Source organism: Dendrobates tinctorius, unplaced genomic scaffold (assembly GCF_039654945.1).
Source record: "Dendrobates tinctorius isolate UK_male_01 unplaced genomic scaffold, ASM3965494v1 ptg000016l, whole genome shotgun sequence".
In the NCBI taxonomy this organism is placed as follows: domain Eukaryota; kingdom Metazoa; phylum Chordata; class Amphibia; order Anura; family Dendrobatidae; genus Dendrobates; species Dendrobates tinctorius.
The window spans coordinates 78,873,672-78,945,760 of record NW_027361684.1 but is presented as its reverse complement, the minus strand read 5'-3'; the positions used below and the strand labels follow the sequence as shown (position 1 = coordinate 78,945,760).

General features: G+C 44.5%; 1 long non-coding RNA gene across 1 annotated transcript; it reads right to left on the bottom strand.

Annotated features, from left to right (window-relative positions):
* Positions 1-31,025: 31,025 nt before the first annotated feature.
* Positions 31,026-56,257, bottom strand: LOC141078255 (uncharacterized). Its single transcript, XR_012227737.1, has 3 exons — positions 56,207-56,257; positions 42,185-42,277; positions 31,026-32,431 (listed from the first exon to the last, which is right to left on the bottom strand). It is a non-coding gene; the product is annotated as an uncharacterized lncRNA (long non-coding RNA).
* Between the last annotated feature and the right edge of the window lie 15,832 nt (positions 56,258-72,089).

The following is a 72,089-nucleotide window of genomic DNA, read 5'->3' as shown; positions in this document are numbered from 1 at the left end:
GTGAGAGCAGAGCCCAATGTAGCGACCACCTGCTGGTGGTCAAGTACAAGGACAAGAGAGATGTCCATCTCTTGACCACCATACACGGTGATGGCAGTACCCTCTGCACTGTACGTGGTACCTCTACACAGGTCCGCAAACCCACATGTGTAGTGGGGTACAACAAAAACATGGGGGGGGTTGATCTCTCCGATCAACTCCTCCAACCGTACAATGCATTGAGGAAGGCCAAGGCATGGTACAAAAAGCTGGCCATGCACATCGTCCAAATGGCAATGCTCAACGCATTCCTGCTGTCACAATGTTCATGCCCCAGCGATACAATGTACCTTCAGTTCCAGGAGGTAGTGGTTAAGGCCCTGATGTTTGGCGCTCAGGAAGGAGCGGGCCCCAGTACTTCAAGAACTGAAGGTGCTCGTATTGTCCCAGGTCAGCATTTTCCGGGGGTGGACCCGCCAACCCCAAGAAAAGGTAAGCCGCAAAAAAGGTGTCGAGTGTGTTACAAAAAAGGAATACGCAGGGACACCACTTATCAATGCGACAACTGCCCCGAAAAAACCTGGCCTGTGCATGAAGGATTGCTTCAAATTGAACCACACCTCCATGCACTACTAATTTACATTAGATTAGTTGGGGGCACATCTAGATTTGTTCTTTGGGGGTCTAGTATCCAAAATGATGTCATGTGTGGGTTTTTTTCCTGTTTAGGCACATCAGGGGCTCTGCAAACGGAACATGACGCCAGCAGACCATCAAAGTCTGCATTCCAAAACAACACTACTTCCCTTTCGAGCCCCGACGTGTGCCTAAACAGTTTTTTCCCCACATGTGGGGTACCAGAGTACCCAGGACAAATTGGACAATGACTTTTGGGGTCCAATTTCTCCTGTTACTCTTGGGAAAATTAAAAATTGGAGACTAAATGATCATTTATGTGTGAACAAAACAGGATTTTATATTTTCACGCCTGGACATTATAATCTTTAGTGAAACACTTGGGGTTTCAAAGTGCTCACCACACATCTAGATAAGTTCATTAGGGGGTCTAGTTTCCAAAATGGGGTCACTTATGGGGGGTTTCTACTGTTTAGGAACATCAAGGGCTCTGCAAATGGAACATGACGCCCGCAGACCATTCCATCAAAGTCTGCTTTCCAAAACGTCATTACTTCCCTTTCGAGCCCTGACGTGTGCCCAAACAGTAGTTTTCTCCCACATGTGGGGTATCAGGGTACTCAGGACAAATTGGACAACAACTTTTGGGGTCCAATTTCTCCTGTTACTCTTGGGAAAATTAAAAATTGGGGACTAAATGATCATTTATGTGGGAACAAAACAGGATTTTATATTTTCACGCCTGGGCATTATAATCTTTAGTGAAACACTTGGGGGTTCAAAGTGCTCACCACACATCTAGATAAGTTTATTAGGGGGTCTAGTTTCCAAAATGGGGTCACTTATGGGGGGTTTCTACTGTTTAGGAACATCAAGGGCTCTGCAAATGGAACATGACGCCCGCAGACCATTCCATCAAAGTCTGCTTTCCAAAACGTCATTACTTCCCTTTCGAGCCCTGACGTGTGCCCAAACAGTAGTTTTCTCCCACATGTGGGGTATCAGGGTACTCAGGACAAATTGGACAACAACTTTTGGGGTCCAATTTCTCCTGTTACTCTTGGGAAAATTAAAAATTGGGGACTAAATGATCATTTATGTGGGAACAAAACAGGATTTTATATTTTCACGCCTGGGCATTATAATCTTTAGTGAAACACTTGGGGGTTCAAAGTGCTCACCACACATCTAGATAAGTTCCTTAGGGGGTCTAGTTTCCAAAATGGGGTCACTTGTGGGGGGTTTCCACTGTTTAGGCACATCAGACGCTCGTCAAACGTGGCATGGCGTCCGATCTCAATTCCAGCCAATTTTAGGTTGAAAAAGTCAAACAGGGCTCCTTCCCTTCTGAGCCCTGCCATGTGCCCAAACAGTGGTTCCCCCCCACATATTGGGTATCAGCGTACTCAGGACAAACTTGACAACAACCTTTGGGGTCCAATTTCTCCTGTTACCCTTGGCAAAACAAAATATTGGGGACTAAATGATCATGTTTGTGGAAAAAATAAGATTTTTTATTTTCACGCCCAGGCGTTATAAACTTCTGTGAAACCCTTGGGGGTTCAAAGTGGTCACCACACATCTAGATAAGTTCCTTAGGGGGTCTAGTTTCCAAAATGGGGTCACTTGTGGGGGGTTTCCACTGTTTAGGCACATCAGACGCTCGTCAAACGCGACATGGCGTCCGATCTCAATTCCAGCCAATTTTAGGTTGAAAAAGTCAAACGGGGCTCCTTCCCTTCTGAGCCCTGCCATGTGCCCAAACAGTGGTTCCCCCCCACATATTGGGTATCAGCGTACTCAGGACAAATTTGACAACAACCTTTGGGGTCCAATTTCTCCTGTTACCCTTGGGAAAACAAAATATTGGGGACTAAATGATCATGTTTGTGGAAAAAATATGATTTTTATTTTCACGCCCGGGTGTTATAAACTTCTGTGAAGCCTTTGGGGGTTCAAAGTGGTCACCACACATCTAGATAAGTTCCTTAGGGGGTCTAGTTTCCAAAATGGGGTCACTTGTGGGGGGTTTCCACTGTTTAGGCACATCAGACGCTCGTCAAACGCGACATGGCGTCCGATCTCAATTCCAGCCAATTTTAGGTTGAAAAAGTCAAACGGGGCTCCTTCGCTTCTGAGCCCTGCCATGTGCCCAAACAGTGGTTCCCCCCAACATATTGGGTATCAGCGTACTCAGGACAAATTTGACAACAACCGTTGGGGTCCAATTTCTCCTGTTACCCTTGGGAAAACAAAATATTGGGGACTAAATGATCATGTTTGTGGAAAAAATATGATCTTTTATTTTCACGCCCGGGTGTTATAAACTTCTGTGAAGCCCTTGGGGGTTCAAAGTGGTCACCACACATCTAGATAAGTTCCTTAGGGGGTCTAGTTTCCAAAATGGGGTCACTTGTGGGGGTTTCCACTGTTTAGGCACATCAGACACTCGTCAAATGCGACATGGCGTCCGATCTCAATTCCAGCCAATTTTAGGTTGAAAAAGTCAAACGGGGCTCCTTCCCTTCTGAGCCCTGCCATGAGCCCAAACAGTGGTGCCCCACCACATATTGGGTATCAGCATACTCAGGACAAATTTTACAAAAACCTTTGGAGTCCAATTTCTCCTGTTACCCTTGGGAAAACAAAATATTGGGGACTAAATGATCATGTTTGTGGAAAAAATATGATTTTTTATTTTCACGCCCGGGCGTTATAAACTTCTGTGAAGCCCTTGGGGGTTCAAAGTGGTCACCACACATCTAGATAAGTTCCTTAGGGGGTCTAGTTTCCAAAATGGGGTCACTTGTGGGGGGTTTCCACTGTTTAGGCACATCAGACGCTCGTCAAACGCGACATGGCGTCCGATCTCAATTCCAGTCAATTTTAGGTTGAAAAAGTCAAACGGGGCTCCTTCCCTTCTGAGCCCTGCCATGTGCCCAAACAGTGGTTGCCCCCCACGTATTGGGTATCAGCGTACTCAGGACAAATTTGACAACAACCTTTGGGGTCCAATTTCTCCTGTTACCCTTGGGAAAACAAAATATTGGGGACTAAATGATCATGTTTGTGGAAAAAATATGATTTTTATTTTCACGCCCGGGTGTTATAAACTTCTGTGAAGCCTTTTGGGGTTCAAAGTGGTCACCACACATCTAGATAAGTTCCTTAGGGGGTCTAGTTTCCAAAATGGGGTCACTTGTGGGGGGTTTCCACTGTTTAGGCACATCAGACGCTCGTCAAAAGCGACATGGCGTCCGATCTCAATTCCAGCCAATTTTAGGTTGAAAAAGTCAAACGGGGCTCCTTTGCTTCTGAGCCCTGCCATGTGCCCAAACAGTGGTTCCCCCCCACATATTGGGTATCAGCGTACTCAGGACAAATTTGACAACAACCTCTAGGGTCCAATTTCTCCTGTTACCCTTGGGAAAACAAAATATTGGGGACTAAATTATCATGTTTGTGGAAAAAATATGATCTTTTATTTTCACGCCCGGGTGTTATAAACTTCTGTGAAGCCCTTGGGGGTTCAAAGTGGTCACCACACATCTAGATAAGTTCCTTAGGGGGTCTAGTTTCCAAAATGGGGTCACTTGTGGGGGTTTCCACTGTTTAGGCACATCAGACACTCGTCAAATGCGACATGGCGTCCGATCTCAATTCCAGCCAATTTTAGGTTGAAAAAGTCAAACGGGGCTCCTTCCCTTCTGAGCCCTGCCATGAGCCCAAACAGTGGTTCCCCACCACATATTGGGTATCAGCGTACTCAGGACAAATTTTACAACAACCTTTGGAGTCCAATTTCTCCTGTTACCCTTGGGAAAACAAAATATTGGGGACTAAATGATCATGTTTGTGGAAAAAATATGATTTTTTATTTTCACGTCCGGGCGTTATAAACTTCTGTGAAGCTCTTGGGGGTTCAAAGTGGTCACCACACATCTAGATAAGTTCCTTAGGGGGTCTAGTTTCCAAAATGGGGTCACTTGTGGGGGGTTTCCACTGTTTAGGCACATCAGATGCTCGTCAAACGCGACATGGCGTCCGATCGCAATTCCAGCCAATTTTAGGTTGAAAAAGTCAAACGGGGCTCCTTCCCTTCTGAGCCCTGCCATGTGCCCAAACAGTGGTTCCCCCCACATATTGGGTATCAGCGTACTCAGGACAAATTTGACAACAACCTTTGGGGTCCAATTTCTCCTGTTACCCTTGGGAAAACAAAATATTGGGGACTAAATGATCATGTTTGTGGAAAAAATATGATCTTTTATTTTCACATCTGGGTGTTATAAACTTCTGTGAAGCCCTTGGGGGTTCAAAGTGGTCACCACACATCTAGATAAGTTCCTTAGGGGGTCTAGTTTCCAAAATGGGGTCACTTGTGGGGGGTTTCCACTGTTTAGGCACATCAGACACTCGTCAAATGCAACATGGCGTCCGATCTCAATTCCAGCCAATTTTAGGTTGAAAAAGTCAAACGGGGCTCCTTCCCTTCTGAGCCCTGCCATGTGCCCAAACAGTAGTTCCCCTCCACATATTGGATATCAGCGTACTCAGGACAAATTTGACAACAACCTTTGGGGTCCAATTTCTCCTGTTACCCTTGGGAAAACAAAAAATTGGGGACTAAATGATCATGTTTGTGGAAAAAATATGATCTATTATTTTCACGCCCAGGTGTTATAAACTTCTGTGAAGCCCTTGGGGGTTCAAAGTGGTCACCACACATCTAGATAAGTTCCTTAGGGGGTCTAGTTTCCAAAATGGGGTCACTTGTGGGGGGTTTCCACTGTTTAGGCACATCATACACTCGTCAAACGCAACATGGCGTCCGATCTCAATTCCAGCCAATTTTAGGTTGAAAAAGTCAAACGGGGCTCCTTCCCTTCTGAGCCCTGCCATGTGCCCAAACAGTGGTTCCCCCCCACATATTGGGTATCAGCGTACTCAGGACAAATTTGACAACAACTTTTGGGGTCCAATTTCTCCTGTTACCCTTGGGAAAATAAAAAAATTGTTGCTAAAATTTTATTTTTGTGACTAAAAAGTTAAATGTTCATATTTTCCTTCGACGTTGCTTCTGTTCCTGTGAAGGACGTTAAGGGTTAATAATCTTCTTGAATGTAGTTTTGAGTAGCTTCAGGGGTGCAGTTTTTAGAATGGTGTCACTTTTGGGTATTTTCTGCCATATGGACCCCTCAAAGTGACTTCAAATGTGAGGTGGTCCCTAAAAAAAATGGTTTTGTAAGTTTTGTTGTAAAAATTAGAAATCGCTGGTCAAATTTTAACCCTTATAACTTCCTAACAAAAAAATGTTGTTTCCCAAATTATGCTGATGTAAGGTAGACATGTGGGAAATGTTATTTAGTAACTATTTTGTGTCACATATTTCTCTGTTTTAAGGGCATACAAATTCAAAGTTTGAAAATTGCAAAATTTTCAAAATTTTCGCCATATTTCTGTTTTTTTCATAAATAAACGCAAGTTATAGCGAAAAATTTTTACCACTAAAGTGAAGTACAGTATGTCATGAGAAAATGATCTCAGAATCGCCTAGATCCGTTGAAGCGTTCCAGAGTTATAACCTCATAAAGGGACAGTGGTCAGAATTGTAAAAATTGGCTCGGTCATGAACGTGCAAACCACCCTTGGGGGTGAAGGGGTTAATACAATCATGTGCAAATTACATGCATTTATTATGCTTTTCCGCTGCTGTTTGATTTTTTTACCTGCAGATTCTCTGCATCTACTGAAGTTAGTGAGAAAAATCTGCACATAAAACTCAACGTACCCACAAGAGAAGTTGCTGAAACTGTAAGATGCAGTGTTTTGATGCAGCGTTTTTGATGCAGCATCAATATCTCACTAAAATTCATTGTGGGTACACAGTCTTAAGACTTTCCATTATTTTTGCAGCTTTGGATTCGTTCTATTTGATGTCTTGTTGCAGATCTGCTCTCAAACACAATATTGTTAGATAGATAGCAGACAATCTTCTAAAGTTGCAGACAGTATATTGTCCAAATATAAAAGCCTTGAACCTCTGAGCATGGAAATTGTTAGCACCAAGCTCTGCATGCTCCCAGCAGCACTTCCAGCCAGGTTTCCAGCCATGTCCTTGGGGCACGCATGCGCTCTCCCCCTCTTAAAGGGCCAGCATGTGCACTTTCTATTTCCTCCCCATCCAATGGTTGAGAGTCATTATGTATATATTGCTTCCTCTCCACTGGGGAGGTGCCTGAGCAACCTTCCTGTTTTGAAGTCTAAGTTGTGTGAGGTTGCATACCAGTCCCTGCTGGACTCTAGTGCAAATCCTGCCTGCTGCACTCTGGGGCAAGTCTTGCCTGCTGCGCTCTGGTGCAAATCCTGCCTGCTGCACTCTGGTGTGAGTCCTGCCTGCTGTACTCTGGTGGAAATCCTGCCTGCTACATTCTGGTGCAAATCCTGCCTGCTGCACTTTCATACAAACACTGTTTGTTGCACACTGATGCAAACTCTGTCTGCTGCACTCTGATGTGAACTCTGTCTTCTGCATTCTAAGACAAACTCTTCCAGGTGCTCCCTCCAGTCTGTCCTCTGGGTCCAGCTGGATGTGTGCACTGCAATACATGCTGCCAGCTAATCAGAGGCCAGCAGCTGATGTCGGCATGCACGTGAATGGGGGCGCATGTGCTCCCATGGTTGGATAGTGAAGGCTTCAGAAAAGGATGGCACAGGACAAGGGAGTGGAGGGGAGGTCAGTATAATATATAACATATATACTAGGATGGGAGATATATACTATATATATATATATATATATATATATATACCCAGCATAGGGAACACATATACCAGGATAAGGGACATATATACCAGGATTGTCCCAGGATGGCGAACATATATACCAGGATGACAAACATATATAGCAGGATGAGGGACTTATATACCAGGATGGAGGTCATATATACCAGGATGGGGCCAGGATCACTGGATAAGGAGTAAAACTCCTATATCCTTATAGAATTTAGAGTGCAACAAGGGTCCACAAACCTGTCAAACATGTGGGGGGGGGACTTTGCACCGGGGACCCATTAGACTCGAGTTACTTAACTGACCAGAGATTTTAGGCCACTAACAATACAACTCCATAAGTAATTTCACAAGTTCAACTTTGCTACATCTGTATATTGTATCTCATTGAAAACACTGAAGGTTTCAAAGAAAAGACCTGTCACAAAGACAATAGAGGACAGCTAGAGGAAAAAAAAGCACTGTAACTGTGCAGTGATTGATCTGACCTTTTGTCTTGCGTACATGTTTCGCAGAAATGTCTCTTTGATTTGAGAATTGTGTCCTGAATGAGATTTGTTAAGATGAGAATCACATCCTGTCAGATGTAACATCTTGCTTTCCTGTTCCAAAAATTGCTATTCTTTGTACTGACAATAGAAAAAATTTGTGGACAAAGCTACAAACCCTGTGGTGAACAACGGGTGCTTTAACAGAGGTAGGAACCTCAACATATAGTGAAAGTTATGCTGACATGACTATTTCAGATCAATTCAACACCTTAACAATGTTTTTCCATATATGAAATGAAGACTTACGCTTGTCTGTTAGTAAACCATTGTGTCAGTGATACTGTTGCTATATTGCATATTTTTGACAAAGCATTTAATAAAGTCCACTTAAACATAACCATCAAATATATTGGACTCGCTGTTGTACTTGTTGTGTATTCTTTCAATGGCAACTTTGAATGAAACAGGAGTTGGTCAATATAAACATTCAAAATCTGTGTTACAGAGTTACAAGTCACGAGAAAGAAAGGGTCCTCCAGATAGCTACAGATAACATTGAAAAGCAAAGCCGGACAGATCAGTGGTGAAACCTGTGCAGCCGCACAGTGGCCGAAAACGTAAGGGGGCCCATATGCCCCTCCAAAGCAGCTGAAATTGGGCATTATGATAATATGATACTAGAAAGAGTTCATATACTATTCTTGCACTGGGACCATTTTCAGTCTGTGTCGTTCAGTGTTCAAAAGCATTCCTGGCTTTTTTCTCCCCTCCAGTTGCAGTCTATAGCATGATGGACTGAATTTTATCTGCAGGTATACAAAATATGATTGTCATAGTTGACTTTACTCTAAGAGGGTATAAAAATTGAATGGTTTTCAGTGACCAGAGATATGTGGTACAACCTGCGATGATCATCCCTTTGCATCAGGGGTCAAAACTGGTTACCTGACACGCATCAAGGGGTCATCATTCATTATCCCCTTTTAAAAATAGCAAACCCACGACAAACCAATGGTAAAACTGTTATTTTTTCACAATTTCATCACACTTTTTATTTTTTTTCCCCATTTTACAGTATATGCATGGTAAAATAAATGGTGTAATTCAATACTACCTTATGTCACACAAAAAAACAAGCCCTTGGATAAAGGGGAGGAAAAAATGAGCAAGCAAAAATGGTCAGGAAGGAGTTAATATATGCAACATTATTGTAATTATTGTATTTTTGCTGACAACTCTAGCTGGCGAATGATTAGCGGAGAAATTGGGTGATTTAAACTTTTATGTGGGCCGAAAAATCAAAACACCTTGAATGCTGACCACTTGTGGGAATCTACCCATTACTTATATAGCACTAATAATGTTTCTCTACATTGTCAAGCAATCTGCAATCTGTCTGATGAAGGTCTGAAAGCAAAGACCAAAAGTATATTTTGTTTTTGATTGCAGCACAAATAAAATAAATTATATCTTCATTCCTCTTCTGGAGTTCCAGATCTTTTGCTCATATTTAAGGATTATTATTATTATTATTATTTATTGTTATAGCGCCATTTATTCCATGGCGCTTTACATGTGAGGAGGGGTATACATAAAAACAAGTACAATAATCTTAAACAATACAAGTCATAACTGGTACAGGAGGAGAGAGGACCCTGCCCACGAGGGCTCACAATCTTCAAGGGATGGGTGATAATACAGTAGGCGAGGGTAGAGCTGGTCGTGCAGCGGTTTGGTCGATCGGTGGTTACTGCAGGTTATAGGCTTGTCGGAAGAGGTGGGTCTTCAGGCTCTTTTTGAAGGTTTCGATGGTAGGTGAGAGTCTGATATGTTGTGGTAGAGAGTTCCAGAGTAGGGGTGATGCGCGAGAGAAATCTTGTATGCGATTGTGGGAAGAGGAGATAAGAGGGGAGTAAAGAAGGAGATCATGTGAGGATCGGAGGTTGCGTGCAGGAAAGTACCGGGAGACGAGGTCACAGATGTATGGAGGAGACAGGTTGTGGATTGCTTTGTATGTCATGGTTAGGGTTTTGTAATGGAGTCTCTGGGCAATTGGGAGCCAGTGAAGGGATTGACAGAGGGGAGAAGCTGGGGAATAGCGGGGGGACAGGTGGATTAGTCGGGCAGCAGAGTTTAGAATAGATTGGAGGGGTGCGAGAGTGTTTGAGGGGAGGCCACAGAGCATGAGGTTGCAGTAGTCAAGGCGAGAGATGATGAGGGCATGGACTAGGGTTTTTGCAGATTCTTGGGTGAGGAATGAACGGATGCGTGAAATATTTTTGAGTTGAAGTCGGCAGGAAGTGGAAAGGGTTTGGATATGTGGTTTGAAGGAGAGATCAGCGTCAAGGATTACTCCGAGGCAGCGAGCTTGTGGGACTGGGGAGAGTGGGCAGTCATTTACTGTAATTGATAGGTTCGTAGGGGGGGTCACGTGAGATGGGGGAAAGATGATGAATTCTGTTTTGTCCATGTTGAGTTTCAGATATCTAGTGGAGAAGAAGGATGAAATAGTGGACAGACATTGAGGGATTCTGGTTAGTTGGGAGGTGATATCTGGTCCAGAGATGTAGATCTGTGTGTCATCAGCATAAAGATGATACTGAAAGCCATGAGATTCTATGAGCTGTCCCAGGCCAAAGGTGTAAATAGAGAACAGCAGGGGCCCAAGGACTGAACCTTGTGGGACTCCGACAGATAGGGGGCGAGGTGAGGAGGTGGTGTGTGAGTGGGAGACGCTGAATGTCCGGTCTGTTAGGTATGATGAGATCCAGGAGAGGGCCAAGTCTGTGATGCCGAGGGATGAGAGGGTCTGTAATAATAGGGAATGGTCCACTGTGTCAAAGGCAGCCGACAGGTCCAGGAGGAGGAGGACAGAGTAGTGTCGCTTGCTCTTGGCAGTTAAGAGGTCATTGGTGACCTTAGTAAGGGCAGTTTCAGTGGAGTGGTGTGACCGGAAGCCAGATTGTAAGCGGTCGAAGAGGGAGCGAGAAGAGAGATGGGAGGACAGTTCAAGGTAGACGTGTTGTTCCAGTAGCTTGGAGGCGTATGGGAGAAGTGATATAGGGCGATAGCTAGATACAGAGGATGGGTCAAGAGAGGGCTTTTTGAGGATAGGTGTGATGGAGGCATGTTTAAAGCTTGAGGGGAAAACACCAGTTGTTAGTGACAGGTTGAAGAGATGGGTTAGGGTTGGGATGAAGACTGTGGTGAGGTTTGGGATGAAGTGGGATGGGATCGGGTCGAGTGCACAGGTGGTGAGATGTGATCTTGAGAGTAGAGTGGAGAGTCGATCTTCTGTAATGGTGGAGAAGTTGGTTTTGAAGGTGGAGGGCTGGGAAGTCGGGAGAAAGGGCTCTGGGGGTTGTTGACCAAAACTGTCCCTGATGTTATCAATTTTCTGCTTGAAAAATGAGGCAAAGTCTTCAGCTGAGATGAGTGGGGAGGGAGGAGGTGCTGGGGGGCGGAGGAGAGAATTGAAGGTGTTGAATAACTGTTTAGGGTTGTGAGACAGGGAGGATATGAGAGATGAGAAGTAGGTTTGTTTAGCTGTGGCGAGTGTGGTCTTGAAAGTAGTGAGGGACTGTGAGGATTGGTACTCTATCTGAGCACCCGTTTACACAGAGTGTATCCCAGTGTAGGGGATTATCATACTGCAAGAGAGGGTCACTGTGGACTCATCATATTGTTTGGAGTGATGTTGGTGGCCATCACACTGTGTGGGGTGGTCTGTGAGCACCATAATATTGTGTAGTGGCTGTGAGGAACATCATACTGTTAAGTGAATCATGGCGGGAACATCATATTGTGTGGATAAATGTGGGGGCATCATACTGTATGTGTGGGGATGTCGGGTCCATTATACTGTGTGGGAGGATGTGGGGACCTCATCCTGTGTGGAGGCTGTGGGGATATCACACCATATGAGGGCTTTGGGGACATTATACTGGGTGAAGGGCTGTGGGGCATCATATTGTGGAAGGCTATGCGGACATCATACTGTGTGTGGGGACTGTGGAGCATCGTACTGTGTTGGGGGATTTTGGGCATCATACTGTGCTAGAAGTCACTGAAGGCAGCTTATTGTGTGTGAGTTTGAGGATCTTTGGGGATATCATACTGTGTGGGAGCACTTGAATGTCATCATATTGTGTTGGTGGTATTGTGGCCACTTAATATTGTCTTGCAGATACTCTGGTAGCATCATACTGTAGAATATGGGAAAAATCCAGTTTCACAGGTGCAGTCTTCTTCATTCAGTAGAAAAATGCAAATTACATTAAAATCATTGCTAAAATAGTAAAGGCATCCTTCAACACATTTTACGTTGAGCTGGATTTTCTATACATTAGCATCATACTGTGCATGTGGGGGAATTCACTGTTTGATGTCATACTTTCAGTGGGAGGTGGCAATGTTGATGGCATCATACTCTGAGGCCAGGCAAGTGTAGGTGAGAACACTAAGGTGCTTCAATAGAGGCAAAATTATTGTATAGGTGACACAATACATGTAGTCCTTACCTGTGTCTTAAAAAAATTGGGAGGTATGCTCTTCTGCAACTATGTCTGTGAGGCATGACCCCACCTACTCCACTGAATATATATATTTTTGTTTTGGGAAGGGGCGTAGGCGAGAAGGCCAAATCTGGACTTTTGTTATGAGGCTATAAGATTCCATGATTTCTATGTATGCCCATGTACTGTACATTTGTTTTGATTCTAGAATGGTCTATGCCCATCATAATTTTCAGCCTATATACTGTATATACATCTGTTGGTAGCTATGAGGTTATTTCACGAATCACGATAGGATCAACGAAAAAGGGTTGAGTCCAAATGAGACTGCAAGATGCAATTGAAAGACTGCTCTTCTTCCTTTGGGCTTTTGCCGTATAGCAGGGGTGGATTCACTGATGAAGGCTGAATCAGTGGTGTACTGCTAATAGTGGCAGACCACATGGTTGCTATTGGGCCTGTGAAATAGAGGGTCCGCATCACCCTCACCCCCCCACTACCTGGCATCACACTTTCAGCTATATTCACATTCTGGGGGCAGACACAGCTGAAAGGAATGATAGAACAGGGATCCTTCAACTGACTCTTCCATCATTCTTCCTATGCATCTGACATCTTAGTGCAGTGGGTGCGATGACGTCACTACATTATGCCTGCTGTGTCGAGTATTTCAGTGCTTCAAACCACACGCTGCAGAGACTAGAGTAACAGAAGGATGATTATTTTTTGTTCTTAATCAATAAGTACTTTGTGAGGGCCATTATACTATTTGAAGGGATACCTGGGTGACCATCATACTATTTAGTATGTCATGTAGAAGCCATCATATTATTTGGAGGACTGTGTAGGGGGATCATAATACCATTTTGAAGACCATGTGGGAGGTCATCATACTATTTTGAGAGCTATGTGGGGGCCAATTATACTGTTTGGAAGACTGTGTGGGAGCCATTGTACTGTTAGGAGGGCTGTATAGGGGTCAATTTTACTGTTTGGAGGACTGTGTAGCTGCCACTATACTGTTTAATGGCCTGTGAAGGGGCCACTGTATAGTGAAAAGGGTTTAGCAGGGTCCATTATACTGTGTGGAGGCTTGTGGGGTCCATTAGAATGTGTAGATTATTGTGCAGAGGCCATTATACTGTGTGGAGAGTTGTGCAGAAGTCATTGTGCTGTGCGGAGGGTTGTACGGTGGCCATTATACTTTTTGGAGGGCTGTATGGGGGGCAATATACTATTTGTAGTGATATGTGGGGGGGCATTATACTGTTTGAGGGGTTAGTGGAGGCCATTATACTGTGTGTGGGCCATTATACAGTGAGAATAGTTGTGCTGGGTCCATTATACTATGTGAAGGCTTGTGCAGGGGCCATTATACTGTGTGGCGTGTTGTGTGGAGGCAATTATATTGTGTACAGGGTTGTGTGGGGGCCATTATACTGTGTGAAGGGTTGTGCGGTAACCATTGTACTCTTTGGAAGGATATGTGGAGAGGCCATTATACTGTTTGGAGGGCTAGTAGAGGCCACTATACTATATGTGTGGGGTTGTGCGGCTTACATTATACTGTGTGGAGGGTCACTGTACTTTATGGAGGGATATCATGCTGTATTGAGTGTGTGGAGGGCTGTTTTGGGGCCATGATACTGTGTATGGGGGACCATGAGGACCATCATACTGTGTTGGGGTCACTTTGAGTTTATCATACTTTGCAAGTGTGTGGGGTACAAGTTGGATCATAGGTGAAAAAATACTTTGTAAGTATCGCAAAATTTTGAGATTCGCTCTTCTGTAACCCCGCTGAAATTTTTTTTCGGAAGGAGGTGCAATTAGGACTTTTGCTATGAGGCACCATGATTTCTACAGTCATGGCCAAAAGTTTTGAGAATGACACAAATATTAATTTTTACAAAGTCTACTGCTTCATTTTTTCTAATGGCAATTTGCATATACTCCAGAATGTTATAAAGAGTGATCAGCTTAACAGCAATTATTTGCAAAGTCAATATTTGCCTACAAAATTAACTTTATCCCCCAAAACACATTTCAACATCATTGCAGCCCTGCCTTAAAAGGACCAGCTAACATCGTTTCAGCATTAACACAGGTGTGGGTGTTGATGAGGACAGGGTTGGAGATCAAGCTGTCATGATTAAGTAAGAATGACACCATTGGACACATTAAACGGAGGCTAGTGCTTGGCATCATTGTTTCTCTTCTGTTAACCATGGTTATCTCTAAAGAAACACATGCAGTCATCATTGTACTGCACAAAAATGGCCTAACAGGGAAGAATATCGCAGCTAGAAAGATTGCACCTCAGTCAACAATATATCGCATCATCAAGAACTTCAAGGAGAGAGGTTCCCTTGTTGCCAAAAAGGCTCCAGGGCGCCCAAGAAAGACCAGCAAGCGCCAGGACCATCTCTTAAAAGTGTTTCAGCTGCGGGATCGGGCTACCAGCAGTGCAGAGCTTGCTCAGGAATGGCAGCAGGCAGGTGTGAGTGCATCTGCACGCACTGTGAGGCGGAGACTCTTGGAGCAAGGCCTGGTCTCAAGGAGGGCAGCAAAGAAGCCACTTCTCTCCAGAAAAAACATCATGGACAGACTGATATTCTGCAAGAGGTACAGGAAGTGGACTGCTGAGGACTGGGGTAAAGTCATTTTCTCTGATGAATCCCCTTTTCGATTGTTTGGGACATCTGGAAAACGGCTTATTCGGAGAAGACGAGGTGAGCGCTACCACCAGTCTTGTCTCATGCCAACTGTCAAGCATCCTGAAACCATTCATGTGTGGGGTTGCTTCTCAGCCAAGGGAATGGGCTCTCTCTCAGTCTTGCCTAGAAACACAGCCATGAATAAAGAATGGTACCAGAATTTCCTCCGAGAGCAACTTAACCCAACCATCCAAGAGCAGTTTGGCGATCAACAATGCCTTTTTCAACATGATGGAGCACCTTGCCATAAAGCAAAGGTGATAACTAAATGGCTCAGGGAACAAAACATAGAGATTTTGGGACCATGGCCTGGAAACTCCCCAGATCTTAATCCCATTGAGAACTTGTGGTCAATCATCAAGAGACGGGTCGACAAACAAAAACCTTCAAATTCAGACAAAATAAACATTAACTCATTCTAACTGTCAATATAACCTTTTGTTACTCATAATATGATTGCAATTATATTTCTGTATGTGATAAAAACATCTGACAAACACACATAAAAACCAGAGGGCAGCAGATCAAGTGAAAATATAATATTTGTGTCATTCTCAAAACTTTTGGCCATGACTGTATGTACGCCACTGGGCTGATTAAAATACGTGTTCATTGTTATTGTCTTGTTAGCTGTTGATAATATCTTTTGATATCTTGTATTTTTTGTATATGTGTTTTTCATTATCATATAGTAAAATTGTATTATTTAATTTAGCCATGGAGTGTGAATCCACATATTCTTGCATCTTCCAATCCGGTTTAAAACACCAACAATTCCCTCTCGTACAATTCAAGGCAATGCTTGTTCCAGGCAGATTATCTGTCAGTGTAAAATGACCTTTTAGCCTTATTTACAGCTGCATCATGGTTTACATTTATAGCATAAATTATAGCACAGCGCTTATCAAATCCTTATGACTTACACTGGGATACGCCGGTCTTTATGGTGGTGTGTTTATGCAGTTTTATTCTTGATTTTAATTCTTATGGCGTTTCCAATGGAGATTGAATCCTACCATGAACAGAGACTTGTTATTATATATTTTATTATATATTTGAAATGGTTTAAAATTATTCTTGATTTGCATTGAACAATAATATGTTTTTCAAATCAAAATTCAATATATTAAAGAAAAATCATAATTTTTATTATCACACAAAAACTACTGCATGAGTATAATAGAAAAGAATGTTTCCCATGTGAAATGTTTGAACAGGAAAGGTTAACAGGTTACTTACTAGGAGAATATTTAGTACTCAAAGAAGAAATACTGCCCCCTAGTGACAGAAATTGTCAATGGCAACCTTTGTGTTGCAGCAATTTTCGTATTCTATCCAGAAACACTTTGTCCCAACATAAAATATTATATAAAAAACTTCCATACAAAATTCCAATGTAAAAAAGCATGTAAAGTAGAATTAGTTACATAAAAATTTCCATCTTTACATTTGATTGATGAAATCAATCAATACAGTAAATATAAGTACAGTAAAATATGTTGAGTGCTGTATGATGAGTGCTGTATTATCAAATGTTCTGGATAGTTGAAGATAATTGAAAAAAAAAAGTTTTTCACTTGACAGAAAACAAAAAAAAATGCTACCACAAAATATGATGTTTGGGCATGCTTTAAGTATCCATGATTCACATACAAGCACAAAAATGAATACGTGTCTGAAATTGAGTCATATATACTGTATATTACAGGTCATGGATTACCATGGATTACCAAGGATGTCAATCAATAAAGAGGGTGTATGTGTATATGAGTGAGGAGATGTCTGACACCCTCCCTGAAGACTGTAGTGGGTTGTTGTAGAATGTACTATTATTGAACTTTGTTTTATGCTGACTTTAATGTAATGTCTCCCCTTTGAGCTGAAGTAGATTAAATAGCTGGGAAAGGATGAGTTAGCAGTCAGCCAGTCCTGCAGATGGGTGGAGTGTTCTTGGTGTAGGAAGAGGTAACCAATAGTTAGTAGTTAAGGGAAATTACCTGATAGTAGTTGCCTAGATTCACATTTTTTCCATTCTCAACTCCTTACCGACATATGACATACTGGTATGTCATATATTAGCTTCCTGAGTTTGATGGGGGCTCGCAAGCCCATCTGGCATTTTTGCCAGCAGATGTTCATTGTATTATTCACCCATCATCATCCTCTAACAGCTGCGGGTAGAGCAGAGCTCAGCCCTCAGCTGGCAGCCTGCTAAATGCCACTGTCAATCACTGACAGCAGCATTCAATGAGCACCGGCAGGGGAGTGCATCATTCTATACCCCTTAGGTGTGCTCATGATGTGATCACAGGGTTGCCAAGAAGTCACCTTCTGTGGCAATATGTGGGGGGGTCCTCATTCCCATATGATGCTTTTCCTATGAGCCAATTTACCTGGGAGATGATGAACATGACACTTTGCTACACATAGTTATTGCTTATTTTCTTTTAATCTTTTGATACTGAATTATTTGTTGTTTGTACGTGTGCATTGCACCTTTCGGCTTTACTGAATGTTACTTGATATCACTTTAGGAGTAGTGACCATTCATACATAAAGGGGGGGTATGTAAGCATTATAAGTACTCCCAGCAAGAGCCCAGCTAGTGGGCATAGCCTTGCTCCATACACTTGTATGACTCAGCCATCCAATGGGCAGTCCCGGCTCAGACACCGTCAAATCCCTGCAGTGCCTGCGCTGCGGGGGACTCATAAATCTGCATAAATTACAAAGCATCAGCTGACAGCACTTCAAAGACAGGGAGGCACGTTCAGAGTCCAATGAACCCAGTTGGAAAATGCATACCAAAAATAAAGGGGAACAGCATCCATTCCAGGTGAAAAAAATAAAAGTTGATCTTTATTTTGCCATATTGCAAAGAGTGACTGCAGACTTATAGGATTACCGTATGGAGGTAATCAGTGCCACGAATTATCCATGATCTATACAGTCACAGAGGTCTAGTCCCAGCTACCAGCACCTGGCACGCAGTACCTGCAACAAGTGACTGGATCTTTGCCTGTCACCTGCTGCCGTAATTAATACCCAGAGTTGCTGCCACGGGCCGGGACAGCGCTTCTCATTGACCTGGACATTAATTGTAAAGCCGCATCATGGCTTAATCTCTTCCCCTAAAACCACGGGGTCAATAGTACCAGTGCAATGAGGACTCTAAGTGCCGGGACATCTTACTTACCTCCATACGGAAATCCTATTATTTGTTTCACTGCTCACTGTTTATCCTAACCATTGGACTATTAGCTAATTTGCTTTAACTACCACATTTATTTAGCATTTTTTTCAGCCTTATTTCTATACATTTTTTGGGGGGTTAATTGCAATATTGGATAATAATAATACTAACTGTGCTTGTATATTTACCTCATTAATCTTGTGGAGCTACTAACCCTCTCCCTTTTTTAACATTGTCTCAACCAGTGGTTTCATCAGCGCAAATCTATTCTTAATAAATTATTTGCATGTGTCTTTGCTCTTTTTTTGTTCTTTTTTGAAGATCCGATAGTTGTTGCTGTTGTTGATAGAAATTATTTTTTTGTATTTGCAAAAACTGCTGCTGATTTTCTAAATGTTCTTCTCCACATTTCTATCTTGAAAAGTGAGTAAAAGAATACTATGTAAGAGTTACTGATGGCTATGTTAGCCAACTTTGAGAAAAAACAGCTCTTGCAACTCTGCTTTTTTGGCTTGGCATAACGTCTCCAATAAACCAGTCTTTGTAAATGACCCCTAAGTTTGATGGTGTCACAGAAGGTTGCATTGCCTCTGAAATATGATGACACAGATGTAATATCACAGGCAAACTACAGATAATTGCACCTTGCCTATGACCTTAGTTTGCTAAGATTAACGGTATGTGCACACGTTGTGGATTTGGCTGCAGATCTGCAGCGGATTTGGTCCTGCGGTGAACAGTACCATGTAAACCTATGGAAAACCAAATCCGTTGTGCACATGCTGCGGAAAATTCCACTTAGATTTGCTGAGGTTTATTTGCCGCAGCATGTCAATTCTTTGTGCGGAATCTACAGCGTTTTTACACCTCTTCCATTATAGGAATCCACAGGTGTAAAAATGCAGGTGAAATCCGCACAAAATCTGCAGAAAATCCGCAGTAAATCTGCACTAAATCCGCAGGTAAAACGCAAGTCATTTTACCTGCGTATTCAGCCAAATCCTCAATGTGTGCACATACCCTCAGACCCTTTGTCACTGTTTTTCCATAGCTGCAAAACTTTTTTTTGCTTTTAACTAACAAATTGCTAAGGTTGAGGACACACAGGGAGGTTTTATTCAGGTTTTTTGATGAAGGTGTTGTAGATGAAAACAGGAGTGAATTCATAAAAGAGGAACCATAGTATTTGTCCTTTCTTTTTATGATAAACTTATTTTCAGCTTAAAAATTGTCTTCTAAAACCTGTGTGATGTCCCCTAATGTTCTCATTTAATTCAATATGGGTGCACGTTAATGTCCCAATAAATTAGAAAATTTTAATTCGGTTTTCCTACAGTACTGTGAAGCAATAAACGCCCCAGAATCTAAAATCTGGGGTATATATAATTCTGCACTAAAATCTGTTTCGTCTTTATTGCCATCACTAGATGTCACTGTTCACCAGTGAAAATGTCATCTTTTGCTTCAGCTACATAAAATATTACAAAAGTATTCAAATCTGAGAGTTCTCCGTGGCTGATTTTTTTTAATGGCTAACTGAAAAGATGGTAATAAACAGCATAGTTTGCCCAATGCCTGATAAAGATGACTAAATAGTCTCAAAAGTTTGCTACTGTATTTGTTATAATCTTTTCATTTAGCAATTAAAAGATAATAACCAATAAAAACTCTCAATTTTGAATAGTTTTCTAACTACTGGCTAACATGGTACAGATATAATTTTCCTATAATAATAGAACAGTTGTTTTCACACCTTAGTCTCAAAGTTAGTGATTTAACAATGGGAGTGGGAGCAGTAGTGGGATTCAAATTTTTAACAACAGGTTCTGTGTTTGTGTGTAGGAAAGCCACACCCATTTTAAGCCACACCCATTAAGCCACACCCATTATTACGCCACACCCATTTACATGCACCTTTTCATCAAACATATACAAGTAGGGGCGCAGTCAAGGAGCTGTTGCCTATAGGCAGCACAGGTCCCCAATAGGCAGCACAGGTCCCCAAAAGGCAGCACAGGTCCCCAATAGGCAGCACAGGTCCCCAATAGACAGCATTGTTCCCCAATATGCAGCACAGGTCCCCAATAGGCAGTATTGTTCCCCAATAGGCAGCACAGGTCCTCAATAGGCAGCACTGTTCCCCAATAGGCAGGCACAGGTCCCCAATAGGCAGGCACAGGTCCCCAATAGGCAGCATTGGTCCCCAATAGGCAGCATTGTTCCCCAATAGGCAGCATTGTTCCCCAATAGGCAGTGCAGGTCCCCAATAGACAGCATTGTTCCCCAATAGGCAGCATTGTTCCCCAATAGGCAGCACAGGTCCCCAATAGACAGCATTGTTCCCCAATAGACAGCACAGGTCCCCAATAGACAGCACAGGTCCCCAATAGGCAGCATTGTTCCCCAATAGGCAGTGCAGGTCCCTAATAGATAGCATTGTTCCCCAATAGACAGCATTGTTCCCCAATAGGCAGCATAGGTCCCCAATAGGCAGTGCAGGTCCCCAATAGGCAGCACAGGTCCCCAATAGGCAGCACAGGTCCCCAATAGGCAGCATTGTTCCCTATAGGCAGCACAGGTCCCTAATAGGCAGGCACAGGTCCCAAATAGGCAGGCACAGGTCCCTAATAGGCAGGCACAGGTCCCTAATAGGCAGGCACAGGTCCCTAATAGGCAGTACAGGTCCTCAATAGGCAGTACAGGTCCTCAATAGGCAGCACAAGTCCCCAAAAGGCAGCATAGGTCCCCAATAGGCAGCACAGGTCCCCAATAGGCAGCATTGTTCCCTATAGGCAGCACAGGTCCCTAATAGGCAGGCACAGGTCCCAAATAGGCAGGCACAGGTCCCTAATAGGCAGGCACAGGTCCCTAATAGGCAGGCACAGGTCCCTAATAGTCAGTACAGGTCCTCAATAGGCAGTACAGGTCCTCAATAGGCAGCACAGGTCCTCAATAGGCAGGCACAGGTCCCTAATAGGCAGAACAGGTCCCAAATAGGCAGGCACAGGTCCCTAATAGGCAGGCACAGGTCCCAAATAGGCAGGCACAGGTCCCTAATAGGCAGACACAGGTCCCTAATAGGCAGGCACAGGTCCCTAATAGGCAGGCACAGGTCCCTAATAGGCAGTACAGGTCCTCAATAGGCAGGCACAGGTCCCTAATAGGCAGTACAGGTCCTCAACAGGCAGGCACAGGTCCCTAGTAGGCAGCACAGCACAGGCCCCCAATAAGCAGCGGCACTGCACATATACAGTAACTGACCTGGTGTTGGCCTGTGTACCATACACAGGCTGAAGTTGTGAGGTGAGGCAGGCGGGCGGTGGGCCACCACACACAGACTAGTGTCCTGTCCAGGCTCAGCTCACTGGGCAGCCGCAGGAATCAGTGCGCGGACAGCGGGGGCCGCCGGGGTGTGCTGACTGCTGTGCTCTGTCCAGTACTAGTCAGCAGACAGAGCAGCAGCATGCGTCGTCACGTATCAATGTGCGCGGTATCCGGCGGGAAGCAGAGCAAGAGTCCTCCTCTGCTCCTTGCCTCCAGGCAGCGCCAGGGCATCAGAGGACCGGATCGCTGCTCTAGATCTCCCCGGTTCGGGGAACCAGCTGCTTTTTTAACAACCGGTTCCACCGAACCGGGGAGAACCCGCTGAATCCCACCCCTGAGTAGGAGTGTGGGGGGTGTAAGGAACGAGGCTGGAAGATGGTAACTTCTGGATCCCTAAACACCTTATACAAATGTCCCTGGGTGTGTACATGTGTGCACTAATTTTGCTTTCACTCCCAGACTGTATATGGCCATATATTAGAGCTGGTTTGGATCGTTTTTGATGTGAAGAATGAGCCAGATATTGTTAATAATATGAATAATTTTTTTTTACTCTTTCTTAAAACTATTTAAACAAGATAGTAGGTGAGAGACTTATTTTTTCATTTGTATTATATGAAAGAGGCAGAAACAATTCTGGTGTGGATGTGTTAGGCATCAGATTCCTGCCCCTGCACAGGAGGAATCTCATGCCTTGCCTTCTCCCAATCAGTCCCAGCCGCAGAGGAGCCTGCTCAGCAAAGATGTCGTTCCCAGCATCTAGATCAGGCTAGTGCTGTCAGGCTGGTTGCTGTTGCCACCTCTGGGTCAGCTTTGGAAATCCGCACTAGCCAGCAGCGAGCAGCTCCAGAGGCTAAGTCCTTTCTGCAGCCTTCTGAGTATGCCCGTGGGACGACCTCTCATTGGAGGTCGGGGGTCACACGCTCAGGTCCTTCTCCAGCTCGGCCATGCGCTAGTATAGTCTGTAATTTGTAGTGGCATGTGTGATGATGGATGTTTGTGAAATGCTGACTGACTCATTATGAAACCCCTTCCCTCTGATACGTATGTTGTTAGGGTTTAGAGTGCCAGTCAGCGCCGGGTAATTGCACTGCCTAGCGCCGCAGGGCTCCCAGCCCCCATCACATCCTAGCGCCACACTACATTAGGCACTACGGTGCTGCACGTTCAGCGACAGCAGCCTGTGCGGCGCCGTGCACCACTAATGCACTTTCCATCCCAAGCTTAGGCTGGTTAGTGGCATCCGCCAGAGCTGCGCAGTACGTACCTCATGCAGTATTGAGCTATCAGCTGTGCCCTGTGGCTGTTAACAGGGCATAGCATTTAGTAAGGGTCTCTCCATGGCGTCGCAGTTGCGGCGCCGAACACTGGTGGGTCTAGAGGGACTCTAACCCCGTGTCCTTGGGGCAGGGTCCTGTGACCAAAATGATAGTGTTCACTCTGCAGTTTCGTGGCCCTGTGAAGCAACAGGGTTCGCCTCCTATTCACCAGGTGAAGTTATCCTGTGTGTGTCTGCTATACCTCCAGGTTCTGTCCACCATTACCGAGCAGCAGTCTACCATCTCTGCATGGTGGACCCCAGGCTGCGAACACACCGCATTGCCATCTTTTATTATTCAGTGTGTTCCGCCAGCCCTAACATTATACTCAGTGGCGGATTAAGTGGACTATGGGCCCGGGGCTGTTCATAAAACCTGGGCCCCTGTACCCCACTTCCCAGGAAAACATTTTCTGTCAAAATTTTGTGGCTCTTCTCACAAAAACACTGCATATACTGATTTCTAGGTATACAAATTGTAACATTTATTAGACCATAAAATTACTTTTTTCTCACAAGAAATTGTATTGTATGGTCAAACAATATAAATAATATTAAATCGGCTGTTCCCGAATTTGGCGCCCCCCCGGGCGGTTAATGGCCTGCTCGGATGCGGGGTCTGGAAAGGAATAAAATGGCCGCGCTTGGGAGGGGGTACCGGCCTGGCCGGCTACTGGTTAGGGATGTTAATGATTAATCACACAGTCACAGACAGACATTCATTTCTGACACACTGCCTGCGACAGTGCTCCCAGGCAGCACAGACAGTAATGTGCAGGCTCAGCTCCGCCTCCTCTGCCCCTGGCCGCAGTATAAGTTACACTTATATATATATATATATATATATATATAAAACAATACCAAATGGAACAATTCGCAATGTACCCCAGGCGAGTCACCATTTGTAAAATTATGACTCAAAGGGGATCGATAATGGACACTCCTACATAACATGTTAACACAAATAAATGGAGTGAAAGTCCAATATATTTTAGAAACGTAAGAAATTTATTATACATAAAAATCATACTGACAATTATAAACAACATCTACAATGAAGGAATCGGGTAATATCAGCTGCTAATTGTCCTGTCCATATAATATTAAGTGAAAAGGAGCCAAGTGCTTCTTGTAATGATGGGCCATAAAACCGGGACACAAAGTGTAGGGAAGAACCCAGGTGCGCATCCTGAGGAACAACCCCGTTATCCCATGCTAAAGTGCTTACCCATCATGTGCTCCAGCCTCCAGGACAAGTGCAGCGCCGCCACACTGCACTTGCGCTGGTGGCGGCGCTGCACTTGTCCTGGAGCACATGATGGGTAAGCACTTTAGCACGGGATAACGGGGTTGTTCCTCAAATAAATTTCTTACGTTTCTAAAATATTTTGGACTTTCACTCCATTTTTTTGTGTTAACATATAAGTTACACTTAGGCTGTGTGCACACGCTATGGATTAGGTGCGGATTCATCCGCGCGGATTTTGTAAAATCCGCAGGTGAAACCGCAGGTCAAAATACCTGCGGTTTTACCTGTGGATTGCTCTGCGGTTTTGCCCTGCGGTTTTTCATCTCCTCAATAGAGGAGATGGCAAACCGCAGGAGAATCCGCAGAAAGAATTGACATGTCAAAAACCGCTGCAGAACCGCAGCAAAATCCGCAGTGTGTGCACACAGCCTTACACAGGCTGCCTGCGACTGCCTGGCTGCTGTGTGTGTGAGTGTGAGTGACTCTGTGTGACACTGAGGAAGGAAGCCGCCCGCAGGGAGAGCTCAGCAGCTGTCTGAGCATGGAGGGAGGCTGGGGAGAGGCAGAGCATCCTCCTCCCAAATGGTGAGTGACCTGTGACCCACCTGCGCTAGCCGCTGCCAAAATCTCCTGCTAATACTCAGTCCTCTTCTCTCCTCACTGTGCCTCGGCCGGCCGCCTCCACGCTTCTCTCCCGAGTCCCACAGCACAGAGAGGAGGAATTTCTGCTCTTGCCTTGCTGCGCCGCTCCCACACACGTGCCGCCTGAGGCGGCCCGCCCCCTCGCACCCCGGCTCACACAGATGCCGACCGGATTGGCCCCTGCCCTGGGCCCCCAAAAAACCTTGGGCCCGGGGTGACCGCCCCATCCGCCCCTATTAAGATCCGCCACTGATTATACTAGCGCCAGGGTCTGGCTAGTAATGGCAGACGAACAGTGACTGCTGCAGTACATCCGGCAGCTGGAGGGCAGGTTGGCGGCTCTCGAGCACTCAGCCTCAGCTGCGGATGTTACTGCGGTTGCTGTTCAGGCAGCCATGGAGGCTGTCTCCCATGTGTCCACTGCCATCCCTGCCCTGACTTTGTCCCGCCTCCCGCTGTCCGAGAAGTTCTCGGGTGATAGTGCTTCATGTAGGGGCTTCATGAGCCAGTGCTCTATACAGTTAGAGCTGCTGGTGGCACGATTCCCCTCAGAGCGGGCTAAGGTGGGATTTGTCGTTTCCCTCTTGTCAGGCAGGGCTTTGGAGTGGGCCACACTGCTTTGGGAACGCGGTGATCAGGTGGTGCAGAGCATTTCTCAGTTCTTGGCCGCTCTGAGGCAGGTCTTCCTGGGACCACGAGCCACCCATGACACCGTGCTCCAGCTGCTGGCACTGTCACAGGGCTCATCCTTGGTCAGCCATTATGCCATCTGGTTCCGGACCCTGGTCTCTGAGCTGGAGTGGTCAGACAAGGTCCTCATCCCAGTGTTCTGGAGAGGCCTGGCTGACCACATGACGGACGCCCTGTCCATCAGAGAGATTCCCGCTACACTGGAGCTTATTACCGTCTCCACCTGTATTGACCTTCGCTTCATCGAGAGAGGGTTGGAGCGGGCCCAGTGTAGGTAGAGGTTTAGGTTGTCACCTAGTTTTTCTAAACCTCAGGAGTCTCCTGATAGGACGTCTGAGCCCCAAGAGGCAATGGAGGGTACTTGCTCGGGAACCAGGTCTCGGTCCGCTCGAGCACCCGTGGTCTGCTATGTGTGCCAGCAGTCTGGTTACCTTGCCAACTGGTGCCCACAGCGGTCGGGAAAACGCTCCCGTCCAGTGGTCATTGGAGGAGGCTTACTGGACTCAGTGGCGTTTTCTCCCAAGCTGTCCTTTGAGGGGACGCTTGAGTTTGGTTCATCCACTCTGGCGGTGGAGGTATGCGTGGACTCCGGAGCGGAGGGCAATTTTATGTCATCTGCCTTCGCTCAACGGCACGCAATACCCCTGCTTATGCTATCTAAACCAGTCACTGTCAGAATGGTGAACGGCGCAACCCTACCCTCACAGATTACACACCAGACCGCCCCTTTGGTACTCTGTGTCCCCATCCCATCAGGAGATGATATCCCTTCTCATCATGCTCGAGGGTATCGATCAGGTCCTTTTAGGGGTCCCCTGGCTACGCTACCACTCCCCTCATATAGAGTGGTCCTCAGGGAGAATTCTGGGATGGAGTAAAACATGTGAGGGTAGATGTCTGAGGGAGTGAGTATGGGTTGCCTCCACTGAAGTCCCCGCAGATCTTTCCTGTCTCCCCACACACTATCAACAGTATGCAGATGTGTTCTCCAAGCAGGCGGCAGAGACTCTTCTGCCTCATCACCCCTACGACTGTCCTATTGACATCTTGCCTGGTGCTGAGCCTCCTTGGGGTTGAGCATATCCCCTTTCTCTCCCGGAGACAGAGGCCATGTCTCAGTATATCAGGGAGAATCTGGCAAGGGGATTCATTAGGAAGTCGCTGTCACCAGCAGGGGCGGGGTTCTTCGTCCAGAAGAACAGAGAACTGCGTCTCTGCATCGATTACAGGGGTCTTACCACTATCACCGTTAAGAATAAATACCCTCTGCCCCTGATATTGTAGCTGTTTGATAGGCTACGAGGAGTGAGAGTGTTTACCAAACTTGATCTGCGGGTGGCTTACAACCTGATTCGCATCCGTGAGGGGGACGAATGGAAGACGGCCTTTAACACCAAGGGACAGGCACTATGAATACCTGGTGATGCCCTTCGGGCTCTGTAATGACCTGGTCGTCTTCCAAGACTTTCTGAACGATATCTTCCGGAATAAGCTTACCACCTCGATAGTAGTCTATCTGGATGATATTCTCATCTACTCTCCAGATATTGACTCCCACCCGAGAGATGTTTGCAAAGTTTTGGACCTCCTGCGGGCAAACTCCCTCTATGCCAAGTTGGAGAAGTGTGTGTTTGAGCAGGAGTCCTTGCCTTTCCTTGGCTATATCATCTCTGCCCGAGGATTGGCCATGGATCCTGCCAAGCTACAGGCAGTGATGGATTGTCAGGAGCCCCATTCTCTTAAAGCGGTGCAGCACTTTATGGGCTTCATTGACTACTATCGCCAATTCATCCCCCACTTCTCAACTTTGGTAGCCCCCATGGTGGCCCTCACCAAGAAGGGAGCAAATCCCAAGTTGTGGTTGGAACCTGTCTCCAAGGCCTTCTCCTCCATTAAGTTCCACTTCGCTAGCGCTCCCATTCTGCATCGTCCTGATGTAGATAGGCCCTTCATCCTGGAGGTGGAAGCCTCTTCCGTCGGTGCTGGAGAGGTCCTTCACAAGAAGGACACGCAAGGTCGGAAGCAGCCAAGCTTCTTTTTCTCTAAGACTTTCACACCGGCGGAGAGGAATTATTCCATCGGGGACAGGGAGTTGCTAGCAATGAAGTTGGCCTTCTCGGAGTTGAAACACCTACTGGAGTGGGCTCGCCACCCTTTCCATGTGTTCACCGACCACAAAAATTTGCTGTATTTGCTAACAGCCCAGCAGCTAAATTCTTGCCAGGCCAGATGGTCCTTGTTCTTCTCCCGGTTCCACTTCACCCTGCGTTTTCTCTCCGGGGAGAAGAACGTCCAGGCCGATGCTCTCTCTCGCTCCGTGGTGTCATCGGAGGAGGAGCCTCGGCTGATAGTCCCATCCGAGAGCCTGAGGACCGTGGTTCTGGTCGCCCTTGAGTCAGTACCTCCAGGCAAGACATTTGTTCCTGCCCGTCTGCGACAGGAGGTCCTCTCTTGGGCTCACTCATCCAGGGTGGGTGGACATTTTGGGACAAAACGGACATCTGAACTTCTGGCGATGACGTACTGGTGGCCACATATGGCCCGTGACACAGGGACTATATTTGGGTGTGCGTCTCTTGCGCCCAGAATCAGTCCCCTCGGCAACGGCCCGCTGGCCTACTCTACCCCCTACCGGTAGCAGACAGGCCCTGGGAGATGGTCGGTATGGACTTTGTGGTGGGGCTGCCCAAGTCGAGTGGCAGCATGGTCATTTGGGTTGTCACAGACCATTTCTCCAAGATGGTGCAACTGGTGCCACTATCCCGGTTACCTTTGGCACGGGCCACGCAGCGTTGTTCAGTAAGCAAGTATTCCGCCTACATGGTATGCCGGACAAGATTGTCAGTGACTGGGGTCCCCAGTTCGCATCTCGGTTTTGAAGAGAGCTATGTCACCTGCTCAGTATTGAGCTGAACCTCTCCTTGGCCTATCACCCCAAGACGAACAGGTTGGTAGAGAGAGTCAACCAGACCCTGTTCACATATCTCCGACATTTTGTCTCAGCCAGGCAGGATGACTGGGCATCCTTGCTGCCATGGGCAGAGTTCGCTTTGAACAATGCTGTGGCCAATTCCACCAGTCAGACCCCATTCCTCCTTAAGTACCTCCAGCATCCACGCGTCCCTGTGCCCATGCCCATGTCATCCACCGACTCTAGGGTGGCAGACTGGGCAGTGGAGGCACGTGACATTTGTTACCGCACTCAGGATGCCATTCGGGCCTCCAAGGAGAGAATGAGGTCCTCCACTGATGCACACCGGTGCACCGCTCCCACCTTTGCTCCTGGCGACTTGATGTGGCTCTCCTCTCATAACATCAGGCTGCGGGTTGAGTCCACTAAGTTCGTACCTTGCTTTATAGGTCCCTTCAAGGTCCTGGAGCAGGTTAACCCTGTGGTCTACCATCTGGCCCTTCCTCCACACTTGGGTATCACTGACACCTTCCACGTGTCCCTCCTTAAGCCCGTTCACATGTCCTGGTTTTCGGAGTCATCTACCGGGACATCAGGCTTGTCCCCGGACGAGTACGAGGTGAACGCCATCGTGGGGTGTAAGGTGGTACAGGGCAAAAAGTATTATCTAGTGGATTGGAAGGGTCATGGCCCAGAGGATAGGACCTGGAAACCTGAGAAAAACATCCGTGCTCCTCTGCTCATTGCGGCCTTTGAGCGAGGCACGGCTCAGAGGGGAGGGGGCCCGGGGGGGTAAAATTAGGCATCAGATTATTGCCCCTACACTGGAGGAATCTCGAGCCTTGCCTTCTGCGGTCTCCCATTCGGTCCCAGCCGCAGAGGAGCCTGCTCAGCAGAGACGTCGTTCCCAGTGTCTTGCTCAGGCTAGTGCTGTCAGGCTGGTTGCTGCTGCCACCTGTGGGTCAGCTTTGGCAATCCGCACTAGCCAGCAGCGAGCAGCTCCAGAGGCTAAGTCCTTTCTGTAGCCTTCTGAGTATGCCCGTGGGACGAACTCTCATTCGAGTTCGGGGGGTCACATACTCAGATCCTTCTTCAGCTCGGATTGGACCATCAGGAATGTCCCGGAAGGACGCTGCTATAAAAGGTTCGCATGGCCGCTCGGCCATGCGCTAGTATAGTCTGTAATTTGTAGTGGTATGTGTGATGATGGATGCTTGTGAAACGCTGACTGACTCATTATGAAACCCTTTCCCTCTGATACGTATGTTGTTAGGGTTTAGAGTTAAAGTCAGCGCTGGGTAGCGGCACTGCCTAGTGCCGCAGTGCTCCCAGCTACCATCACATTCTAGCGCCACACTACATTAGGCACTACGGTACTGCACGTTCAGTGACAGCAGCCTGAGCGGCGCCGTGCGCCACTAATGCGCTTTCCAGCCCAAGCTTAGGCTGGTTAGTGGTGTCCGCCAGAGCTGCGCTATACGTACCTCGTGCGGTATTGAGCTATCAGCTGTGCCCTGTGGCTGTTAACAGGGCACAGCATTTAGTAAGGGTCTCTCCCTGGCGTCGCAGTTGCGGCGCCGAATGCTGGTGGTTCTAGAGGGACTCTAACCCCGTGTCCTTGGGGCAGGGTCCTGTGACCAAAACGATAGTGTTCACTCTGCAGTATCGCGGCCCTGTGAAGCAACAGGGTTCGCCTCCTATTCAACGGGTGAAGTTAACCAGTGTGTGTCTGCTATACCGCCAGTTTCTGTCCGCCATTACCGAGCAGCAATCTACCATCTCTGCACGGTGGACTTCGGGCTGCGAACGCACCACATTGCCATCTTTTATTATTCGATGCGTTCCGCAAGCCCTAACAGGACGGAAGCACATAACTTGTAAGGAACATTACTATGGAACAACAGGTTAAGTTGAGGACCTCTATCTTCCCAGTACAGGGCCACAAATATCAATGTGTTTCACTGTGACCACTATACTCTAGCTGCACTTCCTGTGAACAATGTAAGAGAGGTCCACCAGCTACCATCTTACTGACATGCCCAGCCTGGCTCAACCCGTCTTCTTTCACACTGATCTCCAAGGTCTGGCTAACACTAAAATCATGCTTAAAAGTCTCTTGCTGTAAGTGCCCCAACTTGCCTGATAGTAGGAGAAAACTGTTGTCTCTGTTGCTGGATACAGCAGAATCTAACTACCTTCTGTTGAGCCTGCTGTTCTTTGCACACACACCAAAAATGGCTCCAATGCTGGGAGTAGACTTCTTTTTAATCTAGCTGAATTCGAACCCCTAGAAACAGGAACGAAGCTCCACTGCCTACTTATTCCTTCCAAAACTATGGGTGGGGCCTACATTTAACCTTGTCCACCCTTGGACACAGGAAAACTGCAGCCTTCATGAAAATAAAAACAAACATAACACAGCAGATCACATAGAATACAAATTAAGGAGATGTCAGGGAGGGTGTTGTGAATCTTTTCCACCTTTTCAGAGAGAAAGTTGGAATTAAATCCACAACATGGCATCTCAGGTGCTCCTCAGCTACATATAAAGTTTTCAAAAAGTCCGGCACTCCATAAAATCAATTTCTTTATTTGAAAAAATTAAAATTGTTACATTTCATATGAATATCGAGCATTACCACTGTTAATCATGGACAAACTTTCTTCTCAGCCACAGTTGTTGTCAGTCATATGAAGACTGTATGGACAAAAGTATTCGGAGATACCTCAGTTCAGTTATTTCATTAAGTCCAGTTGTTGTCACACATTTGTACCTATACAATCCAGCCTTTCACCATGCATTCTGCCTTTACAAACATTTGCAAAAGAATGGGTCTTTCTAAAAAGCTAACTGATTTCAATTGTGGTAGTGTAATACAGTGCCAACATTGTAACAAGTCAGTTATTAAATTTTGTTTCCTACTAAATATTCTAAAATTAACTGTGACTGATGTTAAATATTTAGGAACCTCAGCAGCTGAGCTACGATGGAGAAGAATGTGTAAATTTACCAAACAGGGTCACCAAGTGCATAAGTCTACTGACTCAATAACTACAAAGTTCCAAACATCCTCTGACAAAATTATCGGTACAAAAACTGAGAGTCTAAAGTGTTACAGCTTCATGCAAGTCTTTCACCAGATAAAAAGTCAAATGTCAGATGGAGTGGTGTAAAGAACGTCACCGTTGGACCTTAGAGCTGTGCAAATGTGTTCTGTAGAGTGACGGATCAAATCTGTCTTTTTGGCAGTTTGATAGAAAAAACTGGGTTTGGTGAATGGCAAGTGAACCTTACCATTCCTGATATTACTCCAACTCTAAAGTTTGGTGGAGGACGCTCTAACAAATGCTATGGGATTGTTTTTCAGATGTTGGCCTTGGCACCTTAATTCCAGTAAAGGGGAATCATAATACGTCAGCATACCAAGACATTTTGGCACAAATGTATGCTTCCAGTTTTGTAATAACCGTTGTAGGTGTGGAAATACTTTACATTTAATGTGAATTTGTGTATGTGTGTAGCATTCATATGCACTGAATGACACCCTGTAATACAAGCTTCGTTCCACTGTCTGTAAGGGATGCACTGTGTGTTTTGGTGTGCAACTTTAAATATACAGATACAAGAACACATTGGACATTTTTTTCAGTGCAGTTTTTTATGCAGGAAAAAAAGCTGTGTTTTACAGTATCAGCAAAGCAAATTAGATTTCCAAAATATAATTCACATTCTGGAATACTTTTTTGGCTTTTTTGAGCTGCTGGGCGCTCGTGTGGCATCCGTGGCATGTAATTTCTTTCATCCTCTGTACTTCACTCTGCTGTGTCTAATCTTCACACTCTTTTTGCTAAATTTTACCCATCAGAGAATACACTCTTCACTCACAGGAATAAGTCCTTTGTGCTCCCCTCTGGAGGCAATCCTTGTTTTCTATGCAATGGCTGTTCTATCATCCTGGAGAAGGGTAATTTCATCTAAAATTAGAAAACCATGTATCATTTCCTTTACAATTCACAAATACTTGCTACTTTGTGTTGGTATGTCACATACAATCTCATTATAATTCATTTAAGTTTGTGTGTAATGTGAAAAAATGTGTAAAAGTTCATTGAGTATCAATACTTTTTTAAGGCACTGTAGGCTGACCATTAGCCATTTTTTTACTTGTCTCCTGATATTCCAGTTTAGTGTGACATTTTCCTAATTGGATCACGGTCATATTGAACAGGTGATTGCCGCATTTTGCCAATCTTAAGGCCCTTTTACATTTAGCGATGCACCAGTGATCCGACCAGCGATATGACCCGGTCAGGATCGCTGGTGCATCGCTAAATGATCGCTAGTGAGCTTTCACACAGAAAGATCTCACAGCGATGCAGCAGCGACGCAGCGCACGATACTCACCTTTCACACACAGCGATCCTGACGTCCTCCCGCCCGCCTCCACGCGTCACTCGTCTCACACAGCAGTAAGCCCAGCAGGAAGCAGACGACGAGAAATGGAGCCGCTCGATCTCGCGCGATCAGCGATGGACAGCGGGGGAGCCGGTCGGAGGTAAGTATCACATGTAGCGATATCGCTAGCAATATCGCTATAACGTCACAAAACCAGTGACGTTTTAGCGATATTGCTAGCGATATCGCTATGTGTAAAACCCCCTTTAGTCTTATGAGCATAACCATTTAAAGAGTAAAGTCTCCTATACTGATAAAGCTGTAGGCATGTAATCATTTTGTCTCAAATGACACTATGCAAATAGTGTCTCCACAAAGGAAGAGGGCATGGACTCTAGTGCTACATGTTGGAAGTAGCAATCATAGAAGTCTGTATTAATTCTTTGCATAATACAGCTCTGGCAAAAATTAAAAGACCACTGCAAAATTTTCAGTTTGTCTGATTTTTCTTTTTATAGGTATATTTTTGAGTAAAATGTAAATTGCTCTTTTATTCTATAAACTACTGACAACATGTCTCCAAATTTCAAAGCAATAAATTTTGTATTTATTTTCAGAAAATAAGAAATGGTCAAAATAACAAAAAAAAATGCAGTGCTTGCAGACCTCAAATAATGCTAAGGAAACAAGTTCATAATAATTTAGAAACAACAATACTAATGTTTTAACTCAGGAAGAGTTCAGAAATCAATATTTTGTGGAATAACCATGATTATTAATCACAGCTTTCATGCATCTTGGCATGCTTTCCACCAGTCTTTCACACTGCTTTTGGGTGACCTTATGCCACTCCTGGTACAAAAATTTAAGCAGTTTTTCTTTGTTTGATGGCTCGTGACTATCCATCTTCCTGTTGATTACATTCCAGAGGTTTTCCATGGGGTTCAGGTCTGGAGATTGGGCTGGCCATGACAGGGATTTAATGTGGTGGTCCTTCATCCACACATTGATTGACCTGGCTGTGTGGCATGGTGCATTGTCCTGCTGGAAAAAACAGTCCTCATAGTTGAGGAACATTGCCTGAGCAGAAGGAATCAACTGTTTTTCCAGGATAACCTTGTATGCGGCTTGATTCATATGTCCTTCGCAAAGATTAACCTGCACAATTCCAGCCTTGCTGAAGCACCCCCAGATCATCACCAATCCTCCACCAAATTTCACAGTGGGTGCAAGACACTGTGGCTTGTATGCTTCACCATAGACTGAAAATTAGACTCATCAGAGAAGATTACCTTACTCCAGTCCTCTATGGTCCAATCCTTATGGTCTTTGGAAAACTTCAGCCTGGCTCTCCTTTGCTTCTCAGTGATTAAAGGCTTTTTCTAGCTTCACATGAATTGAGCCCTGCTTCTAGGAGCCTGTTACGAACTGTTCTTGCAGTGCACTTCACCCCAGCTGCCATTTGCCATTCCTTTTGTAGGTCACTTGATGTCATCCTGCGATTACTGAGTGACATTAGAATAAGATGACAGTCAGTGGAGAGTCATTTTCGCCCTCTGCCAGTCTGTAGCTTTGTTGTCCCCAATGTCAGCTGCTTGACCTTGTTGTAATGGACTGCCATCTTAGAAATGTTAAGGATGGAGGCAACATGACACTCACTGTATCCCTCTGCTAGGAAAGCCAGAATTGAGCCCATCTTTTCCTCACTCAAGACTTTTCTTTTCAACTCCTTTGGCGTAGTTAAAAGTAATTTTTTCATTCCTATTAATTTTGGGATATTACGAGCACTTGTTTTGCCATCCAGCTTGTCCTATTGCAAGAGGATTGTGAACACCACAGCAGGTTTTTTGTACTTTCCTTTGTTAAATAAGATTTGGTTCAGGTGAACACCTAGCCAGAAGCACATTAAGTAGAATGAGGTGTACTCTGGTTGGAATTCAACTGACACTGGAATGAAATGGCTGTCAGACATGTAGAGAAGCTGATTTTCATAAAACTGTGCAGTGGTCTCTTAATTTTTGCCAGAGCTGTATATCTTTATAATTGGGATGACATAAAAATTAACTCATACTTGCCAACTCTCTTGGAATTATGAGAAGACTCCTTAAAAAAGGGTTCCGAAAAAAGTGACAGTAAATCTTCCAGGTTCCTTGGTCTTTAGATTGTATATGCACAGTGGATCTTTCCTGGGTTATATACATTTAAGTGACATGTCCTGATTGTGGCAAATAAAAAAGGCTGGCCTGGGGTCTGTGAACTGAACTGGGCAGAAGTCCTTAAGAAAGGTTAGCACTGCAGCCTTGAGGCACTGGGGTCCTGGGTTCAAATCCCACCAAGGACAACATCTGCAAGGAGTTTGTATGTTCTCCCCGTGTTTGTGTGGGTTTCCTCCGGGTTCTCCGATTTCCTCCCCCATTCCAAAGACATACTGATGGGGAATTTAGATTGTGAGCCCCCAATGGAGACAGTGCCAATAATGTCTGTAAAGCACTGGGGAATTAATGGCGCTATATTAATGAGTAAAATAAGTAAATAAAAAACTAAATAACCTTGATTTAGTGGAAGGGGAACCAATATGACTCCTTGTGGCTTTTTTCAGAACATATAGTTACACAGTTACAGTACATAGGTTGAATAAAGACCTAAGTCCATCAAGTTCAACCTTTCTTCATCAATTAGATATGTATCACTAAATTATTTATAAACCACCATGAGATAATATGAATTGATGCAATGCACATCCAAAATATAAATAACTAATTTTAATTATTAAACAATCATTATAAAAACATAAAAAATGCACGTCACATGGTAAAAAGACATAAGGGTGGACACCTGTAAGTCAGAAAATAGCACCCTGCTTGTCACAGAATATCATGAGTCAATACCCCATGAAGAGTATAGGTCCAGATGTGATATAAGTATGGGTAAAATGAGGAAGAAAAAATATTAAATATTTAAGCCAGAAATAGTGGGTAACATAGTAACATAGTAACATAGTTGTTAAGGTTGAAGGGAGACTTTAAGTCCATCTAGTTCAACCCCTATCCTATCCTAACTTGCCCTAACATGTTGATCCAGAGGAAGGCAAAAAAAACCCATGTGCAAACAGTAAGCTTCACATTGGGGAAAAAAATTCCTTCCCGACTCCACATACGGCAATCAGACTAGCTCCCTGGATCAGCGCAATATTAAGGAAACTAGTGTATATACCCTGTAATATTATACTTTTCAAGAAAGGCATCCAGTCCCTTCTTACATTTTAGTAGGGAATCACTCATTACAACATCATATGGCAGAGAGTTCCATAGTCTCACTGCTCTTACAGTAAAGAATCCACGTCTGTGAGTATGCTTAAACCTTCTTTCCTCCAGACGTAGAGGATGCCCCCTTGTCCCCGTCACAGGTCTAAGAGTAAAAAGATCATTAGAAAGCTCTTGGTATTGTCCCCGCATATATTTATACATTGTAATAAGATCACCCCTAAGCCTTCGATTCTCCAAACTAAATAACCCAAAGTGTAATAACCTGTCTTGGTATTGCAGACCCCCTAGTTCCCTAATAACCTTGGTCGCTCTTCTCTGCACCCGCTCCAGTTCATCTATGTCTTTCTTATACACCGGAGACCAGAACTGTACACAGTATTCTAAGTGTGGTCGCACTAGTGACTTATATAGAGGTAAAATTATGTTCTCCTCATGAGCATATATGCCTCTTTTAATGCATCCCATTATTTTATTTGCCTTTGCAGCAGCTGCCTGACACTGGCCGCTAAATGTGAGTTTGTCGTCCACCCATACACCCAGGTCTTTTTCAGTGACTGTTTTGCCCAGTATTTTACAATTAAGCACATAATTATACATCTTGTTCGTTCTACCCAAGTGCATGACCTTACATTTATCCCCATTAAAGCTCATTTGCCATTTATCAGCCCAAGCTTCTAGTTTACATAAATCCTCCTGTAATATAAAATTTTCTTCCTCTGTATTGAATACCCTGCAGAGTTTAGTGTCATCTGCAAATATTGAAATTCTACTCTCTATGCCCCCTACAAGGTCATTAATAAATATGTTAAAAAGAAGCGGGCCCAAAACTGACCCCTGTGGTACCCCACTGCTAACCGTGACCCAGTCCGAGTGTGCTCCATTAATAACCACCCTTTGTTTCCTAGCTCTAAACCCACCTACACATATTTTCCCCTATCCCCATTGTTCTCATTTTATGTATCAACCTTTTGTGTGGCACCGTATCAAAAGCTTTTGAAAAGTCCATGTACACCACGTCCACTGCATTCCCTTGGACCAGTCCGGAACTTACCTCTTCATAAAAGCTTATCAGATTAGTCTGACTGGAACGGTCCCTTGTTAACCCATGTTGATATTGGGTCATGAGGTTATTCTTCTCCAGATACTCCAGTATAGTATCTCTTAGAAAACCCTCCAGTATTTTACCCACAGTTGAGGTTAAACTTACTGGCCTATAATTTCCAAGTTCAGTTTTTGTCCCCTTTTTGAATATTGGCACCACATTTGCTATACGCCAGTCCTGTGGTACAGACCCTGTTATTATGGAATCTTTAAAGATTACAAATAATGGTCTATCTATGACTGTGCTTAATTCCTGCAGTACTCGGGGGTGTATCCCATCCGGGCCCAGGGATTTGTCAATTTTAGTGATTTTTAGACGCCGCCGTACTTCCTGCTGGGATAAGCAGGTGACATTTAACGGAGAATTTTTATCCCTGATCATGTTATCCGTCATGGGATTTTCTTGTGTAAAAACTGTTGAAAAAAGTAATTTAGCATATTGGCTTTTTCCTCATCCTCATCCACTATTTCACCCAGACTATTTTAAGGGGGCCAACACTATCATTTTTTAGTTTCTTACTATTTATGTAGTTAAAGAATATTTTGGGATTATTTTTACTTTCTCTGGCAATGAGTCTCTCTGTCTCAATCTTTGCTGTCTTGATTTGCTTTTTACAGAATTTATTTAATCTTCTGTATTTAGTTAATGCCTCATCACTACCTACTTGCTTTAATTCTCTAAATGCTTTATTTTTATTTCTTATTGCGCCCCTTACAGCTCTATCTAGCCATAGTGGTTTCCTCCTATTTCTAGCATGTTTATTCCCATATGGTATATTTTGTGCACAGGTCCTGTTCAGGATGCTAATAAACGTCTCCCATTTTCTTTGTGTATTTTTATGTCTCAGGATATCGTCCCAGTTAATTGCACCAAGATCATCTCTCATCCGTTGGAAATTTGCTTTCCTGAAGTTTAGTGTCCTTGTAACCCCTCTACTACACATCTTATTAAAGGATACATGAAAACTTATTAATTTGTGATCACTATTACCCAAGTGACCCCCAACCCTTACATTTGATATGCGGTCTGGCCTGTTGGTTAATATTAGGTCTAGCAGTGCCCCCCCTCTTGTTGGGTCCTGAACCAGTTGTGACAGGTAATTGTCTCTCATAGTTGTCAAAAACCTATTACCTTTGCTGGAACTGCAGGTTTCGGTTCCCCAATGTATTTCAGGGTAGTTGAAGTCCCCCATAATAATGACTTCTCCTTGAGTTGCAGCTTCATCTATTTGCTTTATGAGGATATTCTCTGTTGCTTCCATTATTTTTGGAGACTTATAACAAACCCCTATCAGTAATTTATTATTTTTCCCCCCTCCCCTTATCTCTACCCACAGGGACTCTACATTTTCATTAGATTCATATATATTATCACGAAGGATGGGTTTTAAGGATGATTTTACATATAAACACACACCTCCCCCTCGCTTATTTGTTCGGTCATTTCTGAACAGACTATAGCCCTGTAAATTAACCGCCCAGTCGTGGCTCTCATCCAGCCATGTCTCAGATATCCCCACCATGTCATAATTATGTTCCAACAACATTAACTCCAATTCCTCCATTTTGTTGGCAAGGCTTCTGGCATTAGTATACATGCACTTTATGTATCTCTCTGTACCTCTATTCTTTCTTAAATTATTAACTGTTCTAACCCCACCCCCCATGCCACCCCCACCCCCGATGTCATTATTTGTGCCCAGGTCTCTATCTGCACTGTTTTCCCCTCCTATAAAAGGAATACCCTCCCCCCATCCCTAGTTTAAACACTCCTCCAACCTTCTAGCCTTTTTCTCCCCCAGCACAGCTGCACCCTTCCCATTGAGGTGCAGCCGTCCCTAGCGTAGAACCTGTAGCCAACTGAGAAGTCGGCCCAGTTCTGCAGGAACCCAAACCCCTCCTTCCTACACCAATTCCTGAGCCACTTATTAACCTCCCTAATCTCCCGTTGCCTCTCTGGCGTGGCACGTGGTACAGGAAGTATTTCCGAAAATACCACCTTGGAGGTCCTTGCTTTAAGCTTGCAGCCTAATTCCCTGAAATCATCTTTAAGGACCTTCCACCTACTTCTAACTTTGTCATTTGTGCCAATGTGCACCATGACCGCTGGATCCTCACCAGCCCCTCCCAGTAATCTGTCAACCCGATCAGCGATGTGTCGGGCTCGAGCGCCAGGTAGGCAGCACACCGTTTGACGATCCCTGTCTTTGTGACAGATTGCCCTATCTGTTCCCCTAATAATTGAGTCTCCCACTACCAGAACCTGTCTGGCCTGCCCTGCTCTCCTATTTCCCCCTTACTGGAGCAGACACTCCTCCGGCTTTCAGAGGACATGCCTTGCTGCAGCAGTGCTACTCCTGCACTAACACTCCCCTCATCTGCCAACTTAGCAAACTTATTGGGGTGTGCCAGATCAGGACTAGCCTCCCTGGTGCTCTTCCCTCTACCCCGCCTTCTAACTGTCACCCAGCTAGCTGCTTCATTGTCCTGCAGCTCCAACCTAGCATCCCCCCCTCATCTATCCCATATAGCGTCTGCTCAGTGAGCAGAAGACTCCTTTCCATATTGTCTATGGATCTCAGTGTTGCCAGCTGCACATTTAGATCCAGTATCTGGGCTTCCAAATGCACAACGTGCTCACATCTTGCACAGCAGTATGCACCCTCAACCGGCTGTTCAAGGATTTCATACATGCGGCAAGACGTGCACTCGATGGCATTGGCAATAGTGGAGCACATCCTAATGGGGATTGCACCAGACAATAAGATAAGCAAAAAAAAAAAAAAGTATTAATAAAATGTAACAGCAATTCAGTAATACCTCCCTTGGAAACTCCCTGAATCCAAAGTCACTGAATCTCAAGTCACACACTTACCACAGTTCGCACTTACGCTCAGGTCACACTCAGCTCGTTCACACTCACTCAGGCAGAAGATTTAAAAGAGTTTTTTTTTCCCCTTTTACCAGCACACCACCTTGCTGCTCAATGCACTTCCAAAAAGTAGAGCCTCAAAATCGAGTGATTGTGAACACTAAGTACACCACCTACCAACAAAAATAGTGTACAGTCTACATCATAGAAAATGAATATATGAGCAAAAATGACCAGGCAGGAAGCATAATAATATGAAAAGTTTCATCAACACAGGATGTCAAAGATCTTCCACACATGACGCGTTTCGCTAGTGATCATCAAATATATCACCACCATCCAAACTGGTGCACTGTCCATCTACACCATAGACAATGTATCCAAGGTACCTGGCGTTCATGCTACTTTTCTGCGCACTGTGTTGCATACCTGGTAATGTTTGCTTATTGATACATTGTCTACTGTGTAGACTGTACACTATATTGGATGGCATGGTATGTACTTTGTGTTCTTAATCATTCGATTTAGAGAACATACTCCATAGCTTATTACCCGCTATTCCTGCCTGGTTTCCATGCCCCCCAAAGTCATTTTTCTGTTTCCTGATCCTGTGTTTCGTCTTACTTCTTTATTCATTCTGTCATCTTATATGTCTCATTAATGATTTTTTTTATTGATTAATAAAAATAAATTATCTTTTTGAATTTTCCATGCACCTATTCATTATGGGTTTTCAATAGTGTAGTTTATAGGCATTGACCTATTGATTTTGGTGTCATATTTTTCAGCCAAAGGAACAGATCTGACAGTATATCTTCTTCATCTTCTACATGTTAAGCTGCTGTGGACTTAGATGTTGGATCACTGTCTGGAACGTCTTCCTAAACCAATTTGACAAGGATGTTTCTGCCAGAAGTGCAAGATTCCATGCGGAGTTCATTAGCTCCCACAAGCCTCGCCACTGCTGCAAGGTAGTGATCTGAGGCATGATATGTGAAAAATATTGATTGTGAAAAAACTCCTTTAATTAAGAAATATTAATTAAAGGTCAAAGAAAGTAAAAGGACTTCAAATGCATATATGAAAATGTGTGGCATGTGCTTGACCTGTTCCTGACAAACCTTTGTCACTAAAGTTTAACATTTTATGAGGTATAAAAAATATGCAAAAAAAACACAATAAGCATTCCGTATAGACAGCATGGCGTGAAATTGTTGCAAAAATTTAGCGCCTTTCACTTTTTTCATCTCAGTGATGCTTGCAAAAATGAAACAACTTTAATTAGCTATATGGACAGGGGCATAACTAAAATAGCAATGGTTGCAATCACACTCGGGCCCTAGAGACTAGAGGGGTCCAAAAGCTCCGTTTCCTCATATGAAAAGACTATTATTATTTAAGACCTGTGATAATTGAGGGCCCTGTTTGAAATTTTGCCCTGGGGCCCACAAGCTTCAAGTTACGGCTCTTTGTATGAAACTGATATTTTGTCACCAAAATTTCTTCTGTTGTCTTCATTTTTGGTAATATGAGAAAAATTCAGTTATTTTATTTCAGAAGTTGGGAATTTTTTTATTAGGTCAAAATTCCACAATTTTTTTTCAAAGTTGTTTTTTATGTTATAATTGACAAAAAAATCTACAGTGCAAAGGGTTAATAATCTGTCTACAAATTTCCCTGCAAAAAAAAAAAATGCTGATAGTGAAAGCCATGAAGCTGACACTTGGCTTCTGAATAAATAACCACTTCACCCCATGTGTGCGCTGAGCTGCGGAATACGCTGCCTCTTTAAAAACAAATAGTGATTAGTCATTCTGCAAACCATTAATCATTTTGTCCCTTAATGTACAAGCAGATGCTGAGAAAACCTTATTTTCCCATTTTCCAAGACTGTGAGCTGGAGTATTAGCCAGGTGGCTCCCACTGAAAGTTTCCTTATGATGTCGGTCTACTACCTTTGTATGGAGCTTTATAAGTCAAAGCTGTATGCATCGCTAGAAAGGACTATTATTCTCAGCAACACGTGTGTAAAATTCCAAGCAAAATTAAACTTGTATTTAAAATGTAGCATGAAAAGAAAAAAAAAAAGTTACCCTGTCCGGAAACTGGGGAGCAAACAGCTATCAACAGGCAATGCGCTTCACTGTAGAATAAAAGCCTATCTATGGCCGATGTTGACAATGGTGCTGTTCATGTACATGTGAAAGAAAAGAAAGTTGAATAAATATTAGAAAATGCATCACTTCAAATACAGTCTTTACATGAGACATTGCTATTTTCCAATCATATGCCACCATGTTATCATCCTTGAAGTGCGTTATATTGTGATCTCACAATGGATGGACTTTCCCTTTGAGGTTCTTATTACAATATGGTTAAAACCACTTTATGTTTGCTGGCATTGTGTTTCATGTGTCATCTTTTGAGGATTTTCTATTTTTTTCCAATAACAGATGCCTATTTTGCAGCAGATCATAAAAGTAAAGACAAATACCATGCTGTCCCTACTTTGAAAATTTGAAGCATTGGGGATCATGAACATTACCATAGTATTATGGCTTAATAAAACCTCCATGTTATATAGAGCCACCATACAGACATCTAGTGGACATTAGGGATGAGTGAGTAGTGAAGTATTCGGACTCGCTGTACTCATTACAAGTACCTCCTAATACTCGGGTACCGTAACGAATAGCGAGTCCAATGTAAGTCTATGGGAAATGCGATTAATGGGCTGTGTGTGTGATGGGCTGGGCGGGGACTGTGCAAACACTGTGCTGGGCTGTGCGGGACTGTGCTGGCCTGTGCGAAGGCTGTGCCAGGCTGTGCGGGACTGTGCTGGCCTGTGCGAAGACTGTGCCGGGCTGTGTGGGACTGTGCTGGCCTGTGCGAAGACTGTGCCGGGCTGTACTGGCCTGTGCGGGACTGTGCTGGCCTGTGCGAAGACTGTGCAGAGCTGTGCGGGACTGTGCTGGCCTGTGCGAAAACTGTGCCGGGCTGTGCAGGACTGTGCTGGCCTGTGCGAAGACTGTGCCGGGCTGTGCTGGCCTGTGCGAAAACTGTGCCGGGCTGTGCAGGACTGTGCTGGCCTGTGCGAAGACTGTGGCGGGCTGTGCGGGACTGTGCTGGCCTGTGCGAAGACTGTGTTGGGCTGTGCGGGACTGTGCTGGGATTTGAAGGTACTGTGCAGGGACTATGCCGGGCTGTGCCGGGACTGTGTGGGCTGTGCCGAATATTGCGAGGCAAGTAGTGAAATACTCGCCAGGATTCAAGTACCGCAAGTACTGCATTACTCGCCGAGTAACGAATCCTAACGCGTATACTCGCTCATCCCTAATGGACATCTGTTGGGCCCTGATGTGTTGTAATGCATTCCATCTGATGTGATATTACAGTATTATGGATGCACCATATGGCAGCACAAAATATGCTAGAATTCTACAGTGAGGAGCTGCAAGCACTTTGTGTGATTCCATTACTGATCAATGCACACAACTCTGTTTTCTCCAATTCAATCTGGAGGCAAAGATAGTTTTTACCTATGAAATCTGGAAATAGGAAAAATCATGATGGTGCCATATGGGGTCATTATACTGTGGCAAACAACATTAATATCCAGAGATATAGGGACCCTGCTTGAATCATTAAGGACCTCCCTTGTGCATGAAGCCCTAATCTGATAAAAAAAAATGCTTAAGGAGTAACTTAACTCTTTAAGTGGTTTTATTTTTACCCCTTTCATAAAACTTTTGAGTACAACCATCGGTAGTTATAAAAAGCATATTTAGTATTACTTACACTTCCCGGTCCAGCAGCAGCTCGCTGCCACTATCCTGGTGTCTATTGTTGTCTGCAGTGCTGATGTCAAATTCACAGCTCTGTAGCTATTCTCATAGAATCATAGAATCGTAGAGTTGGAAGGGATCTCCTGGGCCATCTGGTCCAACCCCCTGCTCAAAGCAGGATTTGCTAAATCATCCCAGTCAGATGTCTGTCCAGCCTCTGTTTGAAGACTTCCATTGAAGGAGAACTCACCACTTCACGTGGCAGCTTGTTCCACTCATTGATCACTCTAACTGTCAAAAAGTTTTTTCTAATATCTAATCTGTGTCTACTCCCATTCAGTTTCATCCCATTGCTTCTAGTCTTTCCTTGTGCAAATGAGAATAAAGTTGATCCTTCTACAACGTGACAGCCATTTAGATATTTGTAGACAGCTATTAAGTCTCCTCTCAGTCTTCTCTTTTGCAAACTAAACAATCCCAAATCCTGCAACCTTTCCTCATAAGACAGGGTTTGCAGACCGGTCACCATTCTGGTTGCTCTTTTCTGAACTTGCTCCAGTTTGTTGATGTCTTTTTTAAAATGTGGTGCCCAAAACTGGACACAATATTCCAGATGAGGTCTGACCAAAGAGGAGTAGAGGGTAATAATGACTTCATGTGAGCTAGACTGTAGGCTTCTGTTAATACATCCTAGAATTGCATATGCCTTTTTTGTTGCTGCAACACACTGTTGACTCATATTCAGTCTGTGATCTATTAGTTTACCCAAGTCTTTTTCACGTGTGCTGTTGCTTAGCCCTATTCCTCCCATTCTGTATATGCTTTTTTCATTTTTATTGCCCAGATGTAATATTTTGCATTTTTCCCTGTTAAAAACCATTCTGTTAGTTGCTGCCCACTTCTCCAGTTTATTTATATCTTTTTGAATCCTCTCTCTCTCTTCTCTAGTATTAGCTATCCCTCCTAGCTTTGTGTCATCAGCAAATTTAATCAGTTTACCCTCAATTCCTTCATCTAAATCGTTGATAAAGATGTTGAACAATACAGGGCCCAGGACAGAGCCCTGTGGTACCCCACTTGAGACATTCTTCCAACTGGATGTGCAGCCATTTACGACCACTCTTTTGGTCCGATCACTAAGCCAGTTATGAATCCACCTAACAGTTGCCTTGTCCATTCCATACTTAGTCATTTTTTCAATAAGGATTGTATGAGATACTTTGTCAAATGCTTTGCTGAAGTCAAGATATACTATATCTACAGCATTTCCTTGATCCACCCATTCAGTGATTCCGTCATAGAAGGAAATTAAGTTAGTCTGACATGACTTATTAGTTACAAACCCATGCTGACTCTGTTTAATCACTTCATTCTTATCCAGGTACTGACATACATGTTGTTTAATAATTTGTTCAAAGATCTTTCCTGGTATAGAAGTCAGACTCACCGGCCTATAGTTGCCTGGGTCCACCTTCTTCCCCTTTTTGAAGAGAGGAACAACATTTGCTCTTCTCCAGTCTTCTGGGACTTCTCCTGTTCTCCAAGAATTTTCAAAGATTATGGAGAGGGGTTCAAAAATTTCTTCTGCTATCTCCTTCAGTACTCTGGGGTCTAATTCATCTGGACCTGGAGACTTGAATTCATTTAGGTTAGCTAAGTGTTTCCTCACTATCTTTCTGTTTATAGATATCCTGGATTCTTCTATTCCCTTAATAGGACAGTGAAGAACAGTTGATGTTACATTTCCTTTCTGAGAGAAAACAGATGCAAAATAGGAATTTAAAAGTTCGGCCTTCTCCACATCCTGTCTTACCATTTCATCATTTTCATTCTGTAAAAATCCTACAGCATCTTTGACTTTTCTTTTACTTTTGACATATCCCCAAAATCCTTTATTATTGCTTTTGACATCTCTTGCAAGCCTCAATTCATTGTCAGCTTTAGCTAATCTGATTTGTGCCCTGCAGGTTCAGCAGACAGCATTATATTCTTCTTTAGATATGCCTCCTTCTTTCCATTTTATAAACATTTTTTTCTTCCTTTTTAACATGTGATTAAGTTCTGTGTTCATCCATCCTGGCTTCCTTAAATGCTTCCTATTCTTCCCTCTTTTCGGAATTGTCAACAATTGTGCTTTGAGAATTTCATTTTTCAAGATTTCCCATCCTTCCTGGACATTTTTGTCTTTAAGGATATCCAGCCATTGGATCCCTCCAATTCTCTTTCTGAATCCCTTAAAATCTGCCTTTCTGAAATCTAACCTTGACATCTGAGTCTTCACAGGTCTTCCGCCTCTAGTTATCCAAAATTCTAAAATAGCATGGTTGCTACCTCCTAGGGTCCCAGCCACTTTTACTTCCTCAACCATTTCCTCCCTGTTTATAAGGATTAGATCCAAGGTAGCAGTTCCCCTTGTTTTCTCCCCTACCTTTTGGAAGATAAAGTTGTCAGCAAGAGAGGATAAGAATTTCCTTGACCTGTTAGTTTTGCCTGAGAGAGATTCCCAACAAATGTCTGGATAGTTGAAATCTCCCATGACAACTATGTCATATTTTTTGGAGAACTTGGCCATTTGATGCATAAAGAGTTCATCCATATCTTCAGCTTGCACAGGCGGCCTGTAGTAAATGCCTACAATGGTGTCCTTTCCATTGTTCTGTCCTTGTATTCTTACCCAAACAGTTTCCACAGAACTCCCAGTCTCTGAAGCTTCAATCTCTGTGCAGATATACGCGTTTCTAACATACAATGCGACACCTCCTCCTCGTTTATCAAGTCTGTTTCTTGCAAATAAGTTGTATCCTTCTAGCCTTGTATTCCAATCATGTGTATTGTCCCACCAAGTTTCAGTGATTCCAATGACATCATATTTCTTTTCCTGTGTTAGTAGTTCCAGTTCTCCTTGTTTGTTGCCCATGCTTTGTGCATTAGCATAGAAACATTTTAGTTTGTGATTGGTTTCTCTTTCTCCAATATTTGTATTAATTAGATTCTTTTGTCTTTGTTCTTCCTTTCTACTTCTAATAGCAGAGTTCTCAATAGCAATATTCTGTCTGTTGCGAAAGTGTGAACCGCTGAGCTCACTGGCTGCAACGCTGTTAACATGACATCGGCACTGTAGACAAACAACAGAGCCTGAAAAAGCGTGGAATAGCCAGCAGTGGACCTGGCTATTAAATATTTTATATTTCATTTATAATTTTATATTTTTAAAAGGATTATTTTTAACTTTTTTACTTTATTTTTTAGTCCATTTAGGAGACTTGAGCCTGCAATTGTTTGATTGCTTGTTGTATATTCTTCAATACCTGTGTATTGCAGCCCATAGACAAAATTATTTTTTCCTGTGAAGCCCAGATACAGGCTTGGCTTCATAGAAGGACTAAAATGGCAGCAATGGGTGCCTTCACCAAGCCCCTGGCTACCGAGACAATTATTACATCTTATATCAGGAAGTTTAAATGGTTCTTATATGTTGTAGTCCCAATTTAGTGGTGTTAATTGGTTGGGGTCAATTAAACCACGGGTTAGAAGCACTGTAATTATCCTTGATTGTGAGCACACCTAGTGAAAATAAGCTGCGTGCTTCATCCTTTAAATTCATCACTCAATGGGGGGGTTTCGGCACCTAGACCCCAACTTATCAATACGAGTGAAAACGGACAGTAACACCCAAAATATTTTTTAAAGTTTAGTTAGCCATTAATCAAAAAGTAATTTGGCTGTTAATATTAAAATATAGTCAGTGGCATTATAATATTATTTGCTATTATTAAAAAAAAGTTGACCATTAAGTCACAACAGTGTTACACTTTGGCAACAATACATGTGATTGGTCTAAGCACCTTAGAGCAGAGATGGAAAGCCTTTTATCTGCCAAGGGCTAGTTGGATATTTATACCATCCTTTGGAAGCTGTACAAATTGCTCACTAACTCCACTTACAAAGAACATCCTGACACTGGCACTAGTGTCAGAGCTTAACCCCTTAATGACCGCCAATACGTTTTTTAACTGACGTGAGATATAAGAGAATAGCATCCCCATACAGGTGACAATCCAGCAGCTGTTGGCTGCACACTATAGCTGACAAATTGCTGCATCAGCCATGATCAGTGTTTGCATCGTTCAAATCTTTTTATCCCCTTAGATGCTGCTGTTAATAGTGACAACATCATATAAATGGTTAACAGAGTGTGGGGGCTTCTTCTTTATCCTCATCGGCACCCTGAGATCATGATTGTGTGGTCCTGTTGTTTGCCATGGCAATTCACGACCAAATAGCAGTCTTAGAGCCTAACACCTGTTCAGAAGTTAGCGACATTTAGGTGGTAAAAATGCACTTTTTCATTTCTGTCATGCCACTTTGCATTGATTCCTGAAAATGACCTGAAGGGTTAATAAACTACCTGACAGCAGTTTTCAATATGTCAGTGGGTGCTGTTTTTAAAATGGTATAACTTTTGGGGGTTTTCCAATATATAGGACCCCTAAAGTCACTTCAAACCTGCATAGATCCCTAAAAATTTTTTTTGTAAATTTCCTTGTTAAAATGAAAACTTACTGCTACATTTTTAAACCTCTTAAAAGGCTAACAAAGTAAAAGAACATTCTACAAATGGTGCTGATGTAAAGCAGACATGTGGAAAATGTTATTTATGAATGTTTTTGTGTGGTATGATAATCTGGATTAAAGGGATAAGCATTCAAAGTTTGAAAATTGATAATTTGTTAACATTTTTCTTAAATTTCTGATGTTTTTTATAAGTAAAAACAAAACATATTAACCTAAATTTACCGTTATCATAAAGCACAATGTGTCACGAAAAAACGCTCTCAAAATCACTGGGATTTGTTGAGGCGTTCCAGAGTTATTACCACATAAAGTGACACTGGTCAGATTTCAAAAATTTGGCTCTGTCACTAAGGGGTTAATCCTTCATTGCACCCACCTCAGAGTTCAATAGTGAACAATGCATGCACATGATCACAAAGCAAGACCAAACTAAAGGACCGGTGGCTGTCACAGCATGGATGCCTGCCTAAACACCGTGGTGCCCGAGAATCTCTGTGGGAGACGAATAAAAGATTATCATGGACCTGAAGTTCCCCACCCTTGCCATAGGGTACTTTCATACTATGCTGTGTCCTACCTTCATGGTCATGTTGGGACTTACGTCTGAACCCTCGAAAAACAGGATTCAGGTGTATGCGCCGACAGGGCCATTGACTTTAATGGTGCCGACGGAGTCAACGTATTCTCTGTCGTGCATTATTTTTGGATGCAATCACCTACTGGAGGTTGTCACTCAGATACAGTCTACTAGGTCTTAGTATGCACCTCCAGTAGGCATATATGCCTGAAAATGATGCATGACAGTGTACACGTTCACTCTGTCGACACCATTATAGTCAATGTTCTCATCGGCGCATATACCCAAATTTTGTTTCGTGGGCGGTTCGGACATAAACCACGATGACACTAACGAACGTAGGACAAAGTGCAGTGCAGTGTGAAAGCACCTTTATAAATGTTGCTTAGCTCCCCTGATTCAGTCACTCTTTTCTGCTTTGTTCCATTGCAGAGTTTTTCACATTTCTTACTTTTCAAGAGCTCAGTTTGTAAAATCTCAGCCTGCAGTCCACATGGGTATTTTTTCAGAGTCTTCTCTAGAGGCGTGTGCTTTCATACCCTGCTTCCCCAGATGTTACTAAACTGTGATTATGAGACTACCAGACTGCTGGATCAGTTGCTCAACTTTGATTGGCAGTGTTTGGGACTGAGTGCTGAAAGCACATGCTCCCAGAGACGATAGTAAAGAAATGTCCAGTTGGACCGTAAGCAAAAATTTTACATACTCTGCAAAAAAAAAAAGCAATACATGTGAATGCAAAATAGAAAAGAGAGGCAGTATCAGTATACAGCTCTGGCAAAAATTAAGAGACCACTTTCAAATGTTCAGTTTGACTGATTTTTCTCTTTATAGGTATATTTTTGAGTAAAATGTAAATTGTTCTTTTAGTCTATAAACTTCTGACAACATGTCTCCGAATTTCCAAGCAATAAATATTGTATTTTTTTTCTGACAAAGAAAAATGGTCAAAATTAAAAAAAAAGAGTGCTTTCAGACCTCAAATAATGCAAAGAAAACAAGTTCCTAATCATTTAGAAACAATACTAATGTTTTAACTCAGGAAGATTTCAGAAATAAATATTTTGTGGAATAACCATGATTTTTAATCACAGCTTTCATGCATCTTGGCTGCTTTCCACCAGTCTGTCACACTGCTTCTGGCTTAAAAATATAAGCAGTTCTTCTTTGTTTGATGGCTTGTGACTATCCATGACCCTCTTGATAACATTCCAGAGGTTTTCAATGGGGTTCAGGTCTGGAGAATTCGCTGTCCATAACAGGGTTTTGATGTGGTGGTATCTTAATTTTCTCCAGAGTTCTATATTTTATCAGACTTACTGTATCTTATCAGACTTCAATAGATAGAACACAGGCGATAAAGAGACTATGAGACCTCTGGTCTTCAGCACCCAGTTATAATTATGACGTAATTATTATATGCATATGTAGTCATGTCACAGTAACATATGAAGAGTAATCTAACATATTTTTGAAAATTTAAAACAGAATGAAATGGATTAAACCAAATAACACATAAGCTTTTGATTTTTTTTTATTAAACTGATTTTTCATTTCACTGCAGATCTACACAAGAGGGTAGGTGAGAAGAAAAAAAAAACAAAACTTTGATTCACAAGCAAACAAGGTTTTTGTATAACAGTTCTCTGACTTTATTAAAAATAAATACCTTGCATACAGCTCTGTGGTAGGATATCTGTAATCCTTGAAATATTACTCGCCTTGAAGCCACCTCCATGTTAAGAGTGTTTTGCCATGTTCATACTGCATTAAAGCAGACCGTTCAACACTGTGACGGACCCACCGGATGCTGCAGCCCGCGTCCGAGGGTCCGTCGCAGAATGACGGCACATCGCTAGCACATTAGCGCTCCTAATGGGAGTCAATGGCAGCATTAACGGATTGCGTTACATCGCGTTATGCCGCGGTGTAACGCAATCCGTTAAATGGACTGCAATAACGCAGTGTGACCCCAACCTACAGCTCTGGCAAAAATTAAGAGACCACTGCACAGTTTTATAAAAATCAGCTTCTGACAGCCATTCTATTACAGTGAATTCCAACCAGAGTACACCTCATTCTACTTAATGTGCTTCTGATTAGGTGATCACCTGAACCAAATCTTATTTAATGAAGGAAAGTATAAAAAACCCTGCTGTGGTGTTCATAATCTTCTTGCAATAGGACAAGCTGAATGGCAAAACAAGTGCTAGTAATATCCCAAAAGTAATAGGACTGAAAAAATAATGTCTTGTACCCACTGTGAAATTTGGTGGCGGATCGGTGATGATCTGGGGATGCTTCAGCAAGGCTGGAATTGGGCAGTTTAATCTTTGCAAAAGACAAATGAATCAAGCTGCATACAATGCTATTCTGGAAAAACAGTTGATTCCTTCTGCTCAGTCAATGTTCCTCAACTCTGAGGACTGGTTTTCCCAGCAGGACAATGGGCCATGCCACACAGCTAGGTCAATCAATGTGTGAATGAAGGACCAGTTGTACTCTAAACGACACCATTGGTTTTGCCTTTTAATGTACTGGAAAATGGGAAAAAAATTCAAAGTTCGGTGAAATTGCAAAAAAAAGTGCAATTCCACAATTGTTTTTTGCTTTTTTACCATGTACACTAAATGCTTAAACAGACCTCCATTATGATCCTGCAAGTCATTAGCCATTTGCAGATACCAAACATGTATAGATTCTTTTTTAAGTGGTAAAAAAAATCCAGTTTCTCAAAAATTTTTCGTGATACTAAATACCCCTTTTTGACTATAAGCTGAGCACATTATTTAATGATAATCTAATTTTGGAAACTGTAATAAAGTGCAACTATTTTACCTTTTTAACCCTTCCTGATGAGGCAATTTTACATTTTTGCCCTTTTGTTTTTTCTTCCCCTTCTTCAGGAAGATATAACTTTTTTATTTTTCTATCAACATAGCCATACCACCACAGTTGCCTGTTTGGCAACTTCCACTTGTTGCTTAAGGAAAATGAATTTTTAAGGGATAAAAAAAATCAGATTTCAAATGGCACCATACTAAATATGAGCATGAATTTGTGTCTTATAATTCCATTCAAAAATTCCTGGTAAATCTTCAGCAAAGATTTGGATTTCTGGATCACGGAGTGAATTACTTATACGATGGACTACTTGCTAGAGATGGGGTGCACCTTACGAAGACTGGCAAGCATGTATTTGATAGTCGCCTTGCTACACTTGTAAGGAGAGCTTTAAACTAGAACAACATGCGAAGGGAAGCAAAAGACCAGAAAAAGCCACACACCTGACAAATGCTATTGAGAACTCTGCTATTAGAAGTGGAAAGGAAGAACAAAGACAAAAGAATCTAATTAATAAAAATATTGGAGAAAGAGAAACCTATCACAAACTAAAATGCTTCTATACTAATGCACAAAGCATGAGCAACAAACAAGGAGAATTGGAACTACTAACACAGGAAAAGAAATATGATGTCATTGGAATCACTGAAACCTGGTGGGACAATACACATGATTGGAATACAGGACTAGAAGGATACAACTTATTTGCAAGAAACAGACTTGATAAACGAGGAGGAGGTGTCGCATTGTATGTTAGAAATGCGTATATCTGCACAGATTGAAGCTTCAGAGACTGGGAGTTCTGTGGAAACTGCTTGGGTAAGAATACAAGGACAGAACAATGGAAAGGACACCATTGTAGGCATTTACTACAGGCCGCCTGTGCAAGCTGAAGATATGGATGAACTCTTTATGCATCAAATGGCCAAGTTCTCCAAAAATATGACATAGTTGTCATGGGAGATTTCAACTATCCTGACATTTGTTGGGAATCTCTCTCAGGCAAAACTAACAGGTCAAGGAAATTCTTATCCTCTCTTGCTGACAACTTTATCTTCCAAAAGGTAGGGGAGAAAACAAGGGGAACTGCTACCTTGGATCTAATCCTTATAAACAGGGAGGAAATGGTTGAGGAGGTAAAAGTGGCTGGGTCCCTAGGAGGTAGCGACCATGCTATTTTAGAATTTTGGATAACTAGAGGCGGAAGACCTGTGAAGACTCAGACGTCAAGGTTAGATTTCAGAAAGGCAGATTTTAAGGGAATCAGAAAGAGAATTGGAGGGATCCAATGGCTGGATATCCTTAAAGACAAAAATGTCCAGGAAGGATGGGAAATCTTGAAAAATGAAATTCTCAAAGCACAGTTGTTAACAATTCCAAAAAAAAAGGGAAGAATAGGAAGCATTTAAGGAAACCAGGATGGATGAACACAGAACTTAATCACATGCTAAAAAGGAAGAAAAAAATGTTTATAAAATGGAAAGAGGGAGGCATATCTAAAGAAGAATATAATGCTGTCTGCAGAACCTGCAGTGCACAAATCAGATTAGCTAAAGCTGAAAATGAATTGAGGCTTGCAAGAGATGTCAAAAGCAATAATAAAGGATTTTGGGGATATGTCAAAAGTAAAAGAAAAGTCAAAGATGCTATAGGATTTTTACAGGATGAAAATGATGAAATGGTAAGACAGGATGTTGAGAAGGATGAACTTTTAAATTCCTATTTTGCATCTGTTTTCTCTCAGAAAGGAAATGTAACATCAACTGTTCTTCACTGTCCTATTAAGGGAATAGAAGAATCCAGGATATCTATAAACAGGAAGATAGTGAGGAAACACTTAGCTAACCTAAATGAATTCAAGTCTCCAGGTCCAGATGAATTAGACCCCAGAGTACTGAAGGAGATAGCAGAAGAAATTTTTGAACCCCTCTCCATAATCTTTGAAAATTCTTGGAGAACAGGAGAAGTGCCAGAAGACTGGAGAAGAGCAAATGTTGTTCCTATCTTCAAAAAGGGGAAGAAGGTGGACCCAGGCAACTATAGGCCGGTGAGTCTGACTTCTATACCAGGAAAGATCTTTGAACAAATTATTAAACGACATGTATGTCAGTACCTGGATAAGAATGAAGTGATTAAACAGAGTCAGCATGGGTTTGTAACTAATAAGTCATGTCAGACTAACTTAATTTCCTTCTATGACGGAATCACTGATTGGGTGGATCAAGGAAATGCTGTAGATATAGTATATCTTGACCAGCAAAGCATTTGACAAAGTCTCTCATACAATCCTTATTGAAAAAATGACTAAGTATACAATGGACAAGGCAACTGTTAGGTGGATTCATAACTGGCTTAGTGATCGGACCCAAAGAGTGGTCGTAAATGGCTGCACATCCAGTTGGAAGAATATCTCAAGTGGGGTACCACAGGGCTCTGTCCTGGGCCCTGTATTGTTCAACATCTTTATCAACGATTTAGATGAAGGAATTGAGGGTAAACTGATTAAATTTGCTGACGACACAAAGCTAGGAGGGATAGCTAATACTAGAGAAGAGAGAGAGAGGATTCAAAAAGATATAAATAAGCTGGAGAAGTGGGCAGCAACTAACAGAATGGTTTTTAACAGGGAGAAATGCAAAGTACTACATCTGGGCAATAAAAATGAAAAAAGCATATACAGAATGGGAGGAATAGGGCTAAGTGACAGCACATGTGAAAAAGACTTGGGTATGCTAATAGATCACAGACTGAATATGAGTCAACAGTGTGATGCAGCAGCAAAAAAGGCAAATGCAATTCTAGGATGTATTAACAGAAGCATACAGTCTAGATCACGTGAAGTCATTATTTCCCTCTACTCCTCTTTGGTCAGACCTCATCTGGAATATAGTGTCCAGTTTTGGGCACCACATTTTAAAAAAGACATCGACAAACTGGAGCAAGTTCAGAAAAGAGCGACCAGAATGGTGACCGGTCTGCAAACTATGTCTTATGAGGAAAGGTTGCAGGATTTGGGAATGTTTAGTTTGCAAAAGAGAAGACAGAGAGGAGACTTAATAGCTGTCTACAAATATCTAAAGGGCTGTCACATTGTAGAAGGATCAACTTTATTCTCATTTGCACAAGGAAAGACTAGAAGCAATGGGATGAAACTGAATGGGAGGAGACACAGATTAGATATTAGAAAAAACTTTTTGACAGTTAGAGTGATCAATGAGTGGAACAGGCTGCCACGAGAAGTGGTGAGTTCTCCTTCAATGGAAGTCTTCAAACAGAGGCTGGACAGACATCTAACTGGGATGATTTAGCGAATCCTGCTTTGAGCAGGGGGTTGGACCAGATGGCCCAGGAGGTCCCTTCCAACTCTACGATTCTATGATTCTATGATTCTTCTTGTAGTCTAAATGAGGTGGGTACTTGTCACCTGCATGTTAGTTTCTAGTAATCCAAAATGCTGCCCAGCCGGTGGCATGCACTTGAAGGTATTACTGCCGGTTGAACTCCATGTCCAGCTGAGCAAAGGTGAGCGTGTCTCTGACTGCAACGGGGAGCTCTGGTGACCCTGTGTGACGTCACAAATGTCTGAGCTTGATTCCAATCTAGTGCGTTTCAAAAGAGGGCAGGCGGCTTTCTTTCTCAGGACATCCACAGAGCCCTATAAAACTGAAAACTGGGAAAGCTATTTTAACAATGTGGCTGCAATCCTCCTATAGCAATACTACCCACAGTGCTGATGGCCTGGTGCAAGCCAAAGTAATGACATAGCTGTTTGCCTCCATTACTTTAATAAAATATTTTTGCAGCATAATTGTGCTGATGTACCTTACTTCTATTTAGTTAAACAGGTTGCCCCAACTTAAAAAATAGTCACCTCAGAGATTCTTGGTCTGTAAACTTTGATATGGCTTTGGTACCTCTTGATGGCTGCTAACAATTCTGAGTACATGATCCTATATAACCCTGTTTATAAACTTTCTCTATAATTAATTTTCATTTAGGAGAGATATGCACTATGAAATACTGGTTATTGCTACCCCTAACCTTACCCAACTAACTGTAGTGAAATTGCTGCTTCTCTTGCTTGTGTAACGCCGCTGTGTTTGGACCTTGATTCACGGCGTTACTCTGCATCTCTGCTTTAACCCTTCGCTGTTTTCCCTCTAATGTGCTGGAATGCTGTTGTCAGTTATCTGTGTGGATGCTGCTCAGTGCCCGGCTCCAATGCATAGCCGTACATGCGTGCGTGGTTCCACTGCGCTGCATGTCCACCCGTGTGTGCGGTCTCTGGCAGCCACTCATGGGTTAATAGGTCTGCTGCACTCTGCATGACTTACCATGTGTGTTCAGGCTTCAGCTCATGCCAGGTGTCCTTTGCATTGCTGATTATGTTTGGTTTTGCTTAGGGTGCATGCGGCCACACCTCCCTTCCTTTTATCAGGAATGGGTGTGTGCTACAATTGCTGCTCCAGCCTATGGCTGGGTGGCAGCTCCTATAAAAAGGTCCCTCCCCCTTTGGGGCATTGCCAGAGCTTCGCATTGAGTTCCTGAACCTTGCCATGTGAGTCTGTGTGTTCAGCTCCTTCTCTGATTCTGTTCAGTTCTGAGGGAGCTGTTGCTCTTTGTCCCTCTGTGAACTGTGTCTTGTATCTCGGCCTGCTCCGGGGGCATAATACCCAGATTGCCTGTCCTGGAGGCTGCATATCCAGGCCTGTCTGAATTGTGTCTTGTTTCTCCGCCTGCTCTGGGAGTGGAAATACCCAGATTGCCCTTCCTGGAGGCTGCATATCCAGGCCCGTGTATGTTGTGTGTTTCCTGGATCCTGGATCTGCTCCTTTACCTGACCCTGTCTGAACTGTGTTCACTGTGTGATGTTCCTGAGGTCCTTCCGTGTCTTGAACCCTGTGCCCAGTGACTGTGACTCATTGCTACCTGACTTTCCGTGATCTAACCTGGGTTCATCTAGGAAGTAGGGGTCCAGTGTGTCCACTGAGTTTCTGCTACTCTGTGCTCAGCTGGGGATTCGGTGCAATTCCCTGCCGGTTCCAGTCCAACCTGGCATGGTTTGCACCAGACCGTTTGGGTTCCTTTCTAGGTCGCTACCAGATGTCCGGAGTCTGGTAACTGTGGCCTTTCATTCGGAGCCTGATGTCCACGGCCTGATGCCCGGTGTCTGACGACCTCTCCCGATGTCCTGATGTCCACCTGATGGCCTGATGTCCGGTGACTGACGACCTCTCCCGATGTCCTGATGTCCACCAGTTGTCCTGATGTCCACCAGATGTCCTGATGTCCGGTGTCTGATGACCTCTCCCGATGTCCAGTCTGTGTTCCTGATGTCCAGTCCGTGTTCCTGATGTCCAGTCTTGTTCTGATGTCCTGCCGGTTCCCTGGGGCCTTACCCGTGATGGCTCCTGCCATAGTCTGGAGTCTGCCTGAGGTTGGTGTCTGATGCTCTCCTGCTGAGCCGGTGCTACACCTGAGGTCTGAGCGAGAGGCCATCCTAGTATGCCCAAGCCAGTTAACCCTGGATTGCATTTACCCATGATGACCTCTGCCATCATCTGAAGTCTGCCTGAGGTCGGCGTCAGACGTTCTCCTACTGCGCCTGTGCTACGCCCGTAGCCGTAGATGCGTGCGTGGTTCCACTGCGCTGCATGACCACCTGCATTTGCGGTCCCCCCTAGTAAGCCCGTGCCAGACAATCCTGGACTGCGTCAACCCATGATGACCTCCTGCTTCGCCTGTCAACCTGAGATGGGTTTCCTTCATGATGTGCATATTCTGGAACCTGGTGTTTCTATGTTTTTGCCTTATTTCAGTAAACTTTATTTTTCTTCATACCTGAAGTTGTGCGGTGTCTTTAGTCCTGCATATGGCCATCTTGTCCACAAGCTCAGCTGCCACAGACCCCGGTCGCTACCCTTCCCTAGACCGGGTAGGTCTGGGTCCCCCCTGTGGTCCAGTGGGTCCACATTCCACGATCACCTGGGATGCATACCCCATCGTTGCTATAGCTCGACGACACGGGAGCGTTGGCTGTAAGCCATGCTGCGTCTGCGATTGTAACACATTGCTACTGTATGTGCTCCTTCCTGCAACTACAGTATTTTCATATACCTATCCTTTATATATGAGTCTGTAATGTGAGAAAAATGTCTACTTATTTTTACTATTTGCAAGTTCCAAGATTATTTGAAAGGACATGTGCATGAATAAACATAACTAGCTCAATATGTTATCAGCAAGTCAGTAATAAAGCTATAAGGCTGGTTTCACATTAGCACTTTTTAAGCGCACGCACGGCCGGGGGTAGCTCCGCCCCCGAGCTGGCTCTCTGCCCGGCGTGCCCGCCCCTTGCTTGTAGCGCCGCCTCCTAGCGCACAGCGGCGCCTGCGATCGGCGCACCCTATCTTTAGCATAGGGTGCGCAGATCGTGTGCAGGCCATGCGCTAGTTGCGCTTTGACCTGCGCTGCGCACTTTTGACGGTGCGCCGTGCGCACCAAAATCAAACTTTTCGAGCTACCCCCGGCCGTGCGTGCGCTTAAAAAGCGCTAATGTGAAACCAGCCTTAATCACTATTGAAACAGAGAAAAGTTTACACCGCCAACTCATAAAGCAACTCTAAGTATAGAATTCCCTGCAACTATAAGAACAAATATGAAAAACAGCTCAAGAAATTGTCCTCTGCTGTCTGCCTCCACCTCTGAATCGTGCACACAAAGATGTGAGAGTATAGATAGAACAATTCTGAAGTGTTTAAAAGTATTTAGCACTGTGGATTGCTTTTATTTGGTCATTAGGTGTGAAATGCTTACTTAAGGCCCTTTTACATTTAGCGATGCACCAGCGATCCAACCAGCGATCCGACCCGGTCAGGATCGCTGGTGCATCGCTAAATGATCGCTAGTGAGCTTTCATACAGAAAGATCTCACAGCGATGCAGCAGCGACGCAGCGCACGATACTTACCATTCACACACAGCGATCCTGCGTCCTCCCGCCCGCCTCCACGCGTCGCTGGACGTCACAGCAGGAAGCCCAGCAGGAAGCGCCCGACGAGAAATGGAGCCGGACATTCTCGCGCGATCAGCGATGGACAGCGGGGGAGCCGGTCGGAGGTAAGTATCACACATAGCGATATCGCTAGCAATATCGCTATAACGTCACAAAACCAGTGACGTTTTAGCGATATTGCTAGCGATATCGCTTAGTGTAAAACCCCCTTTAGGGGTACTTCACACTAAGCGAGATCGCTAGCAAGATTGCTGAAGCGTTACCAATTTTGTGACGCAACAGCGACCTCGCCAGCGATCTCATTATGTGTGACACTTAGCAGCGACCAGGCCCCCGCTGCGATGTCTCTGATCGTGCTCGAATGTCTTGGGCCATTTTTTGATCGCTGGTATCCCGCTGGCCAGCGTGCATTGCTGTGTTTGACACCGACGAGCGACCTCGTTAGTGACTCAGAAATCATGGACGCAGGCGGGAGTCGTCAGAATCGCTGCTGTGTGACAAGGTCCCAATGGCCGTCGAGGTCGTTATATGGATTGCTGGATCGTTGCTGCGTCGTAGGGTAAATCTGACTGTTTGACAGCTTACTAGCAACCATTTAGCAACGTACCAGTGATCCTTACCAGGTCGTATCATTGTCGGGATCGCTGGAGCGTCACTTAGTGTAACGGTACGGTATGTAAATGGGCTGATATGTTTTGGTGTTGATGTTGTCTGGCAGAACCACATTATATAAGAGCTGACAGATAATATTCCCCTTTGTATATAGATGCAGAGGTTCTTGGTAACAATGATTCCCCACTCAGGTACAGAGTACAGAGGTGCATAGATGACAGTTATGTCAGTTTCCTGGCACTCTCCTACGCAGGACCTCCAACACACTGCAAAAATCTCGCAATTTCTATACCTGTAGTGCAGGACACTCTCTCAATGCTGGTAATGATCACTCTCCGTATTATTTTTCTTTGGCAGCAAGCTTCTGCATTATCTTATCTGTAAAAATTATTGCCTCTCCAATAGGGACTTATCTTGCTTGGTGGGCATGGATTATCCACCTTGTATAAGGGCCCTGTCACACATAGCGACTCACCTGCGATCCCGACAATGATATGAACTTGTCAGGATCGCTGGTGTGTCACTACATGATCACTGGTGAGCTGCCAAACAGGCAGCTTCACCAGCGATCAGCACCAGCGGCGACGAGTGCGCGTGTCGCTGTGTACCTTAGATACCAGCGCGCTGGTGCAGGGAGCTGGTAACCAAGGTAAACAGCGGGTTTCTAAGTGTCTCGCGGCACTTAGAAAGCCCGCTGTTTACCTTGGATACAAGCTGGGAGCTCATTGATTGTTGCTCTCCTGCCTGCCACATGCAGTGATACGTGCTGGCCAGCGGGAGACCAACGATAAAGAAAAAAAGGCCAGGGCTTTTGAGCACGATCAGCAATACCCGGCAGGGGGTCCAGTCGCTCGTCAGTGTCACACACAGCGATCTGTGTGACTCAGCAGCGATCTCTCTAGCGATCTCGCTGTGTATGACGGGGGCTTAAAACTCATATGCTAGGCTCCTATGTGACTCTATATAGGTCGTACAGCAGAGCACTCTAATAGCAAGTGTTTACTCTTCACAACTACTTGCTACATAATATGTTTACAGTGCCATAGCACAATCTCTTTTTTTTTTTTGCCTGTCTGCAACATCTACGTACAGTGATGTAAATAGTCCAATGGCCCTAGTGCAAAATTTGCAACTGAGCCCCCAGCTACATGTTTGTCAGATGTATGGGCCTTTGTAGTTTTCTAGATGATATAAAGACATGCATGTTAAACCCCATTTAAAAATGTCCACCCCTTGGTTGTTTCCTGCAATAATTTCCCCCATCATGGCTCCCATCCTGTAATTATGTCTCTCATCATGGACCACTTCCTGGTACAATGTCCCTCAACCTTTGCTCTTTCCTGTTATAATATCCCCTCACACCGTGAGATGCAAAGTCAGCTGAAATAGGTGCTGGTGTCGGAGGGGCCCTCTCCCACACGGTCCAGGTTGACAGCGATCATTATGTTTCTGTCTATGAGTGTAACCTGTATTTGTATGAAAATTTTGCATTCTCTCCTATCTATACAGTTTGGGCCCCATCATTTGCTCAGTCTATTTTCTGCCTATGTTTGCGTCTCATCTTGTCTCACCAACAATATATGTTTGGGGGCTGTATATTCCTTTGGGGATCTGCTCCGGGGCAGTTTAGATTTCACCTTTCTGGCTTTAAGCTTAGTTAGTTATCCGGCTGTGCCGAGGCGTCTAGGGCACCGTAGGAGCTCTCCACAGCTACTGCTAGTTGTGTTGTTAGGATCAGGGGTCTGCAATCCGCTGAGTTACCAACCTCTCTGGTTTCCTGGTGGCTTAGCCTGTTCCTGCCATCCTCCTCGGTGACCCATTCCTAACACAAAACCCATGGCTAGGCCTTGAATTAGCACAGTCTGATGTTCCGGGGTCAATACCAAAAGATCACGTAGTAAACCAAGGGAAAATGCGAAGTCGCAAGTCAGGTCACATTCCAGGGTCAGAATGCCATAGAAACAGCGGATAAGCAAAGGGGCAAAAACAAACGAAAAGTCTGAACACGGTCCAAATGTCAGCAATGGAATATCAGATGCAAAGGGACAATGACAAACGGGTAGTCTGAACACAGTCCAAAGGTCAGCAGCAGAATATCATATGCAAAGGGCAATGACAAACGGGTAGTCTGAACATGGTCCAAATGTCAGCAGCAGAATATCAGATGCAAAGGGCAATGACAAACGGGTAGTCTGATCACGGTCCAAAGGTCAGCATCAGAATATCAGATGCAAAGGGGTAATGACAAACGGGTGGTCTGAACACAGTCCATGGGTCAGCAGCAGAAGAAGATAAGAAATTACAGCACAGGGTACAGGCGAACACACCAGAGACCACGAGCTTAGAACAAGCTTTTGACTGGCAATGATCTGGGCCAGACAGCTCACCTAAATAACAGAGCAATTACCAAGAATATGGAGCACCTGTGGAAGTCTCTGCACCTTCCAGTCAGATAGGTCAACCAAGCTGTCAACCAAAGCATTGACAGATCATCACGCCCCAGCACAGGATAGGATACCAGAGCTGTCCATCATAGAGTCCCAGATTCTCTTAGCAGAGGAATCATTACAGTGTGTTCTGTATATCAGATTGCACACTATGAGAATGTGTAAGAAGAGAGAACAGTAAAATAGATGCTAGTCACATGCGATAGTGGATTGGACTATATGGAGCCACCATCATCCACACTGTACTACTTTTTGGTAATGCAGCGGCCGCCATACATTCACAGATGACAAGAGTGCAGCCCTCCAGCAAGTGCAACACAATCAGACTGCATTGAATTCTGTTCCTACCTGGACTCAAGTCCATACAGAGGCATTCAGCGGTCCGCATACAGACATGCAATGTGTACTAGCCAGGATCTTCAGTCAGGGTGAAGTCCCAAGCAAGCCGCTCTCACAAGCCTTCAATAAGAGAATGTGCTGCTTTCATTTGTGCAGAAGCTGATGCAGCAAAAGTCAGATCTTCCTTTGCTGCCAAGAGATGCATCTAAAGCTAAAACAAGCTGACCAAGAAGCAGAAAGAGCACGTCTGCGGGCAGATCAAGAAGCAGGAAGAGCACATCTGCAAGCTCATCTAGAAGCAGAAAGAGCACACCTACAAGCAAATCTAGAAGCAAAAAGAGTACGTCTGCGGGCTGATCAAGAAGCAGAGTGTGCACGCCTGCAGTCACATCAAGAAGAAGAAAGAGCACACATGCAAGCAGAGCAAGAAGAGGATAGAGTAGGCCTGCAAGTGTCTCAGGAAAAACTTTATGCAGAAAAAGTTGCGGGGATTGCCTGCCAGTCACTGTAATGCTGTAGCTATGTTGGTAGTGGCATTACTGTGATTAGCTAGCCGCATAACGTAATCTTGTCTATATAAGACCAAGGACTCTATGCTTGGTACAGCGTACCAACGGAAACAGGCAGAGCAGGGCGAGATGCTGCTGAGCAAGGGACAGAGTTTTAGCTGGGTATAGGCAGGGATTATACACCATTTATACACGTGGTCAAAATTGTGTAATTGTGTGGTTTTAAAAATGCCGTGGAAGCATGATTGAAAAGCGGTGTCTGACTTTCATTTGTTCATTTCCATAGATTTTTGATTTATTATTAGTGTTGAGCGACTTTTGGTTTTTTAGGGTCGAGTTTCATTTCATGAAACCCGACTTTTCCAAAAGTCGGGTCGAGCAAAATCGGCCGACTATAGGGAAAAGTCGGGGTCGTCCCGAAACACGAAACCCAATGTAAGTCAATGGAGAATTAAAGTCGGCAGTGAGAGGAGGACAGGAAACACACCAACAGTGCCCATTTGAATGCCAAAAGCATAAATTCTTGTTACTGAAGCTTGTCAACCTTAATTAACTTCATAATACTAGTTACGCACTGAAAAATGGGGGTTATTTGGCTACAGTTGTGGGGGGGAGGGCTGGCTCCAGGTTTTCGTGGGCCAAGGGCCAAAGAGCGCCCCTTTAACACATACCACAACTCATGATGCTCCGATACGGCAGAGAAATAGCAGTATAGTACAATGAAAAATACTTCACTTCTTACATCTCATGACTGATATCCATTTTAAATTCTCCAATACCTCCAAAAACAGACAGTATATAACTCCATACAGTATTATGGCCAGCGCTTAGTGCGCTATACAGAGTAATGAGGCCCATATATTTCTCCATACGGAATCATTATTCCCATATAATGTTTCAAACCGTATATGATGAGCTCCACATAATGCTACAGTATATGTTGGTCCCAATGGATGAAGCTCCACTGTCTTATGGGCCCAAATATTGCTCCATATATAATGGGCCCCATTTCTACTGCTCTAGTGTATAATGGGCCCTGTAAATGCTGCTCCAGTGTCTGATGTCCACCTTTGGAATGCTCCAGTGTATGGTGGGCCCCATATATCATTCACCAGAGTATAGTGCTCCCCAAAAAATTGCTGTCCCAACATTGAAAACAATTACATAAGTCTCCTTGCTAGGGAATCCCTGCACTACTCTGAACTCCTTGTCGTCCCCATCTTCCATCTCACTGCACTTGACTGTTTAGGCCCTCCCACCGGCAGAGACACTTTGGCATACTATGCGGTGCCCTGTGCCAGTGCCATCGCCCATGAGTATGCCCCCCCACCTGCTCAAGGAACCTGCACTTTCATCTGCACCTTCCTCTTTGTCACCGTGTAAGGTGGTATAGTATGCGGGAAGGGGAACCTGAGTTTCCTCTGGGTCAGATTCTGGCTGTGTAGAGTGCGAGGGGAATGTAGTGGTCTGGGTCAATGTACCAGCAGCATCATCCAGCAGTGGCTGGGCCTCAGTGCACTTGTGGCGTCCCCAAGAGTACGGTCGCCACTGTGGCATTGCCTTCCTCCTAGGGAGTGTGTTGTCAAGCTTGGGAGCAACGAAGGATCTCTCTAGCAGTGAAACCAACACACCATACATTTCCCACTCCAGGCCAGCAGGGAGACCTCTGAACCTGACTGCTGAGGAGCTGCTCTCTGTGGTCGGGAGGAGGTAAGTTAGGGCACTCTGTGCAGGGAAGGGGAAGTGTGTGGACGTGAGAAGGGGAGCTGGAGGATGAGCAGAGTTAAGGCTCACTCCTAGCTGGAGCGCATGGTCCGGATTCCGGTCTCCGAGTTTGTAGGGACACTGACGTTCCTGCAGCAGAAACCGGGGGAAGTAGCAGCTATAAATGCTCTGTACCCAACTAAGGCTCGGAGGCCACAGCATCGACGTGTGCGAGGCAGAAGGAAAAGGCTACAGCTGTCTGCCATACAAGTAAAGTCTGAGGAACATCTGTTAGACAGGAGGCGTTTCAGTGAACCACGGTCCTGTGAGTGCTTCCCCCACAAGCGCTAGAAAGGAGACGTTCAGGAAGGTACATGTTGGCGGAGTGTTGGAAGGGAGCTTTCCATTCTGGTCCCGGAGGTTGGCAGAGGTCCTGACCCGGAGGACACAGCACGGAGGCAGGCATCTGTGTAACCTGCAGACTGTGAGTAAAGCTTTGGAACTGCACGCTCTGGTGTCCTACAGTTATTCCAGCACTGCTACATCTGGGTACCAGCACCTACACCGCCTGTGCCTTTCCCCCATCACTACATCTACACTTCCCTGGGACTCCAGCTCCACCTGTGGAGAGCTTCACCATCTTTGCTGCACAACACCATCAGTCCCAGAGGATCTGCATGCAGCGTCGGCCTAGCATCTATGTTGCCGAAAACTACAGGTGGGGTCAAACTATCTATATAAACTCTTTACCATTATACCATGCCATTTACATGGGCGCCCAGGGCCACCGTCCGGGTCACCGCTGCTGTGACACATCCCACTGACACCGGCCCGGTACCAAGTACCCCACAGCCCTGGGAGGGCGACCCATATGCCGACTGCTGATCGGGCGGCGTTATTCCCACGAACCTCCAAACAGCGTCCCTGAAGGCAAAGTTTTTGGTTTCCGGGGGCAGTATGATTGCAAAGCTGAACCTTAAAGGAATGTCCAAAAGGGCACCACCAGGAGTGGAGCCTGTGGCTTAATTGGACTGCACCTGGGAAACCACTACCATACAAGCTACAGAAAAGATGGACAGATTGCAAGCTTTGTCGATTCTGTGTGTGGTGTGGTATGTCCGTTTGTAGTTGTGCTAGCGATTTCTCAGCTTTATTCCGTTAACGACCGAGACTCCGGCATGGCCCCGCGGTACGCGTCAAGCTTACCAGAGGGGTACGCGAGGCTGTGGCACGTGAGATCGAGCAATAACAGGTCTAGCATTCCAGTACATGTCCGGGGCTGCATGCACGCTACACTGAAAAGACCAGCTTTTGTCGCTTACAGGTGCAGATAACCTGCTGAACTCCGTTAGTGATGGGGATCTGGGATTCAGATTATTCCCCGCGAATGATGATTTCCCAGTAAGTTCAGGTCAACCGCAATTCCGGAGTAAGGCCTAACCGTCATTCCTGAAAAAATTACGTGTCCAAACCACAGGTGCTGTAGCTTGCTTAACAGCTTGGCAGCCGTTCTCAGTTCCAGTATGGATTCAACAACATTGTAGAAAGTTGATAAAGGGTACAGTTTCACCGCATAACACGTATATATGTAGCCTAGTTTACACATTAAAAATATATGTCTATAGATCAGGAGGCAGACTCAGATGTTCTCAGGCCCAGTATGGATTTGACCAGATTGTACAAAGTTGAGAAAGGGTACTTTATCACTGGATAGCAGGTATATATAGCATAGTTTAAACATGTAAAATCTCCGTGTTCTCAGTATGGATTACACAGCAATCTAAAAAGTGGAAAAAAGGAAATGCATTTGAGGCATACACAACTATATACTTTTGGTGTTATTTTTAAATCTTCATATATATTTCTGTCTCAGTAATACAGTCCAGCCTCTCCGCAATAGGAAATGAGATGCATACAATTAGTGACATAAAGGCTATTGATTGCAGAAATCTAGGAATTATTATTCACGGGAAAAACTTCCGTCACAATTCTCATAGGCGATGCTGACCCTCAATTAATTTGTGTGTTGAGACAGTGAAAACATTTTTTTGTGAATAAAGTCTTGCTGTATCGCACTTCCGTTGATTCTATCACTGTTACTCATCTCAATCCAATTTTTATCTCAGGGAGCGATGTAAACATGGTGCTCACTGGCTATCATGATCTGTCACGTAACTTTGGAGTGCAAAAGACAGAAGCCACAGGCCGTAGGTGATTCTATTTGATTAGCATGAGAGGGCACATTTTGAAATGTGCGCCGGAATGTCACACGTTTGTGAGCAGGAAAACTGTGAAAGCTGATGATAAACCACCACTGCATGTAATTGTGAGTCGACATCCATAAGAAATGGAAGCCACTGATCATCTGGAGCTAGAGCCCGGCCAGCAGGACAGGGCATAGCTACATCTTAACCATCATCTTTCAGTTCAATCAATTTGTAGTGGCAGTCCCAGTGAAGGATTTGACAGCCCAGACTACACAGCAGAGAAGCAGGGAGAGGTAAACATTGCAAATGCTGGGGCCCTGCCCAAGCAAGGGGGGCACACTCGTGGGCGTCGGTACTGGCACTGGGCCCCTCATAGTACGGCGGTGTGTCTGATGGCGGGTGTGCACCACCACTGCCAGAGACACTTGATTGCACTATGAGGGACCCTATGCCAGTGCCCGCGCCCAAGAGTCGGCCTACCCACGTGTCCAGGGCAACGGCACTCGCACGGTTTTGTGCGCTAGGTGGTGACCCCGGCCATGGGGGGGCCGTCCACTTAGGGAGGTTTACAAAGTGGCATATGTAGATGTGGGTCATTCAGCTGCTGCAAAAGGCGAAATAAGTCAAGTTCGCGGAATAGGAGGAGGACCAAAGCAAGCCATTTTTCTGGCAACCTATGTGTCATCAAGGGAAGGTGGGACAAAATCCTTGGAAACCCATGCGTGGTTCATTTTAATGAAGGTTAGATCATCCACATTTTGGGTTGACAGACGGGTCCTTTTTTCTGTCAGGATTGATCCAGCTGCACTGAAGACTCTTTCCGATAGCACACTTGCAGCTGGGCAAGCGAGCTCCTGTAAGGCATATTGTGCCAATTCAGGCCAGGTGTCCAGTTTAGCGGCCCAATAGTCAAAGGGGAATGACCTGTGCGGGAGAATATCGATATGGGAGGAAAAGTAGTTGTTAACCATAGTTGACAACTGCTGTCTCCTGTCACTTTCCATCGATGCAGTATTACCAGTTGTGTGAGCGGTCCGTGAAAAATCAGTCCACAACATTGTCATGAAACCCCTGTCTCCAACGCCACTTCTGCTATGTGCACCACGAACACCTCTGCCAAGCTGCCCCCGGCCCGTCGTCTGCGCTTACAAGCCGTGTGCATTCCTCAAAACACTGAAGGACTTTACAGAGGTCTTTCAGCTTCGACCACTGCACACCTGTCAACTCCATGTCTGCTCTCAAAGTGCCTGGCCGTGTATCCTCCCACAAATGCATTATGGCCTGCCTCTGCTCGCACAGCCGCTCAACCATGTGCAGGGTGGAGTTCCACCTTGTTGCAATGTCGATAATGAGGCGGTGGTTGGGAAGGTGGAGCAATCGCTGCAGCTTCTGCATACGAATGGAGTGTACAGGCGACCGGCGGATGTGCGCGCACAGTCTTCGCACCTTCTGGAGCAGGGCTGTTAACTCCGGATAATTATTGAGGAAGCACTGCACCACCAGGTTCAAGGTGTGAGCCAAGCAAGGTATGTGGCTGAGTTTTGAAAGGGCTATGGCTGCCACAAAATTACGGCCGTTATCACTAACTACCTTGCCTGCCTCAAGATGTACACTGCCCAGCCATGACTCAGTTTGTCGCTGAAAGTACTCGGCCAGCACCTCAGCAGTGTGTCTGTCGCCCAAACACATCATCTGCAACACAGCCTGCTGACGCTTTCCACTAGCTGCTCGATAGGGGGACACCTCGTGTGCAACAGTGGCAGCTGCAGATGGAGTGCTCGTACGACTGCGCTCTGTGGACGAGCTTTCGCTTCTGGAGGAGGAGGTTCAAACGCCTACAGCCAACTGTTTCCTATACCGTGGGCTAGGCAGCACTGTCCCACCACTGCTGTCCCCTGTGGACCCTGCATCCACCACATTAACCCAGTATGCAGTGATGGACATGTAACGGCCCTGGCCATGCCGACTGGACCATGCATCAGTTGTGAGGTGCACCTTTCCACTCACTGACTGCTTGAGTGCATGGACAATGCGGTCTTTCACATGATGGTGGAGGGCTGGGATGGCTTTGCGAGAGAAGAAGTGGCGACTGGGTAGGTCATAGCGTGGTACTGCATAGGCCATGAGTTCGCGGAAAGCTGCGCTTTCCACCAACCGATAGGGCATCATCTCTAACGAGATTAGTTTGGCAATGTGGGCGTTCAAACCCAGTGTACGCGGATGAGAGACTGTGTACTTTCTTGACCTACTCATAGTGTCTGGGAGGGTGAGCTGGACTTGAGAGCTGTATATGGTGGAAGTAGCAGTGGACTGGGTGGTCTGAGAGAGGGTTGATGATGGTGATGGAGTTGGTGTTCTTTCTGATGGCCTATATTCAGTCTTTCGTTGATATAACAGTGGGATTCCCTGACTGCTGTGGCCTTGCAACGACACCTCAACATTTGCTGCTGTGCTAACCGGTGGGTTTACAGTGGGGGAAACAATGTAGCATTGCTGACTACCTTCTTTGTGATCAGTTGCACATGTGGTACTTGAGGTTTGGTGTTGTGTCCACGCTTGCAAGTGCATGCTGGTTAAATGTCTAAGCATGCAACTGATATTCAAATTTTTCAGATTTTTCCCTCGGCTAAAGGTCTTTGCGCACTTCTTACAGATAACCTTGGCCTGATCATGAGGATTTTGTTCAAAAAAGTGCCACACTGCACTCTTCCTACTTTGGCAGACATTTTGCGGCCTAGCACTCTGTGATATTTTGACCCTCTGGACAAGCTGTCCAGCAACTCTTTTGATTTTTGGAACCTGTCTTTGGAGTGCTCCGGGCCTGCCAGATAACAGCTGTTGCGATGTCGATGTCTGCTGTGGATGCTCCTCCTCCTCATCTGAGCTATTGGTAGCAGCACCCTCTTCCCCCAATGGATACCAATCTGGGTCAACAACTGGGTCATCCATCACCTCCTCTTCAATGTCATGTGCACCTTCCTCTGTGTCACCGTGTATGGTGGTATAGTGTGCGGGAAGGGGCACCTGAGTCTCATCAGGATCAGAATCTGGCTCTGTACACTGCGAGGACAATGTAGTGCTCTGAGTGAATGTACCAGCAGAATCATCCATCAGCGGCTGTGCATCAGTGCACTCCATGTCAGATTCATCTTGGCCTGGGTAATTCACCATTTCACTTGATAATCCAGGCATGGTATGTGAAAACAGCTCCATGGAGTAATCATTAGTATGGCCTGCGTCATCCTTCAATCTTGGTTGGGGTGAAGGACACAAGGAAAGGTGTGGTTCATGAACATGAGCCTCCAATGACGACTCAGTGCTTTTATTTTTTTACAACTTCAGAAGAGGAGGCGATAGAGCTGGAGGCTGAGTCAGCAATGTAAGACAAAACTTTTTCCTGAAGCTCTGGCTTTAAAAGCGGTTTGCCAACTCCTAGAAAACTAAGCCTTCGAGGCCTTGTGGAGCCAGACGATGACGCAGGCTCAACACCTCCTGCATTCGGTCCTATTTTGCTTTTGGCACTACCATCAGATCCACCACCAACACCATCATTACCAGCTGCCAACCCCCGCCCCATTCCACGGCCTCTTCCACCAGCCTTCCTCATTTTTGGTAGAAATGTAGACAAAATCCAACAAACTATATAGTAATGTAAAACAAGGTACAAGGTGTCTATAGGACAGGGAAGATTTTGAATTTCTGCACACACTTGTGGACACTGGACACTTTTGGATTGTGTGAGGCCCACTGAATATCACAGCACTATGTCACAGGCTCGATGTCGCAGGTGTGAAAATTGTCACTAGAGGATAACGGAGATTTTGAATTTCTGCACACACTTGTGGACACTGGACACTTTTGGATTGTGTGAGGCCCACTGAATATCACAGCGCTATGTCACAGGCTTGATGTCGCAGGTGTGAAAAATGTCACTAGAGGTTAACGGAGATTTTGAATTTCTGCACACACTTGTGGACACTGGACACTTTTGGATTGTGTGAGGCCCACTGAATATCACAGCGCTATGTCACAGGCTCGATGTCGCAGGTGTGAAAAATGTCACTAGAGGATAACGGAGATTTTGAATTTCTGCACACATTTGTGGACACTTTTGGATTGTGTGAGGCCCACTGAATATCACAGCGCTATGTCACAGGCTCGATGTCGCAGGTGTGAAAAATGTCACTAGAGGATAACGGAGATTTTGAATTTCTGCACACACTTGTGGACACTGGACACTTTTGGATTGTGTGAGGCCCACTGAATATCACAGCGCTATGTCACAGGCTCGATGTCGCAGGTGTGAACAATGTCACTAGAGGATAACGGAGATTTTGAATTTCTGCACACACTTGTGGACACTGGACACTTTTGGATTGTGTGAGGACCACTGAATATCACAGCGCTATGTCACAGGCTCGATGTCGCAGGTGTGAAAAATGTCACTAGAGGATAACGGATATTTTGAATTTCTGCACACACTTGTGGACACTGGACACTTTTGGATTGTGTGAGGACCACTGAATATCACAGCGCTATGTCACAGGCTTGATGTCGCAGGTGTGAAAAATGTGACTAGAGGATAACGGAGATTTTGAATTTCATCACACACTTGTGGACACTGGACACTTTTGGATTGTGTGAGGCCCAGTGAATATCACAGCGCTATGTTACAGGCAGAAATTGGCTAGTGTATGACAAACTACAAGGTGTATATAGAATTGGGCAGAATAGGAATCTCCCTAGAGTGTAGGTCTGTAAGAACGGAACAAGTCCTCGACTTATCCTTACAGAGCGACACACAGATAGCTTCACTGTGGCCGTGATAACAGCCGTTACACGGTACTGAGAGAGGAGCGTGCACGTACACGGCTGTCCAGTGTAGGTAAAATTGTCAAGCTCCGTGTTTTTTAAGTATACGGACTGACACATGCTGTCTCTCCATAGTTTTGAATGTGATCAAACAGCAAATATATTTAACTGTTTGAAAACTAGACAAAACTAGAAGGTGCAGGTCTGTAAGAACAGAACATGTCCTCGACTTATCCTTACAGAGCGACACACAGATAGCTTCACTGTGGCCGTGATAACAGCCGTTACACGGTACTGAGAGAGGAGCGTGCACGTACACGGCTGTCCGGTGTACGTAAAATTGTCAAGCTCCATGTTTTTTAAGTATACAGACTGACACACGCTGTCTCTCTATAGTTTTGAATGTGATCAAACAGCAAATATATTTAACTGTTTGAAAGCTAGACAAAACTAGAAGGTGTAGGTCTGTAAGAACGAAACATGTCCTCGACTTATCCTTACAGAGTGACACACAGATAGCTTCACTGTGGCTGTGATAACAGCCATTACACGGTACTGTGTGAGGAGTGTGCA